Raw genomic sequence first — 72,089 nt, 5'->3', positions numbered from 1 at the left:
CTAACTCTGATTCTGAAGCTGTTTTTTTTGCCTTAGCGTAGCTATCAAGAAATATACTGTCTTATAAAAGACATATTTGAAACACGTATATCTCCTTGGCAGGAGCATAACGTGAAGTCTATTATAAAACAAAATATCCTAGTCTTGAGGAGCCTAGACGAAGTTTCATATTCCTTGACGGCTTAGAAAAGCAACAGAAGATTGTTACTAATGTTGTTTTCGAAGCAAAAAAAAGACTTCAATCAATATCACGATTACCTTTCTCGCCTAATCGATAACAAATAGAGCTTTTTGAAGAATTGAGGAAACCGTCGGACGGATACAGCTCATCAAACGAGTTTAATTGATTACTTCTAAAATAGATATTTGAAACGACGATTATGTTGCTGCGTTTGTTTTCTATTACTCAAACGTTAGATCGTAGACCGTAACTCTAACAAGTCAACAGGTTTTGATAGAATCTCTACTAAAAGACCTCCGATGATGGCTCTTGTAGTTCCTAATGTCTTGGACTCTGTACTTGATCGCTCGTTTTGTGTTTTTCTGATTGTTTCATTACTGCCAAAATCTGAAGTATTTGTAAAGGGGGAACATCAAATGATTTGAATAAGAATAGATTAACATAAATTCTGCCAGCTATCAGCAAGTAGTTTGAGTGAGCATTGTTCAATAAATTTTCGTCATTTGTGGATAGAGGCTACTGTACAAACGGCAGTTTCGGTTCCGAATGAACACAAAAACGATGTCAGATTTAGCTGTAATAACCTAAAAACTACCTGAGAGTCTCAAAAAACAGCAAATTTGTTTTTTTCCTGAATTGAGTAAGGCATTCGATTTAGTTTTTTTATAAAGCAACCCTTGCTCAAAATAGAGCAAACGAAGAACACACAGGATGGAACTCAAATGGTTTTTAAACCATCTGGCAAATTGGAAATGGTTGGCTCAAGTGAGTAGTTTCCAATCAGGATATCCATTAATTAAGGGCGGTTTGCCTGAGGGTTTCATTCCTGGAGCATTGCAGTTTATATTCTGTATAAATGCTCTGTCGATCAGTGCAGAGCTTCCTTTCCGCTATCGAAATAAATCACTAATAATTTTCAGATATTTTAAATCCTAATTGTTAGCGTGATTGTTGTGATAAACCTATTAAATAGAACCCCCGAACAAATTTACCTCCGCTGTACTTTTAAATACGTATGCGCGCTGGGTTGAATCAAACCCACACCTTTTTAAGCCTCGCCACCCCAGCCGTAGGCGAGTGAACCAATCTCCCACCCCAACTCATCACATCAGCTCATATGATTCCAACTGATTTCTTTTTTAGAACAATTTCTTGTGTTTTTGAATGTTAGCAGACTCTGTGAATGGGATGTCATCACATCAGGTTGTACCGTTCTAACTGATTTCATTTTTAGAGCAGTTCTTGTGTTTTGAATGTTAGCAGGCTCCTTGAATGGGACGTTTTGATGCCAACCCTCTTCCCTCCAGCTGCTCGGACTTGGTCTTGGGTAGGTCTCGTACCAAATATAAAGACGAGGGTCCAGTAAAGGGTTGTGTACACTCCTATCGAGGTGCTAAACTGCTAGATCTCTGTGATGTTATCAATCAATACCCAAATCAGAAACTGAACACTGTTGTAGTATTTGCTGGCTTCAATGATCACCGTAGTAGTATCGAAACTTTCATAGAGCATTGGAATTTCCTCATTCAGCTCATTATTGTTGAATTTAGTCCAAATAATTTGATTGTTCCCAAAGTTATACCCACCAGCTCTAATTGTCTCGTAAATATAAAGTCAGTGCTCTTAACTACGCTTTGTATAATTATATTGATTCTTGTACGCTGAAGCTGTTTTTTGCTTCACCTTTATTTAGGAATTTTCTTGAACCTAGCCTGTTCTTAAAGACACCATGCACTTCTCCTTTCATGGAAACCATATTTTCACTATTATTCTGTTTAACATCATTCAATACTTTAAATGTCGTTGCTCCTTTTAATGTCCTTTGATTAACTTAATCTAGTCCCCCTCAGCGCAGCCTTCCCCACTCCTAGCGCGTAGCCTGATAGCTGATCAAACCCATTGTCCGCTCTGCAATGGTACCCTACGAAGGGGAGGCGTCTGGTGTCATACGTGATATAATTTTTTTCACGTGAAATGCAGTGTTCTAGCCTTAGCGAAAGAGTGGACCGAAAAGTAAAGCTGCAAAAGCTGCTCTGAGGTCACCGCAGCCAACGAAACAGCAATCGCAAGACCGGCACCACACAATGATTAGACCGTTCCCGACACTGCAATCATAGATCCTGCAGCATCGCGCGCCCCCGAACTTTCCGTCGCAGCATCATCGGATAATTTTTGGGACAACTTCCAGCCTCATCACGCGGTAACAGTGCCCAAAATAAACCGCGAGGTCGTCACATGGAAGCCCTCGTTCTTCACGCTCAGTAAGAACAAGACATGCGGACAGTTCGCCGAATCCCTTCAGAGTGTCCTCTCCCCGATTGCCGTAAACACGGATAGCTCGGATATATCTCTGACCCTCTGTATGATACTTCCGCACTTAACCCTCAGCCGAACAAAGAACACGGACGATGGATCGAACAATAAGACCATCAAGTGTTGGCTGCGTGCGTGGCACAGCTGTAACTTCTCAGAACTTTTCTGTGAAGCGAAGGCAATCCAAATGAGAATGATTCAAGAGACAAAAAGCAGCACTCTGACCTCAAGCTGTTCAACGATTTCATGTCTTGTGGTAAGATCAGGAATGCTGTTCGCTTTCTTTCGGATGAGCATAAAGGCGGCGTGCTCGTGCCTACCGATCTCATAGACGGTAGACTGGTACTCAAGAAATTAGGCGACAAACATCCTGAAGGGCAACCCTTGGAGCACAACTGCATTCAGAGTGAACATCCACTTACGCTTCCCTATCAACCTGGTGTTTTCGACAAAATCAGTGCTAGGCTTGTCCGAAATATGCAACGAAGACTCATGGCAGTGCCGGGCCTTCAGTTCTCCATGCCGATGACTGGCGTAGACTACTTTATGCATTCAGGCATACCTCCACGAACCTGTGCAAGCTTGTTGCCAAGTTTTACTAGGAGGCTGGCCACGTCCATAATACCACCAGATGATTTGATTGCATATAATGGATGTCAACTAGAGGCTCTGGATAAATGTCCGGGTTTGAGACCTATTGGTATTGGTGAAGTAATGCGCCGCATCACCGAACGAATAATCGTCGACAGCATCAGAAAAAATCTAACATCCCTCGGTGGAAACATGCAGCTGCACCTGGGCCAGAAATGCGGCATAGAACATGCCATACATTCGCTTTGCCACAGTTATGATGATCCCGAAATCGAATCAATTCTACTAATTGATGCCAAAAACGCATTTAACGTGCTCAATAGACGAACGGCATTAGAGAACGGGAGAACCTTATGCCAATTATTGCATGATACTTTACGGAAATCCTATAGCCATCCGTCTCATCTCTACACCGGTAAGTTGATCATACTTTCTCGGGAAGGTACGACACAAGGCGATCCCCTTGCGATGGCAATGTATGGAATCGCAATCCTACACCTAAGATCAAGACTTTACGAAAACTCCTTGACACAAAAATGGTATGCTGATGATGGTAGCGTCGTCGGTAAGTTGAACGATATCAGGGCACTCTTCGACAATCTCACTCAGCTTGGTTCCAAGTACGGATATCATGTCAATCCTCCGATGTGTCAGTTGACAATTAAGCTAGGAGGCGAGCGCCAAGCGTCAACTGTGTTTGCAGGCACAAATGTGGAAATCACGCAGGGCGCTTGAGACCTGGAATCAATTATCAGTAGCTCTGAGGCCAGTAAAAATTTCCTGAAAGATGAAGATATTAAATACACAAAAGGTTGGGACAGACTTGGTCAATTTGCTCTCACCTCTCCCCAGAATGCCTATGCATGTTTGACGAAGGGGGTTCAACAAAAGTTGAGCTTCCTTTCGCGTACTACACCCTCCATAGACAGGGTTCTGGACAAGGTGGAGGAGCGGCTTGGCCGAGTCATACCGAACATAGTCGGCAAAGAAATAATCCAAGAGGAAAGAGAACTTTTTCTATCCCTCTCAGAATAGGTGGGCTTAACATCGACCTCCCACAAGATCTTCATGAAAATCTTGAGCAGTCAATTAAACTCTCAAGTCCATTGGCGTCATTCAAAAATGATTCATTCGAAGTTCAACAATGTGAATTAGAACAAACCAAGATCAATCTCAGACTGAAAGCGGACATGCAACGTGAACTCATCTGGAAAAAATCCAGAATCGAAAACAATCTAACAGAAATGAAGTATACCATCCAGCTGGCCTCGAAGGAAGGATCATCTCGCTGACTTAACGCACTTCCGTTATCAAAACATAGACTGAGTTCCGTGATGATATAGCACTTCGCTACACCTGGAAAGCGAAGAACACGCCACCTATAAGCCCATGCGGGAAAAACTTTAGCCTCACCCATGCCCTACATTGCGCCAAATGCGGGTATACACACCCACCTGCGACACAACGAAATCTGAAACGTGTTTACAAACCTGATGGATGACAATTGCCACGATGTAAAGATAGAGCCAAAACTTCAGTCGCTCGACGGAGAAATGTTCTCGAGTAGTTCCACCACTACTGATGATGACGCTCGACTGGACATCAAGGCAACCGGTCAGTGGGGCTCCCGCCTTGATCGCATTTTCTTCGATGTGAAGATTTTCAACCCTCACGCGAAGAGCTGCCCTAAGACCATAAAAGATGCATACAATTATCACGAGAGCATCAAGCGAAAGAAAAACGAAGAGCAAAACCAAACACAGCAGTTTCAATGCACTGGTTTTTGCTTGCTCGGGTGGTGCCGGACCATCATCATCGCGCGTTATGGAACAACTCGCAACCAAGTCAGCGAAAAACGCAGAGAGCCGTACGCCGACACTATAAGCTACATCTAAACGAGAATCAGCTTCTAAGAAGCTGTGTTCTCTGCTTGAGGGGATGTCGCGCCCTCAAGCCTCGTGTTCTCAGTGAGACTTCGATTGGCGCCGTCATAGAGGAGGGAAGGCTGCACTAAGTGCTTGGCTGCTTAACTTTATTCCTTTGCTTATTCCTCGGTATCCTATTTTTAATTAATCCTTCCTTACCAGTTCCCTATGTGTGCTATATATATATTTATATATATATATATATATATATATATATATATATATATATGTATGTATATATATATATATATATATATATATATATATATATATATATATTCATATATAATGATATATATATATATATATATATATATATATATATATATATATATATGTAGCACGGTCCTTTTTTATTCAACGAAAGATGATGATGAAAAAAAGAATCAGACATTTTAAACGGCATAGCTTTTAATTCTGATATCTCACGTCTGGTGAGTTGAACTTAAAACAATATTTTCAAGATGAATAACATAAAAAGGCATAACTTGTGAGGTTTAAGAACAAAAACTTCAAAAGTAGTCTTTTAGGAAATGAAGTATAAGCAGAGTGTCAAAACGTCAAATGTCTTGTTTTGACAATAAATGCTTCCCATTCAATAATCACGTAAGTAATGTTGTTAGTAAGATGCCCCTCCATGTCTTTGTGCCTATGAGTTTTTGCAGGGCTTCAGGAAAAAAATTGATAAACAATTAAAACTGATACTGCCAACCAATAATATACTGTTTGTTGATATATAGTGCAGAAAGTGTACCTGTCTATGAGACAATTTTTAAAATAATGAAGAAAAGGCTAAGATTGATAAACTTCGAAAGTCTCGAGGATAGATCTACTGAGTTTCGCAGCTGATTTTTTGAATGTTTAACTATCTGTTCCTTGACGTATCTTTCTCCATTAATGGAATGTTCAGTAAAGAGTATTTGAACCTGCTGTGCTTTCAAGTTTGCAGTGTTTCGAAAGATGTGCGAGGTACGCAAAGTTTCTACTAAGATTGACAAACATTTCGTCGGAACGTGGCTCTTTTTTGCCGAACCATTACTCGAAAAAAAAGTTTTGCTAACTGATCCGAGAATGAGTCGCCTAGACATCCAGGTTCATTAAATGCTCTCAAACGAATTCTGTAGCAATTATATTAGTCATATGGTCTTTTTTCGATTGGTTGGTTTCTTTGTCTCTCCCTTTTGACTTTTCGTCCTCAAAAACCAGATAAGGACCTTTTGCATGTCATTGCACAGTAAATCGTTATGTAAAAAAAATATGGCACATGCATGAGGGGGGTTGCAAATAATATGCTCCCACTAAGCTGGGGGGCAAAAACGGAAAAAATCATGTGATAAACAGGTAGCGCCCCAATGTAATTAAGAGCCCTTAGAGCCCTTCAACTCACTAATCTCAAAGTAAGCGGTTCACAGAAACCGTTTTAATACAGTTTTAATATGTGAAGGCCGATTCATACCCCCTCTGTCAAACCCCTGAATTTGGGACCCGTGCAGCCGAAGACCTTCTCCATCAATTCATAGCCAAAATTTCTAATTGGGCGAAAAATCCAATACTAGTTGTTGACAGTCCAAAAGGTGATTTTTTCGATTGTTTTGTCTTTTGGTTTATATCTTTCTACTTTTATTTATCCAAACCTCTCTAAAAACATAGTTGGTCTCAGCCTGCCTAATGATTGAAAAAATTTGCATGTATAGCCATCAATTTTTTAAAAAATGACTTGTTTTACCTTTCTAAATCCAGTGTCTGCAATCGTTTTTTCGAATGTTTCTATCAAAAACAAACTTCAGTGGTCATCTGCATTTAAAAGTAAATTAATTAAATTAACAAAAATAAACAAACTTTTCAGCTGGTATTAAAAACTTGGCCAGAAATTGTACGTTATTCATTTGTGCGATAAGCGTTGAAAAAACACCCTGATAGAAGCAATTCCGATTATTGACAATCTAGATTGTAATATTGGTGCAAATGACGATTTGTAAGAATTAGGCTCTGAAAATGAATTTTAATAGTTATAACGAGATTATTGGCAGAAAAACTAGAAAGTGTAGGAAATGTGTAAACAAGTGACTTTCACTCAGACAGTGGCAAAACTGTCGTTGGTAAACACATTACACCAATCAATTGTTTCAAACGTTGTGATTTTTAATATATTTTTTGCTGGACTTCATTTTTGTCTGACTACTTTGACTTTTGGTCCTCAAAAAACGGGATACACAAGTAAAACGTTGAAGCCATTAAGTGACTGAGCAGCACTTTTAGAGCCCTGTGCCTTACTTGCCGCTTCGAACGGGATTAACCGGAAATAATTTGAAAAGAATATTTCATTGTATGAAGGGCCTTTTTTTAATCTTAAAATTTGAACTGTCGTCACTTCAGCGCATGCAGATTATTATATGTAATACCAGATTAAATAGTGTTGTTAGTAAAATGCCTTTCCATGTTTTATGGCTATGAGTATGCGCAAGGCTGCTAGTCAAAATTTGATAACCTATTTATAGTGATACCTCCAACCAATAATATACTGTTTGTTGATATATAGTTAAGAAAGTTCATCTGTCTGTCAGACAATTTTTAAAATATTTAGGAAATTGCTAAGATTGATAAACTTCAAAAGTTCCCGTGATAGACCCAGGCAGTTTTATGGCTATTTTTGTTTAGTTTTTAATAATCTCTACCGTGGCCTACTCTTCTTGATTAAGGGAATGTTCAGTAGAGAATATTTCAACCAACTGTGCGTTCAAATTTGCAGTTTATCAAATGATGTGAGAAGTATGCAAAGTTTCTGCTAAGAGTGACAAACACTTCTTTGGAGCGTGGCTCTGTTTTGCCGAAACATTTCTCGGAAAAAGTTTTGTTCACTGATCCAGGAATGAGTCACAAAGACATCCAGGTTCTTTAATTGCTCTCAAACGAATTCTGAAGCAATTATATTAGTCATATGTTCTCTTTTCGCTTGGCGGATTTTTTGTCTCTCCCATTTGGCACAGCTGTAACTTCTAAGAACTTTTCTGTGAAGCGAAGGCAATCCAAATGAGAATGATTCAAGGGACAAAAAGCAGCACTCTGACCTCAAGATGTTCAAGGATTTCATGTCTCGTGGTAAGATCAGTAATGCTATTCGCGTTCTTTTGGATGAGCATAAAGGCGGCGTGCACGTACCTACCAATCTCATAGACGGTAGACTGGTCCTCGAGATATTAGGCGACAAACATCCTGAGGGGCAACCCTTGGAGTCCAACTGCATTCAGAGCGAACATCCACTTACGCTTCCCTATAAGCCCGCTGTTTTCGACGAAATCAGTGCTAGGCTTGTCCAAAAGCATGCAATGAAGACTCATGGCAGTGCCGGGCCTTCAGGTCTCGATGCCGATGACTCGCGTAGAATACTTTCTGCTTTCGGGCAAACCTCCACGAACCTGTCAAGCTTGTTGCCAAGTATGCTAGGGGGCTGGCCACGTCCATAATACCACCAAATGATTTGATTGCATATACTGGATGTCAACTAGCGGCTCTGGATAAATGTCCGGGTGTGAGACCTATTGGTATTGGTGAAGTAATGCGCAGCATCACCGGACGCATAATCATCGACAGCATCAGAAAAAATCTAACATCCTTCGGTGGAAACATGCAGCTGCACCTGGGCCAGAAATGCGGCATAGAACATGCCATACATTTGCTTTGCCACAGTTATGATGATCCCGAAATCGAATCAATTCTACTAATTGATGCCAAAAACTTATCTAAAATGCTCAATGGACGAACAGCATTAGAGAACGTGAGAGCCTTATGCCTATCATTGCATGTTGTTTTACGGAAATCCTATAGCCATCCGTCTCATCTCTACACCGGTAAGTCGATCATACTGTCTCCGGAAGGTACGACACAAAGCGATCCCGTGCGATGGCAATATATGGAATCGCAATCCTACACCTAAGATCAAGATTTTACGATAACTCCTTGACACAAAAATGGTGTGCTGATGATGGTAGCGTCGTCGGTAAGTTAAAAAGATATCAGGGCATTCTTCGACAATCTCACTCAGTTGGGTTCCAAGTACGGATATCTTGTCAATTCTCCGAAGTGTCAGTTGACAATTAAGCTGGGAGGCGAGCGCCAAGCGTCAACTGTGTTTGCAGGCAAAAATGTGGAAATCACGTAAGGCGCTTGAGTCCTGGGATCAATTATCAGTAGCTCTGAGGCCAGTAAAAATTTCCTGAAAGATGAAGATATTAAATACACAAAAGGTTTGGACAGACTTGGTCAAATTGCTCTCACCTCTCCCCAGAATGCCTATGCATGTTTGACGAAGGAGGTTCAACAGAAGTTCAGCTTCCTTTCGCGTACTAAACCCTCCATAGACGGGGTTCTGGACAAGTTGGAGGAGTGGTTTGGCCGAGTCATACCAAACATTGTCGGCAAAGAAATAAGCCAAGAGGAAAGAGAACTTTTTCTATCCCTCTCAGAATGGGTGGGCTTAACATCGACCTCCCACAAAATGTTCATGAAAATCTTGAGCAGTCATTTGAACTCTCAAATTCATTGGCGTCATTCAACAATCATTCATTCGAAATTCAACAATGTGAATTAGAACAAACCAAGATCAGTCTCAGACAGAAAGCAGACATGCAACGTGAACTCATCTGGAAAAAACCCAGAATCGAAAAAAATCTAACAGAAATGAAGTATACCATCCAGCTGGCCTCGGGGGAAGGATCATCTAGCTGGCTTAACGCGCTTCCGTTATCAAAACATGGATTTGACCTCAGGGAGACTGAGTTCAGTGATGGTATGGCACTTCGCTACACCTGGGAAGCGAAGAACACGCCACCTATAAGCCCATGCGGGAAAAACTTTAGCCTCACTCATGCCCTACATTGCGCCAAATGCGGGCATGCGCACCCACCTATGACACAACGAAATCTGAAACCTGTTTACAAACCTGATGGATGACGTTTGCCACGATGTCCAGATAGAGCCAAAACTTCGACGGAGAAATGTTCTCGAGTAATTCCACCACTACTGATGATGACGCTCGACTGGACATCAAGGCAACCGGTCTGTGGGGCTCCCGCCTTGATCGCATTTTCTTCGATGTGAAGATTTTCAACCCTCACGCGAAGAGCTGCCCTAAGACCATAAAAGATGCATACAATTATCACGAGAGCATCAAGCGAAAGAAAAACGAAGAGCAAAACCAAACACAGCAGTTTCAATGCACTGGTTTTTGCTTGCTCGGGTGGTGCTGGACCATCATCATTGCGCGTTATGGAACAACTCGCAACCAAGATCAGCGAAAAACGCAGAGAGCCGTACGCCGACACTATAACTTATATCCAAACGAGAATCAACTTCTAAGGAGCTGTGTTCTCTGCTTGAGGGGATGTCGCGCTCTAAAGCCTCGTGTTCTCAGTGAGACTTCGAATAGCGCCGTCATAGAGGAGGGAAGGCTGCACTGAGTGTTTGGCTGCTTAACTTTATTCCTTTGCTTACTCCTCGGTATCTTTTTTTTTAATTTAATCCTTCCTTACCAGTTCACTATGTGTGCTATATATATGTATATATATATATATATATATATATATATATATATATATATATACATATATATATATATATATATATACATATATATATTTATATATATATATATATATATATATGTAGCACGGTCCTTTTTTATTCAACGACAGATGATGATGAGAAAAGAAAATGAAATACTTTAAACGGCATAGCTATTAATTCTGATATCTCGTGTCTGGTGAGTTGAACTTAAAACAAAATTTTCAAGATGAAAAATATAAAAAGGCATAACTTGTGAGGTTTAAGAACAAAAACTTCACAAGTAGTGTTTTAGGAAAAGAAGTATAAGCAGATTGTCAAAATGTCAAACGCCTTGTTTTGACAATAAATGCTTCCCATTCAATAATCACGTAAGTAATGTTGTTAGCAAGATGCCCTTCCATGTCTTTGTGCCTATGAGTATTCGCAGGGCTTCAGGAAAAAAATTGATAAACAATTAAAATTGATACTGCCAACCAATAATATACTGTTTGTTGATATATAGTGCAGAAAGTGTGCCTGTCTATGAGACCATTTTTAAAATAATGAAGAAAAGGCTAAGATTGATAAACTTCGAAAGTCCCGAGGATAGATCTACTGAGTTTCGCAGTTGATTTTTTGAATGTTTAACTATCTGTTCCTTGAAGTATCTTTCTCCATTAATGGAATGTTCAGTAAAGAGTATTTGAACTTGCTGTGCTTGCAAGATTGCAGTGTTTCGAAAGATGAGCGAGGTACGCAAAGTTTCTTCTAAGATCGACAAACATTTCGTCGGAGCGTGGCTCCAACGATTTCTGTAGCAATTATAATATTCATATGGTCTTTATTCGATTAACTGATTTTTTGTCTCTCCCATTTGACTTTTTGTCCTCAAAAAACAGATAAGGACGTTTTCCATGTAAATTATTATTTAAAAAAATATGGCACGTGCATGAGGGGGGTTGCAAATAATATGCTCCCACTAAGCTGGGGGGCAAAAACGGAAAAAATCATGCGATAAACAGGTAGCGCCCCAAGGTAGTTAAGAGCTCATAGAGCCCTTCAGCTCAGCAATCTCAAAGTAAGCTGTTCTCAGAAACAGTTTTGAAGACCTGCTCCATCAATTCATAGCCAAAATATCTAATTGGGCGAAAAATCCGATACTAGTTGTTGACAGTCCAAAAGGTGATTCTTTCGATTGTTTTCTCTTGGTTTATATCTAACGACTTTTATTTATCCAAACCTCTCTAAAAACATAGTTGGTCTCAGCCTGCCTAATGATTGAAAAAATTTTCATAGCCATCAATTTTTTAAAAAAATGACTTGTTTTGCCCTTCTAAATCCAGTGTCTGCAATCGTTTTTTCGAATGTTTCTATCAAAAACAAACTTCAGTGGTCAGCTGCATTTAAAATTAAATTAATTAAATTTAACAAAAATAAACAAATTTTTCAGCTGGTATTAAAAACTTGGCCAGAAATTGTACGTTATTCATTTGTGCGATAAGCGTTGACAAAACACCTTGATAGAAGCAATTCCGATTATTGACAATCTAGATTGTAATATTGGTGCAAATGACGATTTGTAAGAGTTAGGCTCTGAAAATGAGTTTCAATAGTTATAACGAGATTATTGGCAAGAAAACAAGAAAGTGTAGGAAATGTGTAAAAAAGTGACTTTTACTCAGACAGTGGCAAAACTGTCGTAGTTAAAAACATTACACCAATCAATTGTTTCAACCGTTGTGATTTTTAATATATTTTTCGCTGGACTACAGTTTTGTCTGACTACTTTGACATTTGGTCCTCAAAAAACGAGATACACAGGTAAAACGTTGAAAGCATTAAGTGAATGAGCAGCACTTTTAGAGGCCTGTGCCTTACTTGCCGCTCAGAACGGATTTAACAGGAAATAATTTGAGAAGAAAATTTCTTTGTATGAAGGGCATTTTTTTAATCTTAAAATTTGACCTGCTCCAGTCTTCACTTCAGCCCATGCGGATTATTATATGTAATACCAGATTAAATAGTGTTGTTAGTAAACTGCCTTTCCATGTTTTATGGCTATGAGTATGCGCAAGGCTGCTAGTCAAAATTTGATAACCTATTTATAGTGATACCTCAACCAATAATATACTGTTTGTTGATATATAGTTCAGAAAGTTTATCTGTCTGTGAGACAATTATTAAAATATTTAGGAAATTGCTAAGATTGATAAACTTCAAAAGTGCCCGTGATAGACCCACACAGTTTTATGGCTATTTTTGTTTAAATTTTAATAATCTCTACCTTGGCCTACTATTCTTGATTAATGGAATGTTCAGTAAAAAATATTTCAACCAAGTGTGCGTTCAAATTTGTAGTTTATCAAATGATGTGAGAAGTATGCAAAGTTTCTGCTAAGAGTGACAAACACTTCTTTAGAGCGTGGCTCTGTTTTGCCGAACCATTTCTCGGAAAAAGTTTTGTTCACTGATCCAAGAATGAGTCACAAAGACATCCAGGTTCTTTAATTGCTCTAAAACGAAATCTGAAGCATTTATATTAGTCATATGGTCTTTTTTCGCGTGTCGGATTTTTTGTTTCTCCCATTTGGCCAAGCTGTAACTTCTCAGAACTTTTCTGTGAAGCGAAGGCAATCCAAATGAGAATGATTCAAGGGACAAAAAGCAGCACTCTCAACTCAAGATGTTCAAGGATTTCATGTCTCGTGGTAGGATCAGTAATGCTATTCGCGTTCTTTTGGATAAGCATAAAGTTGGCGTGCTTGTACCTACCAATCTCATAGACGGTAGACCGGTCCTCGAGATATTAGGCGACAAATATCCTGAAGGGCAACCCTTGGAGTCCAACTGCATTCAGAGCGAACATCCACTTACGCTTCCCTATCACCCCGCTGTTTTCGACAAAATCAGTGCTAGGCTTCTCCAAAAGCATGCAATGAAGACTCATGGCAGTGCCGGGCCTTCAGTTCTCCATGCCGATTACTGGCGTAGACTACTTTCTGCTTTCGGGCATACCTCCACGAACCTGTGCAAGCTTGTTGCCAGGTTTGCTAGGAGGCTGGCCACGTCCATAATATCAACAGATGATTTGATTGCACATAATGGATGTCGACTAAAGGCTCTGGATAAATATCCGGGTGTGAGATCTATTGGTATTGGTGAAGTAATGCGCAGCATCACCGGACGCAAAATCGTTGACTGCATCAGACAAAATCTAGCATCCCGCGGTGGAAACATGCAGCTGCACCTGGGCCAGAAATGCGGCATAGAACATGCCATACATTCGCTTTGCCACAGTTATAATGATCCCGAAATCGAATCAATTCTACTAATTGATGCCAAAAACGCATTTAACGTGCTCAATAGACGAACGGCATTAGAGAACGGGAGAACCTTATGCCAATTATTGCATGATACTTTACGGAAATCCTATAGCCATCCGTCTCATCTCTACACCGGTAAGTTGATCATACTTTCTCGGGAAGGTACGACACAAGGCGATCCCCTTGCGATGGCAATGTATGGAATCGCAATCCTACACCTAAGATCAAGACTTTACGAAAACTCCTTGACACAAAAATGGTATGCTGATGATGGTAGCGTCGTCGGTAAGTTGAACGATATCAGGGCACTCTTCGACAATCTCACTCAGCTTGGTTCCAAGTACGGATATCTTGTCAATCCTCCGAAGTGTCAGTTGATAATTAAGCTAGGAGGCGAGCGCCAAGCGTCAACTGTGTTTGCAGGCACAAATGTGGAAATCACGCAGGGCGCTTGAGTCCTGGGATCAATTATCAGTAGCTCTGAGGCCAGTAAAAATTTCCTGAAAGATGAAGATATTAAATACACAAAAGGTTTGGACAGACTTGGTCAATTTGCTCTCACCTCTCCCCAGAATGCCTATGCATGTTTGACGAAGAGGGTTCAACAGAAGTTGAGCTTCCTTTCGCGTACTACACCCTCCATAGACGGGGTTCTGGACAAGGTGGAGGAGCGGCTTGGCCGAGTCATACCGAACGTCGTCGGCAATGAAATAATCCAAGAGGAAAGAGATTTTTTTCTCTCCCTCTCAGAATGGGTGGGCTTAACATCGACCTCCCACAAGATCTTCATGAAAATCTTGAGAAGTCATTTGAACTCTCAAATTCATTGGCGTCATTCAACAATCGTTCATTCGAAATTCAACAATGTGATTTGGAACAAACCAAGATCAGTCTCAGACAGAAAGCAGACATGCAACGTGAACTCATCTGGAAAAAACCCAGAATCGAAAACAATCTAACAGAAATGAAGTATACCATCCAGGTGGCCTCGGATGAAGGATCATCTAGCTGGCTTAACGCGCTTCCGTTATCAAAACATGGTTTTGACCTCAGGAAGACTGAGTTCCGTGATGGTATAGCACTTCGCTACACCTGGTAAGCGAAGAACACGCCAGCTATAAGCCCATGCGGGAAAGACTTTAGCCTCACCCATGCCCTACCTTGCGCCAAATGCGGGTATACGCACATACGACACAACGAAATCCGAGACGTGTTTGCAAACTTGATGGATGACGTTTGCCACGATGCCCAGATGGAGCCAAAACTTCAGTCGCTCGACGGAGAAATGTTCTCGAGTAATTCCACCACTACTGATGATGACGCTCGACTGGACATCAAGGCAACCGGTCTGCGGGGCTCCCGCCCTGATCGCATTTTCTTCGATGTGAAAATTTTCAACCCTCACGCGAAGAGCTGCCCTAAGACCATAAAAGATGCATACAAATATCACGAGAGCATCAAGCGAAATAAAAATGAAGAGCAAAACCAAACACAGCAGTTCCAATGCAATGGTTTTCGCTTGCTCGGGTGGTGCCGGACCATCAGCATCGCGCGTTAAGAAACAACTCGCAACCAAGATCAGCGAAAAACGCAGAGAGCCGTACGCTGACACTATAACTTATATCCAAACGAGAATCAACTTCTAAGGAGCTGTGTTCTCTGCTTGAGGGGATGTCGCGCTCTAAAGCCTCATGTTCTCAGTGAGACTTCGAATAGCGCCGTCATAGAGGAGGGAAGGCTGCACTGAGTGTTTGGCTGCTTAACTTTATTCCTTTGCTTACTCCTCGGTATCTTTTTTTTAATTTAATCCTTCCTTAACAGTTCCCTATGTGTGCTATATATATATATATATATATATATATATATATATATATATATATAAATATAAATATAAACATATAAACAAAATTCTCAAGATGAATAACATAAAAAGTCATTACTTGTGAGGTTTAAGAACAAAAACTTCACAAGTAGTTTTTTTAGGAAATGAAGTATAAGCAGACTGTCAAACTGTCAAGTGTCTTGTTTTGACAATAAATGCTTCCCATTCAATAATGACGTAAGCAATGTTGTTAGCAAGATGTTCTTCCATGTCTTTGTGCCTATGAGTATTCGCAGGGCTTCAGGAAAAAAATTGATAAACAATTAAAATTGATACTGCCAACCAATAATATACTGTTTATTGATATATAGTGCAGAAAGTGTGCCCGTCTATGAGACCATTTTTAAAATATTGAAGAAAAGGCTAAGATTGATAAACTTCGAAATTCCCGAGGATAGATCTACTGAGTTTCGCAGCTGATTTTTTGAATGTTTGACTATCTGTTCCTTGACGTACTTTTCTCCATTAATGGAATGTTCAATAAAGAGTATTTGAACCTGCTGTGCTTTCAAGTTTGCAGTGTTTCGAAAGATGTGCGATGTACGCAAAGTTTCTACTAAGATTGACAAACACTTCTTTGGAGCGTGGCTCTGTTTTGCCGAACCATTTCTCGGAAAGCGTTTTGTTCACTAATCCGAGAATGAGTCACAAAGACATCCAGGTTCTCTAAATGCTCTCAAACTAATTCTGTACCAATTATATTTGTCATATGGTCTTTTTTCTCTATGTTGTTTCTTGTCACTTCCATTTGACTGTTCGTCCTCAAAAACCGGATAAGGACCTTTTCCATGTCATTGCACAGTAAATCATTATGTAAAAAAATGGCACGTGCATGAGGGGGGTTGCAAATAATATGCTCCTACTAAGCTGGGGGACACACACGGAAAAAATCTTGTGATAAACAGGTAGCGCCCCGAAGTAATTAAGAACTCATAGAGCCCCTAAGCTCACTAATCCGGCGAACAATCCCATTCTAGTTGTTTACAGTCCAAAAAGTGATAGTTTCGATTGTTTATATCTTGCTTTATATCTTACCAATTTTATTTATCGAAACCTCTCTAAAAACATAGTTGGTCTCCGCTTGCCTAATGATTGAAAAAATTTGCATGCATAGCCATCATTTTTTTTTAAAAAATGACTTGTTTTGCCCTTCTAAATCCAGTGTCTGCAATCGTTTTTTCGAATGTTTCTGTCAAAAAAAAACTTCAGTGGTCAGCTGCATTTAAAATTAAATTAATTAAATTTAACAAAAATAAACAAACTTTTCAGCTGGTATTAAAAACTTGGCCAGAAATTGTACGTTATTCATTTGTGCGATAAGCGTTGACAAAACACCCTGATAGAAGCAATTCCGATTATTGACAATCTAGATTGTAATTTTGGTGCAAATTACGATCTGTAAGAGTTAGGCTCTGAAAATGAATTTCAATATATATAATGAGATTATCGGGAAAGTAACTAGAAAGTGTAGAAAATTTGTAAACAAGTGACTTTTACTCAGACAGTAGCAAAACTGTCGTAGGTAAACACATTACACCAATCAATTGTTTCTACCGTTGTGATTTTTAATATTTTTTTTTCGCTGGACTTCATTTTTGTCTGACTACTTTGACTTTTGGTCCTCATAAAACGGGATACACAGGTAAAACGTTGAAGACATTAGGTGTCTGAGCAGCTCTCTTAGAGCTCTGTGCCTTAATTTCCGCTAAGAACGCATTAACCGGAAATATTTTGAGAAAATTTTATGGTATGAAGGGCAATTTTTTTATCTTAAAATTTGACTTACTCGAGTCATCACCCCAACACATGCAGAAAAAGATGAGGAATACCAATAGCAGTTTACGGAAGTCTAGCTACGTCCTTAAGAGAACCAATTTGAGAACATATGAAGAAGTCCAAAGAAAATCAACCAGGCAGTTCCATGCAAAAAAATGCAGTTCCATTTTGATCTATAAGATTAGATTGCATTAATTTAGTTTTCTGCCACTGTCCATGTATATCGAAAAGCACGATCTACTATTGTTTATCTCAATCCTAAATAAAAAATACGATGTAACAATTCCCAGCTTGATCAAACAGGTCAACACGAAAACTAGACAAGGTACGAGATAAGAGTGCCTAATACTAAAAAATAGATTGAATCAAACTGAATTCTCGCGATGTCAGTCAGTTATGAATTATTGCGCCTAATGTTTCATGGTGATCAAATTTCTGATTTTGAAGCTCTCATTTATTGCCTTAGCGTTGCTATCGAGAAGTATAAAAGTCCGAAAAAAGACATATTTGAATCACGTATATCTCCTTGGCTTGATGATAACAGGAAGTCTTTTATAAAAAAAATATCCTTATAATGCCAAGAGAGTTTCATATTCCATGAAGGCTTCAGAAAGCAACAGAAGATGTGAGCTCCTGATATTAGAGAACAGATTGAAGCAAACTGACTCAGAATTCTACCAGAAAGACAACGTAATTTAATCAAGTCAGTCGTGTAATCAATAAAGTCTACAATGAAATAACTGAAACTCACCTGACTAAATTGTTCTGGATTTTTTTTCGAAAACTACTCAAAAACTGAAACCTGTTCATGGAGACTCAACTGCCACTGTGGTAAGTGAAATAATAGTGACAAACTAACCATGTAAATTTTTTTGCTAAGTTTTTGGGTGCAAACCCATGGTTAAATTTTTAATCTCCTAAGTCTTTACTACTACTATACCTTCCCCCGGTCCACCCTTCTGGAGATTTCACTATATGATCCCCTCTTGTCTAGCCCTCCAAACCTACATCTATGTTTCGACGCCGCACTAACGTTTGACACCCCACTGCGCTCATCCTTCATTTAAACCAAGCTCACTTGCCGTTTGATAGCAACTCTTCAGACGTCATTCAGTTATGAACTAATGCGCCTCATGTTTCATTGTGATCAAATTTCCGGTTTTCAAGCTGTCAATACTGTCTTAGCGTTGCCATCGAGAAGTATGCTCTCCGGAAAAAAGACATATTTGAAACACGTATACCTCCTTGGCTTGATGATCTATTTTAACGTGAAATCTATTTTAAAACAAAATATCCTAATCATATAATCAATAGGAAGTTTCATATTCATGGGCGGCTGCAGAAAGTAAAAAAAGATTGTTCGTACAGTTATTGCAAAGCAGGAAAGACTTCATTATCACAATTATTATTTGTACCTGATCGATAAAAAAGAATTTTTTTTATGAAGGGAGATAATTGTCAGGACGGATGATGCCTCGTAAACGAATTTAATTGATTACTCGTAAAAGACAGGTCAATAACGACAGTGAAATTGCTGAGTTTTTTTCCTATTACTCAAATATTAGGTCTTGTAGACAGTAATTCTAATAAGCTAACAGAATTTGAAAGAACTTATACTAAAGGAATTGAGATGATGGCTCCAGTAGTTCTTAATATCTTCGCATCCGTAATAGACCTCTCGTTCTTGTAAGAGTTTTTCTGATTGTTTAAATAGTGCCAAAATCCTAACTGAACACCTAACTGAAGTAATTTGCTATGGCTTTGCTGACGATATGAAACTGAGAAGTGAGAAGCAATGCAATACTGAAACCGCAGTTTCTAGTTTGTCAACTTGGTGCAAAGAAAATCAAATGAGACTAAATTATAACAAAACGCACCTCCTGAACATCAAGGGAAATATAACGGCGTCTATTGACAAAACATCAGCAAGCGGTTTGAGTGAGCATTGTTCAATATATTGACCTCATTTATGGAGAGGCTCTACTTTACGAACAGCAGTTACAGTTCCAACCGAACACAGAGACGATGTCAGTCTTGGCTGAGAGTCTCAAACAACAGCAAATTTGCTTTTTTCCTGACTTGAGTAACGCATTCGATACAGTATTTTCCCTCAACTCATGATCAAAATAGAGCAAAAAGGAGTACACAAGATTGAACTCAAATAATTTTTAAACTATCTGGCAAACTGAAAATGGTTAGCTCAATTGAGTAGAAGCAATCGGGATATCAATTAATTAGGTGCGGTGTGCCTGAGAGTTTCATTTCGACCATTGCCGTTTGTACTCTATATAAATTTCGGTCGACCAATGCAGAGCTTTCATAGTTTCATGTGCGCTACTGAAACAAATAGCAAATCGTTCATAACAGAGCTTTTTGACGGCAGCGCTATTAATTCTGATATCTCATGTCTGGTGAGTCGGCCTAACAACAATAATCTCAAGATTTCTGTGAAAAAGGCATGACTTATATGGTTTAGGAACAAAAACTTAAAAAGTACTGATTTAGGAAATGAGGTGTAAGCAAATTGTTAAAATGACAAATATCTTAGTTTGACAATATATGCTTCACATTCAAAAATCACCTAAGTATGGTTGTTAGTAAGCAGCCTTCGCAGTCTTTTTGCCTATGATTAAACGCAATGCAGCAAGTAAAAATTTTATAACCTATTACAAGTAATAATTTTAACCATTATTATATACTGTTTGTAACAGAGTTCAAAACGTGCATCTCTTTCAGAGCCGATGTTTAAAATACTGAAGAAAATGCTAAGATTAATAAACAAAAGTCCCCGTGATAGACACATTGAGTTTCGATGATTTTGTAAATCTTTTACGATCTCTACATTGGCATACTCTTCTCCGTTATTGGAATGTACAGTAAATATTTAATTAATTACGGTTAAAATCATATTTACAATAGTTTATTTACACTTATTACACCAAAATTACTTCAATCTTTGTTCCGTAATTTTATAGATTCCCGGTTATGTTGTTTTCTATTCCTGATAAGGAGTTTTTACTTTCATTCTTATCTGTTATCCGTTACTTGTAGTGGTTGACAAAATTTTGAATTATAATGTACAAGAATGCGCATGGAATGAAGTTCATCAGAAAAATTAGGAGATTTGGACTGAAAATTAGTATCTAAGTGAGTGCTCTTCCAGTATTGTTAACGAGACATTGGATAAAATGGCCACGAAGGAAAAAGTTACACCAAAACCCCCCAAAATGAACAATATCTCAAAACAATGAAAAGTCTCAGCAAAAAGAATCTGAAACCGATACTTTTTGTTCAATACAGAGGAGACATCATTCAAACTTTTGCAAGTAAATTGAAACTGGAAATATTTTGTGATGTGCAAATGGTTTTCGCAAGGAGAAAATTAAGAACTTGCTTGCCCATCCTGAAATCATTATTTGATAAAATTTTGAAATCGCATGTGATATGTAAGTTCCATGTAATGGATGTAGTTCCATCTATGTTGGCAAACAAGACAACTTGTTACCTCTAGAATTTCGGAGTATCAAAAAATTCCCCTGTGGGACATCTCGTTCAATGTTGTGGTACAGCGAATAATATTGAATGGTAGATTCTAGTTGCATGTCGCGTGGTTTAAAAACTGATGACAATAGAAGCGACCTCCATCAAAAATCTGAAACTCAACTAAATACGTGCGACGAGTACCGGGGCGGGAGTTGAAATTGAAATTTTTTCAAATCCAAAAAAGTTTGACATTTGAAATTCAAATATTCTGGTTCACGTTAATCTGAAATTTTGTCAACCCAAACAAGTAAAGGATAACAACAGATAAGAATGTGAGCAAAAACAATATACCCGGGATTTTCAAAAACTCTGGGATAAAGATAAAAATAGTTTTTGGTGTATTAAATGTAAACTCTTTTTCTGTAAAGAGTGTTTGAACCTTCTGTGAGAGAAATTTGGCAGTGTTTCGAAAGATGTGCGTGGTATGCAATGTTTCTACTAAGATTTACAAAAATTTCGTCGTAGTGTGGCTCTGTTTTGCCGAACCATTTCTTGGAAAACGTTTGTTACCTGATCCAAGAATGAGTCACAATAACACTCAGGGTTTCTTAATTGCTCTAAAACGAACTTTGATGCAATTATATTAGTCCTATGGTCTTTTTTAATAGGGTTTTTTGCTTGAGCAATTTTTCGTCTATCCCATTTGACTTTTCGTCCTTAAAAACGATATAAGGATCTTTTCCATGTTATTGCACAGTAAATCATTATGTAAAAATATGGCACATGCGTGGTGGGATGCAAGTAATATGCACCCACTAAGCTGGGGGGCACAAACGGAAAAAAAATCCGGGGATAAATCACAGGGCATAAATAAGAGGGCATTGAGTACTCTTAGAGCCCTTCAGCTCACTAGTCTCCAACTAAGCGATTCACAGAAACTGTTTTGATACAATTTCAAGGAGTGAAGGGAGGTTCTCAACCCCCACCCCCTGTCACTCCTCCCCCTGAGTCTGAGAGCCGTGCAGCCAAAAACCCTCGCCATCAATCCCCCCCGCTCAGCTCACGCCTATTCATTTAAGCTGAAGCTAGCCTCACTAAACTAGCTAGCTACTGACGAAGCCAACACTAACTTATTTAATAAAATTAATATTTTTGCATGCTTCTTATGTGTTTTGCACCCATAGAAACGTTTATTAAGGTTTCAGGATCTTCGAGCGGATCTCCAGAGCTGGGCGACAATCTTTTTCAGTCTACTGTTAAATTTATTATAAGTAAGTTTTCCAATGCTTTAATTCAAGTGATTATAAAAGAAACAATTTCTCGAGTGATGGTGAGGCTTATTAAACAAATATTAGAACTTTAAGTCAATATTAAATTATTTCATACGTTTGGTAAGTTCCAGTCGATATTCAAAAGTTGTTCAAGGTCTAACGAAATGACTCCAACCAATCGCCGGTCGTTTGAGAACAATTCGCCCGACGTTAGTCGGTTATAATTGACTACTTGAAGCTAATTGTTCTCTGTAAGGAAAATATTTTCTAGTATTTCAACCGACGGCGTTAAGCTTGAATTATTGCTATTCCTAGAATATCATCTCTAGAAACTATTTAGTGCTTTGGGCCTTCCTTTTAAAAGATTTCCTCGGCGGAGGTCCATTTCACGGTTTTTGTATTAATTTGCATCTCTTTGGTACTCTTGATCAAGAACGTGAATTGACTTAATTCTTCTTTATTTATATTGAAGCATCTTGAAAAATCTCATAAAATGTTATATTTTTTGCAGAAATGCTAGCCGAATAATTGCTATCGTGATTGTTACACTTGAAGAAATTATCAATTTCAGTTATGTGTTTCAACGAACGTGAAAATATTTGCGACGGTGTTTCAGATATGGATGGTTCCTTCAGCATCTTCGACATTCAATAGTTAGTTCAAAACTTGAAAATGTTGATCTCAGCTGTATATATGCAAAATTTGATCTAGTCTGCTTAACCCCTTTCAGTGTGTATATATTTTTGCTCAACCCCCCTCCACCAGTGTTTTCTATGCCCCAAGTTACAATTTATTTGTTGTTATATAGCAACTTATATGTTAAAAACAAAAATAGCACGTGCGCTTTGGAGATGGGGCATTAAAGATATATGCCCATTAAGCTTTGGCGGGGGGGGGGGGGTGTGAAACAGAATAGATCCTACATTTTTTACGATGGTATGTGACGGAGTGTGACGCTGGAACGGATGGAATGTGACATTTGAGTGACGGAGTCTGCTCAAAAATTTTAAAGAAGCCCTTTGTTGATTCTTTTTAGTTTGATAATTTTTGGAATCTGTCCTGCTTCTTTGTGCCTCAATGTTTGTTTTTAGGAGCCTTAGTTATGTGTAATATTTCATCTTGCAATGTATTAATGTGCGCGTGTGACGTTGGTTGGAAAAGTTATATGTTCACTACGCCTTAGAAACAGAATATATCCAATTTTTGAAACAATATACCCAATAGTATACTTGTTTCCTCCCAAAAAGTTTTTTTTTCGAAATGGAGAGTAAAAGCATTTCACGAATACGAGGCAGAGATGGCAACTTTAATTGATGAAAAATTGAAAACAAACTGACAGTAAAGCAATCAGATTTCTCAAAAATGTTAGCTACGAATACCACTGCCATCGCATGCTTGAGCATGCTGTTTTGTCACTATGACTTCCAATGCAAAACAAGTTATTGGGTGGCATAAGCAGAACAATACATCAAATTTATAAATTGTAATATTTTGTATCTAGTCTGATGTTCTGTTTTAGTTGGCAACGGGAAAAGATGGAGCCGCCAAATCAGGTACGCATTGCATAATTACAGCACATTGTTCAACATTAAACTTAAGTCGCTTTTTGAGTGCCATTATCCATTTTTCTAAGTCTTATTGTTATTACATCTCTCGTGCTCTCTTGTGGCATCTTAGAAAGGCTTCATTAAGTAGTCAAAAAACATCAAATAATAACGACTACTGACAATGATGCGTGGACACTCAAGCCAATGGACTTTGACAAATAAAAATTTTGTACATGTAATCGGCAGCCAAGTCTACAAAAAAACAATAAAAAACAATGATGAATGTTTTTTCTCAGTTATTATAGCCCGTGGGACGTTTTTGAGTTCAGTTAGTTCTTTCACCCTTTTCGACGATTTTTGATTTGGAACTATTCTGTTTTGGACCCCAGCTTAGGGTGCATATAAATTTTACGCCCCCAGGCGCACGTGCTATTCTGTACATAATAATGTGTTATATAACGAACGGTCTCAGCACATACGGTCTCGGGGGAAGTCAACATGCTAATTGATTTCTTCCATTCCTTTTTCTCAGACAGCTTCCTTGTTATTAATTGCTCTTGAACGAAGTTCATAGCAATTATTGTAAACCTGTTGGTCTTTTTTATCCATATTTTTTGCTGGACCATTTTGCGCTTTTCTTCCAGAACATTCTTTGACTTCTCAAGTGACTCTTTCACGCTTTCGTTTTTGAGTGAACTGTATTGCTCTCACTCCGAAGTAAAGCTTGTTGCTAATATAAGATTGGTTGCAGCATAAAAAGTAGGACCTGATAGTTGAGTGGGCAGTGCATCTGGGTAAGGATCGGGAGGTCAGTGGTTGGAACCCCGGCGGGGTCAATTGTTTTTCCACCCGCCTGTTGTTCGAGAGCAATTCTTCCGACATTAGTCGGTTTATGTTTGTTAAATATTGAAAGCAAGGTACTTGAGAAATGTATCTGGAGTACACTTTATCAGCACTTCAAAAAACTTTTGACGAGGAAACTTCAGGGTTTGGTGAAAGGTAGATATTCCAACGAATATTTTTTCAAACGATTTATATTGCCCTAAACAGAAATTGTAAGGATGAGGTACTAGCTTTTTACATACTTCTCTGATGAACGAATCCATCATTGGGAAATTCTCTACAAGCTGAACAGTATTGGAATTGGAGGCTGCCTTCTGGAGGTACTCTTTGACTACCTCGATAGCCGTCGCCAATATGTCAGAGCTGACAACACGATCTCGAAATCTCTCGAAGTGACAAGTTGAGTCCTACACGTTTCGATACTCGGACCTCTGGTGATCTGCATCTCATCAATGACATGCCTGAAGTACTGGTTTTTTCTGATCCATATATTTGCCAGATGATCTCAAAACACTTGGTAAACAATTGGTAAACAACATTGCGAAATTCAGAGCGATCAGAAGCAGTTAGAGAGCTGGGTGAGACAAAATAAAAATGGAACTTGCAGTAGAAAATTGCACACTGGTCATCTACAGAGGTACGGGAGAGACATACACTCTCCCATTGTAATCGGACACAAATACATAACAATCTCAAGAATCAGCCACCAACATCTAAAGAAGGTCCAGATCAAGGTGATTGCATGGATAACAGGAACAAAGTCAGATTATTCAAGCCACATGAGAATGCTGAGCATACTTCCTCTCTAATGGAAATTGAATTGAGCAAACTGCTACTTTTTACGCTACTACTCTTTAATGAACAAACTGAGATTAGGCAACCAGAAGTACGATATGCATATAGAAACTTAGAGTTATACTTTGAAACAACCAAAATAGAAACTGGAAAAATGCGGAAAGAGTTCTAAAAAACGACCCTTTGATTTTAATTTTCAAATTTTTGCTCATGATAATGGATAAATTCAAATCAAGTTTTGGAATTTTGCCTTCTGAAATTGTCTGCATAATATCTGCCCATATGCATTTAGTTTTGTATGTGCATATTTTTGTCTTTTCAAAGAGTTTCTTAAAGGGTTTCGCGCCTTTTTCCGAGTTTTTCATGACAATTTTTACTTTCTTTTTGCCGGATATATTCTGTTTCGGACCACCAATTTAGTGGGCATATAAATTTAATGGACGTATAATTTTTTGTTCACCAATTTAGTGGGTATATAATTTTTCTTATTCTAAACTAGTGTAACAATGTAATCCCTGCACCGTTTATACTGCTGGTCCGTACATTAGATACTTAAACGACGGGGTTAATCGCGGGACCACATGTATAACTTGAGAGTTCAACCCCTAGTTCTACTCTTAGTATATAGTTAAGTATTAAAGAAAGTTAAATGCAAATATTAATTAATAAGTCATGTTAAACAGCATCAAATATGAACCGAGCATAAAGGGATAGAATAGTTAAAGTTGTTAAGACTGAGGTAGCACTAGATAGTACAGGTTGAATTATTCTAAGTTAATTCGTAACTTGGATAGAGTTTAAGAGATGTTAAATAATAACTTAGAGAAGTTAAGTTAAACTTACCTGATTTCCAAATTTGTGCTAAGTTAATATTTTATGACTTAGAGAGTTCTTAGTTAAGAACAAGTCACAAAATATTCTAAGTTAGAAAAATATCTCAAGTAAGCTGAGATTGATCAAGGGGGCAATACGGGAGTATGATTTTAAATCAGAAGTTATCAGGGACCAAATTGTGCTGGTAGTTGAGCGTGCAAGCTCCTTTTATACTTGCGGACACGTGGTTCTCTAGTATCCTATTGGATAGAGATAACAGTGTCGACAGAGTTACCAAGGTTAACTTGGTGTTATCTGTGTGGCGTGATAATATCACGTCATGGTATTCTCAGTTTAAGTTAGTGGTCTTAAAATAGTAGCTTATTCAAAACTACTTAGTAATTTGTTCACACGTTAAAATGGACTTTGTCCAAATCAAGTTTGTGCTTCACGCACTATAACGTAAGTTCTCAAAATAGCACTAAGATTATCAAATAGTGTTACTGAGTGTAGCACACTTCAGTACATCCCATCCCGGTCAATAGGTATTAAATCAAAACATCAAATTTTACATAATCGAATAAATTATTTAGCTTAATTCTATAATAATTAAGCATTTAAAGTTTGTGAGGTAGATTACTTGGTTAAAGTTCTAAAGTTCATCGTAGCTTCTTGTTTCTGAGTTCTCTCTTGAAGAAGGGTTGACGATGTCCTAAGATACAGGGCTGTACAAAATAATAGATCCAATTTTTTTGGCTGGTCGTTATAATAGACCTTTTGAAGTTTTTCCATAAAATTGTGCTGTCAATACATCTGACGTTGAATAATAAAATAATATAAGTTGAAGAATATACTGGTTAAGTTAATGGTCTATAATGACAAGCGAGGTAAATGAATAGGGAAATTAAAATGACTGCGCACAACACCATAAGGGCTAGTGTTGTTGAAATAACTCCCCAAATAAAGAATTCCGTTTCGTAATTCATCTTTATTTGAGTATTGTTGAAGAATAAATCAATTGAAGTAAGCTTTGTATCTATAGTTTAAGGAATTAATATTTAGACTTGGTTGATCATTATGAATTAGTTTTAAGAAATAATTAATCTTGCTTTTTGTCATTAGTTCAAAATAAATAACAATTTCTTTTTGTTCAAAGTCTTCAAGAAATAAAATAACTTCGCATTGAAATCCAGAATAATATAATTCGGAGATTCTGAAAACTTAATCGTTAAAAATAATCTGTTTAAAAAGTTAACCCATGCGGATTCAACATGATCAGAGAGTTGACAATAATCTTTAAACCATTCGATATCAACACCTCCTTCAAAATATGTGTTCATTGTGAATAATATAGTAATTCAATTTTTGTGTCAATGGGGAGAATGGAAGACCAACTAATCTTTGAAAGGAATTGACAGGAAGATCCAAATAGTACTTAAACTATAAATGGCGGATGGAAATCAGAATAATCTCTTAGCGAGATGTTGTAACATTATATGTAAAGTGTTATAGATTCGTGATTACCAAAATATTGAAAACTAACATATTAACTGAAATGAGTGAGCGGTCGAAAGTTTAGATTATTGATGTTAAGAATTTCTTCGGTATGAATAAGCTTTAGAATTTCAAATAATTCGTACTCAGGAACTTGATGAAAATAAACTACAATTTCATTAGAATTGTTATCTTGTAAGAATAAGATAATCTCTTGTAACTCAAATGTCCAATGAACTGACAATGGTTTATAGAATTTATTTCCAACTAAGAATGTCTTTGAAGTTTTAATAACTTGCGATTGAATAATTTCAGCGAGATCACAATATGTTTGGAAATATTTAATGTCTACTGAAAGGTTGTAAGACATTAAATAAATTATGGAATTCGAAGGAACAATTGAATGATGATAATAAGCTATCGGTAAGGATAAAAAGAATAGATTTTATTAGAGAAGCGAGAACAAATCAAATCTGCAATCTAAAGATAAGAATGGACTCCTTGTTCACCATAAATTGCGCTAAGTGTAATCATTGAAGATAGTTTCAATGCGGAGTACTTTACTTGATGTAAGCAATGGAATCAAAGAGAGTAAGGTAATCAAAATGACTAATAATTAGGCGTTTAAACTAACGAATAATTTTCCTCACCGCGGGAGAAAGAAGAAGAAGTAATGAAGGAAGTACTGAACATCAACAACCACAAAATTATCTATTCCATTCCGTGAGTGCTCAACGTGATGAGCGGAGGATGTGGAGTTGATGCTTCAGATTTGCGATCTCCAGTTGGAGCTCAGTAATCCGTTGTTCGAGCTGTTGAGAGCGTTGTCTTTCTGTCAGAAAGTTTTGCTGTACCTGATAGGTGAAGGTATCAAGCTGAGGATTGAGGTTTGCTGTAATATTATCAAACGGGACTTGTATTGTTTGTCCTTGAAGGTTGTGATTAGTTAGTAGATAAGAATTTTTGTTCGACAAATAACCAATGAGATTGAATCTATTGATGTTGGGTTGCAACTGGTAGATTAAATTTGTATCGTAGTTCGGGTGTCCATTAAAACCGGGGGTTTTAGCTTGTACTAAGATTATCAAATAGTGTTACTGAGTGTAGCACACTTCAGTACATCCCATCCCGGTCCATAGGTATTAAATCAAAACATCAAGTTTTACATAATCGAATAAATTATTTAGCTTAATTCTATAATAATTAAGCATTTAAAGTTTGTGAGGTAGATTACTTGGTTAAAGTTCTAAAGTTCATCGTAGCTTCTTGTTTCTGAGTTCTCTCTTGAAGAAGGGTTGACGATGTCCTAAGATACAGGGCTGTACAAAATAATAGATCCAATTTTTTTGGCTGGTCGTTATAATAGACCTTTTGAAGTTTTTCCATAAAATTGTGCTGTCAATACATCTGACGTTGAATAATAAAATAATATAAGTTGAAGAATATACTGGTTAAGTTAATGGTCTATAATGACAAGCGAGGTAAATGAATAGGGAAATTTAAATGACTGCGCACAACACCATAAGGGCTAGTGTTGTTGAAATAACTCCCCAAATAAAGAATTCCGTTTCGTAATTCATCTTTATTTGAGTATTGTTGAAGAATAAATCAATTGAAGTAAGCTTTGTATCTATAGTTTAAGGAATTAATATTTAGACTTGGTTGATCATTATGAATTAGTTTTAAGAAATAATTAATCTTGCTTTTTGTCATTAGTTCAAAATAAATAACAATTTCTTTTTGTTCAAAGTCTTCAAGAAATAAAATAACTTCGCATTGAAATCCAGAATAATATAATTCGGAGATTCTGAAAACTTAATCGTTAAAAATAATCTGTTTAGAAAAGTTAACCCATGCGGATTCAACATGATCAGAGAGTTGACAATAATCTTTAAACCATTCGATATCAACACCTCCTTCAAAATATGTGTTCATTGTGAATAATATAGTAATTCAATTTTTGTGTCAATGGGGAGAATGGAAGACCAATTAATCTTTGAAAGGAATTGACAGGAAGATCCAAATAGTACTTAAACTATAAATGGCGGATGGAAATCAGAATAATCTCTTAGCGAGATGTTGTAACATTATATGTAAAGTGTTATAGATTCGTGATTACCAAAATATTGAAAACTAACATATTAACTGAAATGAGTGAGCGGTCGAAAGTTTAGATTATTGATGTTAAGAATTTCTTCGGTATGAATAAGCTTTAGAATTTCAAATAATTCGTACTCAGGAACTTGATGAAAATAAACTACAATTTCATTAGAATTGTTATCTTGTAAGAATAAGATAATCTCTTGTAACTCAAATGTCCAATGAACTGACAATGGTTTATAGAATTTATTTCCAACTAAGAATGTCTTTGAAGTTTTAATAACTTGCGATTGAATAATTTCAGCGAGATCACAATATGTTTGGAAATATTTAATGTCTACTGAAAGGTTGTAAGACATTAAATAAATTATGGAATTCGAAGGAACAATTGAATGATGATAATAAGCTATCGGTAAGGATAAAAAGAATAGATTTTATTAGAGAAGCGAGAACAAATCAAATCTGCAATCTAAAGATAAGAATGGACTCCTTGTTCACCATAAATTGCGCTAAGTGTAATCATTGAAGATAGTTTCAATGCGGAGTACTTTACTTGATGTAAGCAATGGAATCAAAGAGAGTAAGGTAATCAAAATGACTAATAATTAGGCGTTTAAACTAACGAATAATTTTCCTCACCGCGGGAGAAAGAAGAAGAAGTAATGAAGGAAGTACTGAACATCAACAACCACAAAATTATCTATTCCATTCCGTGAGTGCTCAACGTGATGAGCGGAGGATGTGGAGTTGATGCTTCAGATTTGCGATCTCCAGTTGGAGCTCAGTAATCCGTTGTTCGAGCTGTTGAGAGCGTTGTCTTTCTGTCAGAAAGTTTTGCTGTACCTGATAGGTGAAGGTATCAAGCTGAGGATTGAGGTTTGCTGTAATATTATCAAACGGGACTTGTATTGTTTGTCCTTGAAGGTTGTGATTAGTTAGTAGATAAGAATTTTTGTTCGACAAATAACCAATGAGATTGAATCTATTGATGTTGGGTTGCAACTGGTAGATTAAATTTGTATCGTAGTTCGGGTGTCCATTAAAACCGGGGGTTTTAGCTTGTATCTCAGCTTGATGTTGTTTTTGTAGGCGGTCTTGCAGGGGGGTAGTTGTGTAATTATGAAGATTAAGAAAGTTTGGTCGTGACGATTGAGTAGTTGTAGTGTTTGCTAAGACGTTGGGTACCGTACTGTTTGTCTTGGGTATATTTACTTCTAGCGGTGTCGCTGGGTTGAATGTCTCTCTAATGAATTGTTTACGTGGTTGTTTCTTTGCAATTGTATCTGCAGTTTTAGTTCTCTTCTTGGATGATGTAACCGTCGTTGATGAATTTGCACTAGTTGCTTGAGTTTGTACTGCTGAAATCTTGATAGCTGAGAGAAAAGTTGTAGATGGGGTAACGTGAGTTGTGGGTTGTACTAGTCTGTCGAGTTGTTTAACTCCAGATTCAGGTTTAGAAGTTGATTGTGTATTGTATTCGGGCCAACCACTTGAAGGTTCCTTCTGAAAGACTGGTATCAGGTCGTTAGGGATTGAAGAAAGTTCCTGAAATATCAAGTATTCTCTACTCTTATTCTATTCTAAGAGTATATTTTTTGAAGTTATTTTGCTAGTATTATCTTTTTCTTATTTTTTTTGTTTTCTCTTTCAAAGTAAATCAGTAGTAATTTTGAAGTCAGTCTGTATTATCATCATATAGTTTGATGATATTAAAGTAATAGAGGAATTAATCCTATACTGGAGACGTAGGAACGTTGTGATCGTTTCTATTTTCGTCTTTACTATTCTCATCATGTAGGTTTGGGTAACCACTTTTATTCTCAAATCTTAAAGCTTGTAAGCCTATATTCTCTGCATAAGGCCGAGTTTGAATAACTCGTTCTCTAATATTAATATTTTCGTTTTTTGGAACTTGCATTGTCCGTTCTCTATTTTCATCAGTGTTATTATTATCAGAATTAGTTGCTTGGTAGATAGAAGTCAAAATTGGAACTGACATTAAGTCAAATGTGGCAGCAAAGAGTGCCTTACCAAAGTGAATAGATGCATCTGTAATTTTGTTAATTTGCATTGCTCGAATTAAGCATAAGACTATGTCGATGAGTAGCTTAATGAATAGGAAAGCGGCAAAGAATATTCCGCATCGCTCAATTATATATTGTATTTTACCAAAAGTTTCAAAAAATTGATTATTAAAGAAGTCCGGTGAAATGAATGAATCTAGATAAATAGTTCTAAAGTTATAATAATTCGTGCCTGAAATATTTTAAAAAGATTCTCTGTTATCTAATAATGACTTAGTAAAGTGCTTAAGAACTCCTTTCATATTGGAGTTGAAAGTTATTGAATTCCAGAATGACATCATTTCTTTATATGTGTAGATAGAAGCATAAATACTTGCAGTAATAACATTCGCAATTTGTTGAATAACTATGTGTGGTTTGAAGAGTGCAGGTCCTCTTACTTTTGTGATTTGTGGGGTTAGCTCAACCCATGAATTGTCATCGTCAACATCTAGTTGAAATAAGTTTGAATGTTTATCAGAACACAATTGTTCTTCGGCTTCAATGAAGGTTTGTCTAGAAATGGGATCAACAAAATGAATTTCATCTTCATAAAGAATTGGTATTCGATTATAGCACTTATTAGGAATCTGTAAGGGTGAGTGAAATTCAGGACAATTATATAGCCAAGCAACATTGCCATTTGTTTTGAGAAACATAGATCTGTTTCTTGTTAAGGTATATCCAGCTAAACGCGGATTTTCGTGAGAAATCGTTAAAGTGTTAAGAATAGTTGAGCGCTCTAATTCACAGCCATTTCTTAATAGCTCTAGAGTAGAAAGTTGAAGTTGCCGAAGATTATTAAAGTGTAAATAATCAATTTTTGTTCCAAGATGTGCTTCGAAATCAATATTCTCATAAACTTGAGAATATGTTGTATCAACTGTTTTGTTGTCACTGGAATAGAATTTATTTTTCAGAGTTATAGCACCAGTATCGGGTTTAAATTTGTGAATGGGTTCTCCAGTGTTCATATCAAATCCGTCACGAAGACTAATGTATAGAGAATCATATGGCGTAGGATATACTATTCGTGGATGACTACATAAAGACTGTGGTTTATTATAAACTTGGAACATAAAGCTTTGTAAGTCGAAATCTGACTGAGCTGAAGTAAATTTAGGATCCTTTACTATATAGTATTTGTCATTAGCTTTAATCATTTGAGCGTCAAAAGTGCGAATTATAGTGAAAAGACAATTATTGGGTTCATCCCAAGTGTATGCAAATGGATCAGTAGATGTAGAATCGCAGCCTCCAGCTGATAAAGGACAAGGTAGAGGTATATTTTGCCAGTTATTAACTGTGCCATCTCTAAGGTTTACATTCAGGCTAACATTTTGCATATATGTTTCATAAGTGTAGTGTGTAATCCAACCTCGGGAGTTACATTCATTGTTTCCAGTTCCAACATCGCCTGAGTTAAAGTTTGAGAATAAAGATTTGTCAAAATCGAATTCTACTGAATTAGAAGAAGGGGAAAGCTTTATCTTTTTTCTTTCCTTTGCAAGTTTGCATTTCTGAGCATCAAGCTTAACTGAAGTAGTAATAGTATTATGTCTGGCATCTATGCCGCTAGAGTCAAAAGAATCGCAAAACCAACGTAATTGCTGTTGGGTTGCTTTACACATAGTTGCTTCTAGTTTAACTTTATAATTTCTTTGGTAGAGAGTGACTCGTGCTTGATTAGTGCTAATTTTATCAGGACGAACCTTGCAGGGTGCTACTTTGTTGAGAGAATACATCTGATTTGAAATCATTTTTGAGCAATCAAAGTGATTAACATGAAGGTTAGGAGCTGTGTTTTCATAGATACTCATCTTTTCAATTGGTCTGGCGTCAGTGAAAGACGTTAAGATTAATAATGCAAGAAATATAATAAAGATCAAATATTTTGTATAGCAAGCAGTTATAACACAGAGAAGTGCGAGAGGTATTATAGCAATAATCTTAAGAAACTGAACAGAACGAATTTGGTTTCCTATGTAGGTTAAAAAATATTCTACTTTTGAAAGAAACGCTTTCTTATCAGTAAGATTTTCTTTAAAGAACTGGTCTTTTTTCAGTGAAAGTGGCATATGGACGTTGCGTTTTGACCAAATTAATAGCTTTTCAGGAGGGTCTAGAAATTTAAGGTACGGAATTTCTTCGGGTAAACAATTGTTTCTATCTTTGACACATTCTAAGAAGTGTGGGTGAGAATCTGCATATTCAAAGAATATCTCTATTCTAATTTCGGATTCACTATCAGTTGCAACAGGTGGGAACAGAGTTAAACAGAGTGACATAAAAATAAACATTTTGTAACTTACGTTTATTACTTCGTCTATTGCTGGTGATTTCTTGATTTCTCCGTCTTCCATTTAATAAACGAAGACAGTATAAGGTGAGTCTAACAGATTCAAGTTAATATTATCCGTGAAAGTATTCTGATATTTTAGCTCGTGAACGTGAGCGGGATTATAGGGTACCCAAATTATGACAAATTTGCGTTATTTTCTGATGTTACGAAGAATGCAACTGTTCTCTGTTGATTAGAAACAAAACACTTGTCAAGTGTTACAGTTTTATTTCGGAATTTCAATATTTTCTGTAAGAGGAATATTCTAATGTACGATAGCGGGTCGAATGCAAGGGCAGTAAGAACTTGTGTTTCAAGGGAAGGTGGTAACATAGATTAAGGGTCCACAGTAAAGGGAGCTTCGATGATATCAAGGTCTATTTCGTCTCTATTGTTCAATTGGAAATGAAAGCGTTCAATATGTTCTGGTTTGTTAGGGGTCCAACAAACAATTATTTCTAAGTTTACAAACTGGTCTTTAACGAAGAAAATAACAATGTTTTCTTTATATGAAATATATGATCGATCATTTTTTGCTGACTTGTTATTATATTTCAAGATTTTATGTGGGATGTTATAAGGACTGTAAGAAGTTGAGAGAGAAAGTTGTTCTTGAAGCTATAACCCAATAGTCGTTTAGCGGAATATTCATTGATCAGTTGGTGGTTCTAAAACCAAACAAGGGACATTTAAAATGTCTAAGTCAACTAGGCTTGAAGAATGAATTTGAAGTAATAAACTATTAAGTTGTTGAGGGTTATATTTTCCCCAGAAGACAGCAATAGGGTCTTCGTTAGAGTTAGTAGCAAAAAATACTACGGTTCTAACTTCGTTAGAAATTTGACAACTGGTTTAGGTGTTAAACTCACTGTTGATTTTCAACTTTTGATTTGCCTTAATGGAAACTTTCACAAGTGTGTCAGGGTTGATAGAAAGAGAAATAAGAAAACCGTTTTGGTCGAATGAAACTTCGGTCATAAATTAGAATTGATTGTCTTTACGGTGTTGGTGTATTGTGGTGTGTTTAACTGGTGATGAAAGTGTATGGTAGTGTTTGTCGGGATTTAGAAACTTTCTGAATTGTCAGTCTCTAAAGAGTTATAAACTCCTGCTATAGTTAGTGACTGAGAATTGAATTGAGAATCAATATTGAATTGAGATACCTGGTATATGTGTTGTGGAGATGTGTTGTGACAAATATTTGGTGTTCACAAATTGAAATGCTTGAAAACTTTTCTAAGTTTTCTAAGTTATTATTTGAAAGGGGCAAAATGTGAAGATAAGTTAGAACTGAATCTAAGAGCGAAAGAAGTAATTGATTTCAGAAGGTAACTGAGAAAAGTGATTTTGAGTTTGGGTAAGGTTCTTAAATAGTGGCTGTCACGGCTAAGTTACCAAAATCTGTGTTCTCAAACCTAATTGGCTGATCGATAGCCTTATCTAGTATCATGTATTATATTGATATACTGCTCATACGACAAGAACATTACGATAATGCATCAAAATTCAGTGATCAGGGTTTTAGTGTTTCATACGTTCTCTATGATCGAACTTCATGTCTTCAAAAGTGTACTTCTAAAGCAAAATGAGAATTGCCACTATCACGGCCATAGTGTGAACATTCATGTTTAATTTCAATATGAAATAAATATGTTACGTGTTGAGAAGTTCTCTCTGCAGATTGTTAATTTGACTTACATTTTTTTCGTCTGTCTGTGCCTTTTAGCTTTCGCATTTTCTCTAGTATCATGTATTATATTGATATACTGGTCATACGACAAGAACATTACGATAATGCATCAAAATTCAATGATCAGGGTTTTAGTGTTTCATACGTTCTCTATGATCGAACTTATGTCTTCAAAAGTGTACTTCTAAAGCAAAATGAGATTTGCCACTATCACGGCCATAGTGTGAACATTCATGTTTAAGTTCAATATGAAATAAATATGTTACGTGTTGAGAAGTTCTCTCTGCAGATTGTTAATTTGACTTACATTTTTTTCGTCTGTCTGTGCCTTTTAGCTTTCGCATTTTCTCAACTTTTATAGTGAATACAGAAATTCTGTTACCGCCACGTCAAATTTGTATATTTCAGCAGTCAATTTGCAAAATCGCAGTGCATTTGAACAGTTATTCCAGAAACAGTCAGAGAAATACTTTGAAAAGTCAAAATTCGTAATTTGATATTTTATAAATTAATTTTAGTTCGTGTTTTGTGAACTTGTCTTAAGAATTTGAAAATATCGTTACCGCCATTTTGGAGCTATATGAATTAGCAATCATTTGTCAAATTTTTAGGGCATTCGGACATTTTTTCCGGAAACAGTCAGAAAAATAGTTTGAAAAATCAAAGGTTTTAATACGAATTTTTGTTAAATTAGCCATAACCTTACTATGAACCTGAGAGAGCTATTATTTAGTCAGTGCATGTGCTAGAGCAAAGTAGATTTCGTGATTTTGCAAATCTATTATGCTAGCTTTCTCTGTGATTGGGGAGTATGAGCTGACATAATTCTCATTTGTTCAACTTATAAGTGCGGTTCCTTATTTACTCGTAAGTACTATAACGTTTACTTTAACATTGCTTGGGTCCTTAAGCTAGTAAGTTAAGCTCTCTTTGTTGACTATGTAAAATGCTTAATTGTGCATTCCTGACTAAATGCGATTTTACGGGGGTTAAATAGTTTGCAAGGGACAAATTCCTGTACTTAAGGTTTTTAACTTAGCTTAGGTATTTGCTCATGGGGGACTAACTTGTACTTAATTTTGCTCTGGGTAACATGTGTTTTCAGCATTATTTTGCAATAAAAGGTATGCGCAAATGTTAAAAGTGTATGAGTGTTGAACATGTAGGGGAGTTATGTGTGTGTAACAGCTTGTAATGGTGATTAATTGCGTACTTTGTGTAAGATTTGTGTTGAGTGGGCTATTTGCTTTTTGCCTTAAACGTTCATACTGTACAGTTGGTCTCTCTTGACTATTAAATTTCAATCCTTTAACTTCTTCTTAATTTTCTTTCTGTATTTCAATCTATAACATCTATTTTGTTCATTTTCTTTATTTTCTTCTATATCTTAATTTAGCTGATTCTGTTAGTCTATTACCATGGCTATTTATACTCTGAATTATTTATACCCAAACCAGCAGATGGAGGATGACCTTGGCCATGCTGAGTTTGATTTATCGCAGAATGGTGTAGAGCTAGAGCCTACATCTGGCTTTCGAAATACTATGCGCCGATATTTCTACCGTAAATACCTCTCCGGGGATGTAGTGGGTCTCTGTGCCAAAGAATTCCTCTTCTACATGACCACTTCTTATCACTACTCTAGACTGGTGTTGGGTGAGGAAGAGATCTGGGGGATAACAACGGCAAAGAGGTATTTCAGTCCCTGGGAAAGGCGAGAAACAGAGTGTGTTTCAAGAGAGACAGTTGATATCATCAACTTCTTCTTGGGAAAGGATGTAAGTTATTTTCAATTACTCAGTTAATCTGAGGCTTGCGACGGGCTTTGTAGAAAAAAATAAAGGATTATAAAATCGAGAGATAAAAATTGAGGGTGTTAGGAATTGCAGTTTTGAAATATAAAGAACTAAGGGGTAAATAAGAAAATTTTTGTTATAGTTCTTCAATCGCTTATTTCGCAAAAAGAAGATAACTGTTGAAGAGTGTGATATGCAAGAAATGTTAGAAAAACAGTTGTGGGCTCTTCGTGAAGCTTGGTGGGACGTAACAACGGGGCCGAATTTGCAAAAATTGTTTTTACAATTGAGGGAGTGGAATTATGAAGAGTGTCTGCCCTTCGAACCAAACAACTTACGAGCGGTGTTGGTGCGAAACCTTGTGCTTCCATTTATGGAGGATTAACTTTCATGTGTATTTTGGTTAGCTTTTTGTAATTGCTGTTTTCTGTTTTTATTTGGTTTTGTGCGTAAAAACGCTTTTAATATAAAATTTATTATTTGAAAAGAGATTTTGTGTCTCTATTTCTTTTTGAGTTTATGTAGCAAGTCAGAAGGAATAAATTCACCAAAGAATGTAGGTGCTTTTCTATTACGTTGAGGTCTGCTTAATACTTCATTTGCGTCAGGTAAATTAGATATATTAGGTGATGCTGTAGGTGTAGAATTATAAGGTGATGATGTGGGGCTATTATGCGATGCTTGGGGGAATAATTTGCGTGTAGCTTTAAATTTACTAGTACTATCAGGTGGGGTAGAAAAATTTTCTTGCTGTGGGCTATTAGGTGAATACATATTCTGCTTAGGGTAGGGGGTTGAAATGCGTGGGGGTAGAAAATTAGAAGAGCTTGTGCCTTGTATATGCGTAGTATTATCTGCTCGTGTATGTAGCGATTCTAAGCCTGAGTCCTTTGTTGGGGTAGCCTCAACATTATAAGGTGGCTGTAGTGTAGTATTAGGATTTATAGTAGGTTGTGTTTCTATTAAAGGCCACTGTGAAATAGCAAAATGTTGTGCACCTATAAGCATTAGATTTGGACATATTATGCTTATTATATTGAGTATAATAATCATCCGTATCGTCTGGGACTATATAGTTCTCAACTAACTCTTGTATTTTTTCTTCTTTCGGGTAATAAGGTACTATATGATTTCTATGCACGGTTTTCTTCTCATTTGTTTTATCATGTTCTATTTCATATGTAGTATTTGTTAGCATTCGTTGCACAGTGTAAGGGCCTGAGCGTAGCTCTTGTAGCTTTTTAGACTTTAGTAGTCCTTTAGAGTGATTTTCTGGTAGTACTTTTCTACCTTCAGGTTTTCCGAGTTTAAATCTATTTCTATACTTCTGCGCTTTATTCGTAGTTTGTCTACATTTAGTGTAGGTATTCGAGTATATAGTTTTAAATGTATTCTCTCGTTTTAACATTTCGTTAGATAATCTGTTTTGTAACAATTTCTCTATCTTTTTGTTATTACAAGTTTCTTCACTATGCGAGTGTGGCGGTAGATTATTACAATACTCTGATGTGCATTTCTTTTGGTTATCTCGTAGTAGTCCTAACTTTAGTGATAAGGGTATTTGCGGTTTCGTTCCGAATAGTATTTCATAAGGGGTATATCCCGTACTGTAGTTTACTGCAGTATTGTGTGAAAATGCAAATTTACTAGTGTACTCGGACCAATTAGATCCACTTTTACTAATAAAATGTCTTAGGTAATTAGTCAAATGTTTATTTTGTACTTCTACTTTGCCGTTAGTCCACGGTGAATATGCAGTTCGGGGGCATAGTGTAATTCCCATTTCGTTTGTGTAGTGAACGAAATCATTACTAATAAAAGCATTGCCGTTATCATGTACTTTTTGTTGCGGTATACCAAATGTAGTTATAAATTTTTCTAGTTGATTTACTGTTTCGAGAGCTTCAGCATTCTTGCTAGGGTATACTTGTATAAATCTAGAGAAAGCGTCTACTATTACAAGACAAAATCTATTTCCTTTACTAAGTGGTCGTAGTGGACCTTTATGATCAATATGAAGTGTATGTAGGGGTATAGCTTCTAATTGTCCCCATGGTTCTAAGGGTGCTTCGTTCAAGTCTTTGCGTGCTGACTCATTAGTTTGGCAACTTAAGCAATCTAACATTAACATTTCAATCCATTTAAACATACCGGGCCAATAGAAGTATCGCTTAACTCTATTGTAAGTTGTGCTTTCTGCTCTATGACCACTAAGTTCATGCGTATGTGCGACTTCGAATATCTTTATAAATAGCGAAAGTGGTGCACATATCCTAACGTCAAAAGAGCCGTCCTCACAAGGTTCGGAATAACAGAGTAAATCATATTGACTTTCTAAAAACAACAAGTTGAAATTATTTCTATAGGTTTGTAGTGCTTTAGATTGTTTAATAATGTAGTCCTTTTCTGGAGCTTTGCCTACTTTTAACCAATCTCTAACTTTATCTATCACGGAGTCGTTTACTTGTTCTCCAAGAATATTATCAGTGTCAAGATTAGCGTCTTTTACAAAATCTGTAACTTTAGCTATTAAATCTAATGTATCTGTGTGGACATCCTTTTCTGAGATGTTTTGAAAAGCTTCTGGTTCAATAAGCTTCTTAAATTTTGTCCGTCTGATATAGTCGGCTTTAGCAGATTCTAATTGTTCAATAAGTGAATTTTCAATATTTCCTTCTACTAGATCTAACCAATCTTGGTCATCATAACCTTCTCGGTCATCACTTATTTCAGCTATTTCTTCTATCTCGGAATAGTAGTGATTATCATAATCGCTAGTTAGTTCTGAAGGTAATTTCTTTATTTGATTTATTTGTGTGCCGTAGCGAAAACAATCAGAGAAACTGTGCATAGCATTACAGTGTTCATTTATGTAGTCTGGTGCATCATCTACGCTAAAGTCACCATCATTTATATTAATAAGTTTCTTTCTTTCGCCTTTGACTTGAGCAATAATTGGATAACAGTCGTTAGCGGTTGCGTCCTTATCGTCTTGATGCAATACAGAATAGTTAACTTCTTTTCCGTTAATATGAAACTTTATATCTTTAGGTATCACTTTGTGTTCTAGTTGATAAAGTTTAGCATCTGCTAAAGAAACGTTTCGGCTAAGAATGTCAGGGAACGCTAAGTTTTTGCCTTCAGTGTATATAATTTGCAAGTTTTGGAACTTAGTTATTACAACTTGATACTTAAAGAAACGATGTGACATTTGTCCTCGTCGTGACCAGAGAAATAGAATTGGTCTGTGATCACAATATAGGTAAATTGGAAAAGGGGATCCAATAACATAAAATTCATAAGTTTGTAATGCAGATATTATTCCGCATAGCTCTCTATGTTGAGGGGACATCTTTTGTTCGGCTTTATCAAATACTCTCGAGTTTGCTGAAATCATACGTTTTCTATCAGGAAAATCTTGTATAAGAACACAGCCTGTTCCTAAATTAGATGAATCAGCATGTATATGAAAGGGATAGTCATTAGAAGGAAATGCGTTAGAAATATCGTGACAGAATCTTTGTTTAAGGTCTGTGAATACCTTTTCGTGTTCTGGTAACCACTTGAATAATGTTGTATCTTTAGTTAAGTCATATAGAGGTTTTGCATCTATGCATCTATGTGCATCTATAGGTATGATAGAAACCCATCATTCCTAAAACTCTTAAAACTTCTGTTTTCGATTCTGGTGTTTTTAGGTTTCTAATATCATCTATGCGCGAAGCAATAGGCGATAGTCCGTTCTTAGATATAACATGTCCTAGAAATCTCACTTTTGGTAAGAAGAACATTGTTTTATCGGGGGCTGCCTTAAGGTTTGCCTTTCGAAGCAAAGAGTGATACTCTTTTACTATTGTGAACATTTCTTGTTTATCTTTAGCTTGTAATAAAGTATCGTCTATGTATGTTATGGCTTGTTTACGTTTTATAAGGGGTCCAAATGCATAACGCATTAGTTTGCTAAAGAAACTGGGTAATGGTTTAAGACCATAAAATCCTACTTGATAAGTGTACTGTCTGCCTCCTACAATAAAACTTGTAACCTTCTGTGTATCTTCAGTTAGTGGTACTTGATTATAAGCCGATGATAAATCACTACTTGTATATATAGTTCCAGTTATTCTTGTCATTAGAACATTTAGTGGTTCGAGTGGCCAACTAGAATTACTTGTATCAGTTATAGAGTTTAGGTATCTAGCATCAATGAGTAGTTTTACATAATCCTTCTTAGGTAATATGATGACGGGATTGACAAACCAACTATTCATATCATCGTTCTCATTGAGCTCTCTGATTATCCCTGCTTGAATTAATTCATCCATTAGTCTTTCTAATTTATCTCTGAGATGAATGGGTATTTTGCTTGGTCGTTGCTTTTTAAAGGTTGCGTCTTTCTTTAAGGGTAAATGGAACTTATGTTTAGTTCTGCCAATATCATACTTATGATGTGAATAGACATCATTATCCTGAAGTATTATTTCTATCAATTCAAACAATTCATCATCAGTCAAATCACTTTGCGTGAAATCAAAATTATCTAAGAACCTTTCTAGATACTCTGTCTTGAACTGTATTTCTATTTTGCTTAATTACAAAATCACTAACTGCCTTATTTATGATTCGGTTGCCTTGTAGTTTATCTCTAAACTTAGGAAACTGTTCGTTGACTTTAGGTCTACATAACTCTTTTGCTTCGGTAGAAAAGTCTGTGGCTAGTTCTCTCTCGTCTTCTTTGCATTTTTCTATTAACGCACTCTCAATAATTTCGAGCACCTCTTCCTGTTCTAGTGTATTGGTTTCTACTTTTTGTAGTTTATCAATATCATCTTTGCTTGTATACACATAGATAGTTATTCCTGAATTCTTAAATGTTTGTTCAATTAGAGAAGATATCTCTCTCCAATCCATTCCGTCTAAACCGCAAGCTATTTTTGGCATCGCTATACAGCGTAAATTTAGTCCTAGTGCATGATCTCTCATAGCAAGTAGTGTTGTTTTGAGTGTATTAATTGTTGGCTTCTCATAATGATTAGCCTTAGTGATGAGACTGTATACTAAGTTATTATCTGCTCAGTTATTATGTCACCTATATCACAGTTTCTACTCTTACAGTAGTCCTTTAATAAGGGTATTCTTTTGGAGATTGTGTTAGCAAAACCTTTTCTCATTTCTGCATCTGAAGATATCGTGTGCGCTATAGGCATATTAGAGTCAAATATAGATTGGGTACGAAAATCTATATATCTAATGCAAGAATTAGTTTGGATTTGCTGTCCTTCTTGCAAATTGTGTACTACTGTGTTCAGTATGAAGCAACTGTTATAGTTCTCACTTTCGTTCAGTATTGTACTTGTAAATTCGGCACAGTTTTTGATATTGTATCTTTGTATAGGTTTGTCAGTTATATCACACATAGCATAACCTATTATTCCTCTAATTATCTGTATTGGGTGATTCTTTTGATTCTCCATAAATATGGGTAGAAATTCTTCCGGTTGTGGACAAAGTGTGTTCACAAAGACTAGCTCAGTTTTTGCAACGTTAATATGGGGCATGAAATATGTTCCTGGTGGAAATAAGGCTTGACTGGGGTGCTTTTGCTTGTGCAATTGTGTACTTTTCTGTTGTAGAAAGATTGGTTGAGCTATGTTTAAAGCAGTCATCTCAGCTATGTATGGGTAATCTTTCTCATTGTTGAGTGAGCCGTAACAAATTAGGTTTCTCTCAGTTTTTAATTCTACTGCGGGGATATCGAAGTGAAGTGCTTTTAAAAACAAATGACAAAAATCAATACCTATTATGTTCTGTCTCTGTTCTTTAGTAACGAATACTTTATGGGGGACTGTATATTTACCGTCAGTTTCGAAGCTAGATTGAATAGTTGTGTAGCCAAGCATTCTGATTGATGAACCAGTATATGTCTTTGAATCACAATTTGTATTTTGTAAATGCAAATTTTGTCCAAGGTTTACTAGTGCAAGATATGTAGGATGATTGATAATGGTGCAGGTTGATCCTGGGTCAATCATGAATTCTACTTCTAAACCACTATTATTTTTTATGTCTCCGGTGGCAAAGTGATATAAATTGAGATAAATTCTTGACTTAGTACTACTTTCTTTAGTAGCGTTCGGAGACTTCAAAAGTTTAAAGGAAAGAAGTCCGTTATTGCATTTACGTAGTCATCGTCGCCTTCAACGAAACTTATTTGATTTGGTTGTTGCTGAATATTGTTGGGTTTTGGTTGTCTTTGTTGTAGATTGTTATTTCTATTTGGTGTATAGAAGCTAGCACTTTGTTGTGGCTGTTGCTGTTGTTGTGGTGATGGTGATTGTTGTTCAAGATTTGGTTCATTATTTCTATATGTGTTTTGCTGAGGGAAGGTTTGTTCGTATGGTTGAGTGAATCTATTGCCATAACTGCTGAAAGATGTATTTTGTGGTTGATAGTTAGGCTTGTTGAACCTAGAATTATAGTTTGAGTAGCCACCTCTTGGTTGATAGCCTTGGTTTCTAGGACCATTGAATCTTGTATTGCCTCGGTTATTCTTTCTATAATCATTAGAGAATGTTATATTTGGCCTCCTTGGTTCAACTAGTTCCTTTCTCAATTTGTTAACACTATCATCTATCGGTTTCTTTGCATCTAGAGATGGAATGACCATTGATTCTGCAATAATCACAGAATCTAGTACTGTTAGGTCTGCCTTTTATGTTTGGGTCTCTAGGTCTAGAAGTATCTATAGCATTCACTTCATTGCTTTTGAAAAGACTGGTTAAATTGTTAATTTTGCTCTCGAGTGTTTTAAGTTTATCTATTCCTGTAGCTCCACTAGATTCTGTTGTTACAGAAAATGTTAAGTCTTTTACGACTAAGTGATCAACAAACTGTGTCCAAGTTATTGAGGGATTCTCAATAAGTTTCTCGTGCGCTTTGCGTTTTAAACCTTGTGGTCTTAGTCCTCTTATAGCAAAATCTATGTATTTCTGACTTCGTTGTCTTTGTTGGATTTCTTTCTCCTTTCTTATATTGTCATCACCTTCAATACTTGTTGGTATCTTTTCTGACCAACCTTTATCAACTCCACTCTTTATTCTATGTAGATAGTTCTTTATTAATTCTCCTTCTTGCCTAAATGTGTTCTCAACCTCAAGTCTAAATCTAAATTGGTCTCTACCGTCTGTGAATCTTTTTATAAATTCATCCTTTAAAGTATTCCAATCTGTAGCATCTGTGACTTCACTTTCAAACCATTCTAGTGCTGTATCAGTTAAAAGTGAGCCGAATAAGGATTGTTGCCTTTTATCATAGCTAGTTTGTGCAGCGGGTGCTGTAGGCCTAGTTCCTAGTGAAAAGAGTATTTTGTTTTCTACAGAGTTCCAAAAAGAAGTGGCATCCTGATTAGGATCATTGCCTGAAAAAGATACAAGTGAAAGATTCGGATGTGTTATGGGAGTTTCAGGTGGGGGAGTAACAGCAGGTGTAGGAGTACTACCACCAGGACTGGTCATTGTTTAAAGGACTGAAGTTATTGTATTTAAACAGAGAAATAGTTTAAATCAAATTCAATTCAAAAGGGATTTTAGTGAGAAGCCCTGTGACTAGTTAACTGACACAAGTTAATTTAATGGCTTCTCTACAATAAGTGAACAAGTTAAATTTAGACAGGCTTCTCTGATAGTTTAAATGAACAAGTTAAATTGAGAATGCCTTTTCTATATTAAATGAACAAGTTAAATTAAGTTGGCCTCTCTGTATTAAATGAACAAGTTAAATTGAAGTAGCCTCTCTATATTAAATGAACAAGTTAAATTGAAGTAGCCTCTCTGGGACCACCATTTATACTGCTGGTCCGTACATTAGATACTTAAACGACGGGGTTAATCGCGGGACCACATGTATAACTTGAGAGTTCAACCCCTAGTTCTACTCTTAGTATATAGTTAAGTATTAAAAAAAGTTAAATGCAAATATGAATTAATAAGTCATGTTAAACAGCATCAAATAGGAACCGAGCATAAATGGATAGAATAGTTAAAGTTGTTAAGACTGAGGTAGCACTAGATAGTACAGGTTGAATTATTCTAAGTTAACTCGTAACTTGGATAGAGTTTAAGAGATGTTAAATTATAACTTAGAGAAGTTAAGTTAAACTTACCTGATTTCCAAATTTGTGCTAAGTTAATATTTTATGACTTAGAGAGTTCTTAGTTAAGAGAAGTCACAAAATATTCTAAGTTAGAAAAATATCTCAAGTAAGCTGAGATTAAGCAAGGGGGCAATACGGGAGTATGATTTTAAATCAGAAGTTATCAGGGACCAAATTGTGCTGGTAGTTGAGCGTGCAAGCTCCTTTTATACTTGCGGACACGTGGTTCTCTAGTATCCTATTGGATAGAGATAACAGTGTCGACAAAGTTACCAAGGTTAACTTGGTGTTATCTGTGTGGCGTGATAATATCACGTCATGGTATTCTCAGTTTGAGTTAGTGGTCTTAAAATAGTAGCTTATTCAAAACTACTTAGTAATTTGTTCACACGTTAAAATGGACTTTGTCCAAATCAAGTTTGTGCTTCACGCACTATAACGTAAGTTCTCAAAATAGCACTAAGATTATCAAATAGTGTTACTGAGTGTAGCACACTTCAGTACACGCTAACCTGCCACCACTTAACACCCCTCACAATACCGAAGAGGAGTACTGGTTTCTGTGAGCGAAAGTACCATATGTTCAGGAGTTTTGACTTGAACGCGACGAAATTGAGTGAAATTGCTATGTGAACTAATTTATGCTGAGAGGTAGAGAGAGAGAGAGAGATTTTACTTTTTAAGCTTTTTGAATGAATGACTTTTTGACTTTCAAAAGTTATTTTCGACAGGATGGTGCATCTATATAACCCTATTTAGCTGTTCTTTGTCATTTTGGCCCATTTGCTCCGCTGCAAAGTTAAATAACTGCAAAGTTGTCAATTTTAGCGGTATTATTATGTTAACGTCGGGATATATTAGTGTTTTTAATGAACCAATACGTTCAATTAGTTTTTTTGGGGGTCTTTAAAGGGGCCTTGTAATCAGTGTTGATTGTTAAATCAGTTTTAAAGTATTTCGATTCGTTCATCACTTTTTAACGTGAGGTATTTTCTATTAAAATTTCTATTATGGTCCGATTTTGGCGTTTTTTTTTCAATGTTTCTACATCTTTTGTTTGAATTTTGGTTAGATATGCTGTAGTAGGCTTTTTTGCAACTTCAAGGATTTCAAATCAAACTTAGTAGTACTTCGTTTTTTTTAATGTTTCGTAACGGTGTTTATTGTCATGTTTTGTCGATCTTAAAAAATATAATGTGCCCAAGAATACAATTATAGCCGCCTTCAAAGAAGATTTTTTCCGGCTGTATATTTCATTTCGTCGTCAATATTTTTTTACGAGCGTATCGTCGTCAAGATTTTTTACGAGAACTTTGTTTACAGGGCCCAGAAAGTTCCGGTCCCTGTGAGAGATGCAAAACGTTGAATGATGTCAAACGAACAAGAACGGTCAAAACGCAATTTCCTTCGAAAAGTTTGCGCGATATTGATCACAATTCAGTGTGGAACAGCGAAGAGATTAATATTTTAAGAGAGCAATATCGGAAAGCAGAGAAAGAGCGGACCTATGACAAAAGCAAAACTGCGGTTTTGGAAACTCAACTTCTCGAAGCCGATAACTGCATTGCCGATATGAAAGCGCAAATTGGAGAACTGAGTATGTTATTATTTTGATTTTTAGGAAAACAGTACAGGTGTCTACGGTAAATATTACAAAACTTCTATAACTTGTATTTCAAAGTTAATTTTAACCATTTTAGTGTGTAGATTCGGGCCTCAAATAATTGGCCTTTTTCTAAACCGATGATTTATAGGTTTCTAGAGCTTTTCGACTGTGTGCTCATCGATGACTGCAACGGCATGTTAATAAAGACCCATGACGCAAAAATATTTTTTGGAGTTTTATGTCTAAAAATTTTGGACAATTCAGCAATAATCAATTTTGGAGTTAAATTTAGTTCCCAAGATTATTCAGATTATCTCAGATAATCAGTTATTTTTATCTCCAAGATTAGTTATCTCTATTTATTAGACTTAAAAAACGAGCGTGATTTTCGTTTCAGCAAAGGAACTCGCTTTGCATGGTATACAGAGCAAAGTTGTAGCAGTAGAGAATCAGCAGAATTCTCAAAATATCCATGCTCTGTCACAGGAACTAGAAGAACTGAAATGTGAAAATCAGTCGTTAAAAGAGGCGTTGCTGCACTCGGAAATTTCATGTCAGAAGAATGAATCAGAAATACGATTGAAAATGGAAGACAACCAACGTCTAAGTGAAAAACTGTCCAAGCACAATATCGCACTGGAAAAGGCCGTAAGTCTGAAAGCTGAAGCTTTGCAGACCGAATTCTCAATTGAGCGGTCAAAACTAAAACAAGAAATTGACCATTTAGAAAAGGCATTAATATCTGAAAGGAACAATCATTTGATTACACACAGAGCCCTAGAACAGCTGCAGTTGCATTTTGGAAACCAAGACGCACAAATTAGGTCATCCGTTGAGCTTGGCAAAAGCCCTAGAATTAAAAGTAAAGCAGCGGAAACGGTGGATGTGAATAAAATTGTCTATTAAAGAATTTTGTGAATTGAAATTTATTTACTCATTATGTAAATTGTGAATATGTAAAAACAGTTTATAGTTTTGATGTAATAAACTTTTTATCCGTTTATTTTTTGTTTAGCTGCTTAGTTTTTTATTTAGCCAATTTTTGGAATATGGATCTAAAGAAGGTCTTTATAAATTGCTATCAAACAAACTTTATCAACTATATCAATCCTGCTGGTCTTTTTTACGCAATTTTTTGTCTGTTCGTTTTTTTTCTCACCATTTGAATTATCGTGCTCAAAACGGGATAATCAGGTAAAGCACGGGGGGCATTAAGCTCTCTTAGAGCCTTACAGCTTACTGCTCTCTAAGTATGCGATTCACCACAACTGTTTAAAAGACAATTTCATGGTGTAAAGGGCGGTTCCTAAGGTTTGACCGCGCACTAAAGCCCCCTTACCATCACCACCAACAACCTCGCCACTCGATCGCCTCATTCACCCGTTACACCTCACGTAAGCCCCCACCCGCGCTCGCCACTACCCCCTCCCATGCTCATCCACCCCGTTCCCCAATTAAGCCAAAGCTATCATCCCTAAACCGCAGCTAGCTACTGACAAAGCTCGCCATTCCTTTGAGAGCAATAAATCCGACGTTAATGGGTCATATTTGAATTTAGAGAAGTAAATTTTAACATTAAGAGAAAGAATTTGCTGAACAAGTTTTGGTTTTTAAATATGGAACGATAGACCGTTTGAGGCCGTTTATGATTTTCTCGTTTCTACGATTTATGAGTATTTATCCTCATCTGGTTCTTTGAACCAAAATAGTGGGATTTTGGAGCAAATTTTCCATATAATATACATGATTTCGTCTTTTTGTCTTATTCATATAATTTGGAGTTATATTTGTGATGAACTTTTTTATAACATCAGATATCTCTTAAGAAGAAGAGATTGGTGAAAATTTTTGCTATTTTCAGAGTTGAGAGAAGGCAACCAGTATACAAAGAAAACATCTTAATGGAAAGTCCATAGTTTGGTCTATCTGATTAAGTCATTATTGGCCTACTGATATTATCTGAGGAGATAAATACAAGCTGCGGCGCAGAATCTCTGGATCTTTTCTGTTTCTGCGAAGTTTTCACGTCAGAAGTCGCCTGTTCTTTGGCTCAATCGCTTTTTTGCCTGTGTTTTTATTCTGAAAAATGTAAACTATCATTTTTTTGGGACGAAATAAAAATCTTGCACTTTAGAATCCGGCACTGCTGAGATTTGGAATTTGAAACTTGCACGTGCATTTCAAAGTCACTTCGAAATTCTGATTTATCCCGAAAAGCTACGCGGCTTTCGAAGTGTCTTCTACCCCCCCCCCCCCCCCCGTTACAATTTATTTGTTATATATCACGTTACTATGTAAAAAAGCACGTGGGGCACAAAAGATATAAGCCCAATAAGCGTGGGCAAAACAGGATAGATCCTCAAAAGTCATCCATTTGAAGTTTTCAATCGCTTTTTCAGGAATTGCTTTCATGGAATTGAACCAAGAAACAGTTGAAAGATATTCTCGGCAACTCATACTGAACGAAGTTGGACTTGAAGGGCAAACAAAGCTAAAAAATGCCAAAATAATTGTCATTGGGGCCGGCGGATTGGGATGTCCGTTATCACTATACTGTTGCGCAGCCGGTGTGGGAACCATCGGAATAATTGACAACGATACGGTTGATGCCTCGAATCTCCATCGACAAATTTGCCACGATGTTAACCATCTAGGAACCCCGAAAGTTGACAGCATCGAGAAGAAATTGAACGCTTTGAACCCTCTTGTCAAAATTATTAAATATCAAACTAAATTAAATCGATCCAACGCGGTAGAGATTTTCTCAAATTTTGATGTCATAGTTGATTGTTCGGACAATGCACCCACAAGGTATTTAGCTTCTGACGCGTCTGTCCTTTTAAGAAAACCCTTAGTTTCAGCCAGTGCGCTTAGATTTGAAGGCCAACTCTCAGTTTATCGGCCCTTCGAATTGGGAAATCCCTGCTACAGGTGCATTTTTCCGGATGCGCCTGACCCCTCCTTAACTGGAAGTTGTTCAACTGCTGGCGTGATGGGTTTTGTTTGCGGAGTTATGGGTTCTGTCCAAGCACAGGAAGTTGTGAAGCAAATTGTTGGACTGGACCGAAGTTTAGTTGGAAAAATGCTTGTATACAGCGCGCTTGACTGCTCCTTTAGAACTATAAAACTGCGATCGAAAGTGGAAGATTGTGTTTGTAATTCGAATCCGAAGTCTTTACAGTGCTTCAAAGACGTTCTTTTTGAATGCTCGCCGCCGCTTATGATCTTAAAAGATAAAGAGCGAATATTGCCTGATGATTATTCCAAAATGATTGCAGAAAAAACGCCACATTTGTTAATTGACGTTCGAAATTTTCAAGAAACGCAATTTTCAAATTTGGGATATGAGAAACCCGGAGATTTCTTACACTTGCCAATCAAGAAAATTACCGATTCCGACGACATATCAGCAATTGTTTCAAATATTAACACGAAAATGTCAGAACTGAAAGATGACTGTAATTTGATTGTCGTTATGTGCAAAAGAGGAAATAATTCTCAGAAAGCTGTTCAGAAATTGAAACAGACTGATCTTGTGAAACAATTTGAATTGAAAGATGTTAAAGGAGGTCTTTTAGGTTTAAAAGATTTGATTCCTGATTCAAATATATTTGATTATTGATGAAAAGTTTACAAATTATAATTTAATGTTTATTTACTCTTAAAGCTTGTATCAATTTCTCAGATCTTATTGTTCCGACCCCTCTTGAGGGGGGGAGGATTTATATACTCAAATGGGGTTTTTTTTGTTCAATCAATTTTGGCCGATCGATATATTCATCGTAGAGAGTTGAGACTGGTATCATTAGAAAGCTTGTCCAGCGTGGAATATGGAATTAAAAAGATTTTTTTGATTTTCGTTTGTGACAGGGAGATATCGAGGTTTAAACTTTCGAGAAAATACTGAATTCCGTTGATTTCATTCACCTTTTTTCGGAATTTTTGACTAAAATTTCGCCAATTTTGATAAAATTTGATAAATTTTTTCGAGAAAATGTTGTTGATTTTACGTTTAAAGACAAAATATATTGTCGGCTATTTTCATTGAATTTTTTTAGTCACAAATCCGGCTAAATTTTTCACAAAATTCAGACTTTTTCATCAAAAACAACACGAAATAAGTTTCTTTAGTCCACTCTGATTAAATTTGCAGGAATTGCACACTCAAACACCACTAACACAATCTTTGTAGACTGAAAAAAGGGCTAATTCCACTTCAACTTCCGTTGAGAGTGCTCTGTAAATAAAACTTTGCCGTTTTTTGCTAACTTAATTCGTTGATTATCAAAAACGCAGCATTTATCTTTGATTTTTTAACTAACAATATATATATATATATATATATATATATATATATATATATATATATATATCAATGACATTCCAAAAATTAAATATTCCTAATGGAAAATCAGCATTAGCAGGACTAGTTCTGTATCAGTCTTGGACGGTTACAATCCAAAATTAATTCGGATTTTTGTCAGTCGGTTTTTTTATAAAAAAAAATTAATCTTTTTTATATTAATTAAATAACAGAACATTTCAAATCAAAGCTCACTAGTGATAGGTTCTATTAGCTTCCTAATTAGCTCAAAATTAATTTATGCAGTTGATTGCTTGAAAGCTTATGGTCGTTTTGACTTTTAAAATATTTGATTTTTAAATAAAAAATGGCTTATTGAACTTTGCCTCCATTTTTCTTTTAAATTGGTCAACTTGGAGCTTAGTGTCAGCATTCAAAGAGTGCTTTTCTTTCTGCTGAGTTCAAATTTAGTTTTTATTGCGGTTTTACGTCTTAAGTTATGGTGTTCTGGTTTTGATACTACTAGATTTCACGATTTTTTAATTTTTAGGTATTTGCACATTTTTCATGTTTTCTAGTTTTGTCAAATTATCACGTTATTGTCAGTTCATATATCACATTTTTCGCCTTCAAATCAACGCACAATTGATAACACTTAAATCCTTAAAGATATAGATTGCGGTTCTTTACCGCTTTACAGTACTCTCGAAGAATTTATTTGAATTTTTTAATGTTGTCTTTAACTGTCGTTTTTACCTTGTCTTTTTACTCGTATTTTATTTTTTGTACAATGACCGGTTTGATTTGCTTTCTTGGAAGAGTAGATGGGCCAATATTCTGATATTAGAAGATGGATAATGGCTTTCATGACTTTGAAAACAATTGTTTTCCAAAATGAAAAAAAAAACATTTCAACTTCGCAATTTTGTTCTTTTTATTTTCTTTTTGTTACCTGGTCTCGTTAATTAAAGTTTAAAGATGACATTATTTTTGTCAAAGGAAGGTGTCAAAAGGGATTGGTGTCACAAAATCTAATGTTTTTAATGAATTCGTTATGACTTTACTGGCTTCGACACGGGTTTTTCACAAAAAAAAAGTAAAATAATTTTTGATTTTTGTCATATTTGACGTTCGTTTTGTGGACGTAAGACTTGTTCTTTGATAATGGCAGGTCTCGAGGGCCTCCTTGGGAAGAATAAACGAACCTATTCAATTTTTTCATTTTGTAATTAATGGCTTTCATCTCTTTGGAAATAAATTTTTTCGATAAAAACAAGTATTACAAAATCTGCTTTTTCTTCTTTTTGGTCTAATTGTTACCTAGTTCCATTAATGAGAGGTCAAATAATATTTTTCAAGGGAAGGTGTCAAAAGGGATTGTTGTCTCAAAATCTAATGTTTTAAGAGAATTCGTTATGACTTTACTGGCTTCCACACCGGTTTTTCACAAAAAAAGGAAATGAATTTTTGATTTATGTCATATTTGACGTTCTTTTTGTAGACGTAAGACATAATCTGGATAATTGCAGGTCTCAAGGGCTTTCTTTGGAAGAATTTTTGAACCTATTCAAAATTTTCATTTTGTATTTAATGGCTTTTATGTCTTTTGAAATAAATTTTTTTCGAAAAAAAAACAAGTATTACATAATTTTGCATTTTTTTCTGTTTTGTCTAATTGTTGCTTATTTTCAATAATGAGCGGCCACATAATACATTATCGGTGTTCGACAACGGTGCAATCGAACATATTATGGGGGCCAAAGTATGGCTTTACGGCTTCCAAAGCATTTTCTGGCAAGTTTTAATTTATTTTTTGTTTGTTGTCTATTTGTTGTTCTTCTTGTAACTGCATAAAAAATTGAATACCAAGAGTTTTTAATTCCCTTCCATAGAAGCTTTGGTAATTGTAAACCTATGGGATATTTTAGTTGATTCCTAATGGTTTTCATTACTTTGAAATTAATTGTTTTTTTTAAAAAAATTCAGCGAATTTTCTAACTTTAAAGTTTCTGTTCATTTTTGCCTAATTGTTACCAAGCTTTATTATGAACTGGTGAATAACCATTTTTTTGGTGAATTACACGTTATTTTGTTTATTTTCAGTTTTATCTGACGCTATTTTGACTTTTTTATTAAGTTTTGTTTTTTAAAACGGACATAAATTTTTTGATGTAATTAATGTTTGTTGTTGTTTGATTTTGCCGTTCGTCTTCGCTCGCTTTCTTAATATCGGCATATCTCATCAATCTAATGCATCATTTTTTATTTCACTAAGTTATTTGCTTTGGAGGCTATTTTTTCGTTCATACACCAGATATTTTTGAAAAATACTTGAATTTTTTGTGTTTTTGCATCTGTTCCTCATTTGATAGACAATTGTGCCAAAATTGTGGATGAGCGGGGTCGGAACTTTATGTGCGATCGCACATTACCGAGCCGCCTTGTTAGTTTTTAGGTACCATTGAGAAATATTAGTTTTTTGCTCAACTTGCTATCGGTTTAGGTTATATTTAAAAGCTGCGTAAGCTTCTTCAAAATTTTATAGGATGCTTTTAAAACAATTTTGACCTTTTTTTGGTTGCTCTTAAACAGTCTTGCTGGGCTCCTTAATGCAATTATTTGTGCTACTATATCGTCTGATAATTTTTTCGTCTGTCAAATTGATCTTTTGTCCTCAAAAATGGGATAAACAGGTAAAGACTGGAGGGCATTAAGTCGCCGAGCAGTTTTCTGAGAGCCTTATGCCTTACAAGTCGCTAAGTAATAGGTAGAGAACTACTTTTGAATGTAGTTGTAGACGAGGCGAGGCGGAGTTGAAATCAAGCCGGGAACTATCCAATGAGCATCAAAAAAGAGTTATCTATTTGTTTTAGGACACCTGTCTAAATAGGCAAAAGGGAGTCACTTCTCAAAGAACCATTTTTGGCAACTTCTAAGGAAAACAATTGAAGAAATCTGCTCTGCTAAATCAAAAATTTTTCAAACGAAGAAGATCCACAGAAGATCTCTACTTTTGTTAAAGGAGTAGAATCAAAGGGCGGTCAAATTGCAATCAATTATAAGGACCGTGACAAGAGGAACATTGTATAGATTCTGCTTTTTACGATATCGTAGGTATCTCATGTTTTTCTGAAAGACTTCTAGCTCTTTGGTTGAATTTGGATGCTTGATTCGAAAAACTTCAGGTCTGCACTAATTTCTATGCTAAAGGCCTCCTCAGACTGAAAAATACAATTGGTTTGTTGGTTTTGTATTGATCATACAGATCAAATCGCATTTTGATTTTACCCGAAACCCCCACGAAAAGTCAAACTAAACAGCGTAAGTTAACGACATTATTGAAAGAATTGTCAAGTTGACATTTTCAAGACTATATTTTAACTAAAATAGGCAAGTTTTGATGCAAATGTTTTTTTAATCTTTTTTGTACTCTTCGAAGAGTACTTCTCTTAGAGGACTGCAAAGTCAATAGAGTACCATTAGAGCTATGTACCGTTTTTTTAATAGTACCGATAAACTTTGTATATAGGTGGCCTAAGTAATGTGATTCACCGAAACGTTGACCTAAATTCATGGTGAGAGGGGTGGTGCTTAGTGTTTGAACATTGTACCCCGCACCACCTGCGCCCTATTCCCCCTCGTCCACCCGATCCACCTGTTTCAACCCGCAACCCCGCACGCACGACACCTATGAAACTCCCCACCCACCACCCCTCCTATCCCCTCTCAATTAGGCCCCTGCAAGCAAGTTGTACCTAAGTTTGGTTTTTTTGAAATGTTTTGAGAGCTATTTATATATGCTCAATTTTATTCTGTTGTTGAGAAAATTGTTAGTCTCGTTAAAATTTTTTGGGTTTCTTTCAGTTAATTTCATATGAATGCTCAGCTGGTATTAAAGCTAATCTTGTCTATATGAAGATATTTTTGCTTTACTAATTTAATGTTGGATATTTGGTATTAGGATTTTAATATCTGTAATTTTTTGAGGTCAAAAACATGTTTTTTTTCTTTCGTTCAAAATTTTAAGCTGCTGAACTATATTTGTGTAAGTTAAAACTCAAGTTTGTTCCAATTAAAAGTCAAACCATAAACCTATTTTTGGGCCCTAAATCTGTTATGTTCCTGACACTAGCTAGGTCTTCTTTATTTTTTTTGAGAAATTGAGGAAAATAAGCAAATCACCTCGGAAATAATATGCATGAGTACGTAGACTTGAAGCGAATGAAGTGTTCTTTGAATGGATGCCACTTGTATAAAACCCGAAGACCACATGAAGGGTTATCGAAATCTAATTAAATTTTCAAGCACTGGGGTGGAACTTGATGTATTTTTCCACTTGTTTCTCTAAACAGAACATAAATCTTAGCCCCCATGGGAGTTTGTACCCAGTTTATACTCAGCACCAAAACCCCGGGGTTGTGTCAGGGGACCAAAACCCTGGGGTTGCTAAAGTTCATGTTCTGAATTATACTGAGAAACGGGATAAAGTGATAAAGCCCGATGTTATTAAATTGCATAGCAATTCTGTAAGAGCGTTACCAATCTCTTGTATACGATTTAATAAAACTGATAACGTGAGACCCAATTTCATGGTGCGAGGATTAATTCTTGGGTTACACTACTAGTTTTTGATAGGCTACCAGTAAAGATAGGCTCTCCAAGCTTAATGTAGCCAATACGAAAGCCAACCCCTCGCCAGTCTTTTTTGAGCAATCTGCCCGATGATAGTTGATTGTTTAATTGCTCTCAAACGAAGTTTGTAGCAATTATATTTGTCCTGTCGGTCTTTTTTATGCGATTTTTTGCTTGACCGATTTTTCGTCTGGACCATTTGACTTTTCGTCCTTAAAAACGGCATAAACAGGTAGCGCCCGGCGGGCATTAAGTGCTCTTAGAGCCTTTCAGCTCTGTTTCAGCTTATACTGTTTTGGAGACTTATACCTATGGTGTGAAGGGCGGTTCTTAGGTTGAAGACACCCTCACTGCCGACCCCCCGCGCTATTTTCCCCCACCTCACTGTTGTCCACCCCTACCCTTCCCTCCCTCCCCCTGGCTACGTTCGAACAACCGATCGCTAAAAACACGCAATTTTATACTAATTTTCACAATTTTTTAAAGCTTTTTGGGGTTTGCTAATTTTCAGATTTTTATATCTTGAAGATTTTAATATCTTGAATTTTAGCAAGATTTTGTTCAAATTTGCGATTGTTTTCAAATTTTTAGAATATTTTTAATAGCCGCCCTCATCTTCTCAGCCTGCTATTATTGCGCTCGTATTTTTTTTACTTCGTCAAACTTTTTTTCGCTTTACCATTTTGCCGCTTTTTCGACATTTAGCGTGAAATCTTTTTGACTTCTCTAGGCTAGTTTCTCTCTTCTCTCATTCTGCTAAAAGTGAATTTGAACATCAGTTACTAAGCAAAGCAATTCAAAATGAACAGAGTCGGTATAAAAAATTGAAGTCAGAAATAGAAACGAGATAAACCCATAAAGCCCAATTTTAGATACCCGCTATTTGAACGTCGTTCCTATAAGTCTTAGTTACCACCTCTAATGCTTATTGGTGTTGATAGTAGCCCCTGTAGCCTCTCTCTAAGAAACAGAAGTATGTTCAACTACGAAATGCCATCAAAATAAATCGGACTTAAAAATATTTTTGTACAAAAATCTTTTTTTCAATATATTCTATTCGTTCAATCCCAATCATGCTTATTGGAATCAACGGCGGCTATTTTCCGGCAATCTGCCGGGTATGTTTGTCCTTTTCTGAGTTTAACGATCGTTACTGGCCAACGAAGCTTTTCAAGTCTTTCAGATGGGTTACTTGACATAACTCCAGAGACAAAAAATAGTTTTGAACAGTTTCACTGCCGAATCTGGAGGCTTTTTTAAACTTCTGCAATATTTTCCAAATTTTTAAAATATCAGTTTTTGATTTATTTATTAGCATGGCTAGAAAACTAAAAATTGCGGAGTTGAATCAAGCTAAAGCTGGACTCACTAAACCGTGGCTAGCTACTGACGAAGCCAACCACTCGCCGGTCGTTTGAGAGCAATTCGCCCGACGTTAGTGGGTTATGTTTCATATTTTTATTTGATATCTTAGTAGTGGTCCTCAATAGGCTATGATAACATCAGCTCAAGCCAATATATAAAAGGTGTAAAATTGACCCCCACTCCTTCCGGCCTGTCTGCGAGTAATTCGTCTCATGCTAATGGGTTAATTTGCAAAAATTTTAATTAAGATATGAGTTGTAGACCACATTTTTTCAAAAAAATCGAAGTATTGAAGTCCGACTGAAGTATAAAATTTTTCTTTGCAAATTAATTCTTTGCACTGAAGTATCTAGACCTCAAGCGATAAAATTTCCGACATGAAGTTTTATTGAAAATAAAATATTACAATATTTGACTAATATGACAATAATTGACCACTCAATTGCAGAAATTTTATATCTGAATGAAGCTGTGTGCAAAATATTTAGTTAGATCTTTGTTCTTTACATGAATTCTGAGATGCATTCAAATTCTCGCAAATTTCTTTTGCATTATAAGATTGTGTGATATATTTGAAGGATATATACTTTCTAAGGCTGGCTGACTGTATTGGTTCGTTTCCTATGCATGTGAAGTAGTTAATTTTTCAAGCCGCTTTCGATTTGGCAAGTCGTTTTATTTTTTGAAAGATTTTGAGAAATTTGCTTACTTTACACAGTATGTATACTACGAAAGCATAGAAAGAGCAAGCAATTGTTTTCCATATCAAAATATATCGAGGACTATTAGACTGATATTTCATTGAATACTGAATTGTAACTTGCTTTCTTGAACTTATCTTTTCGATGTAATCGTTAAGTGTTTTCGGATCCTCGTAACTTGATAGTTCTTTGTTGTATATCTTGAGATTTTTGGTGAAATTTTTGTAATTTTCTCGAATGAAACTAATCGATCTATCAACATCTGCAAAAATAAATTTGCCAAGTTGAATTCCGATTGAAAGTTGTTCAATCTTCATTGCATTAGTAAATTGATCGCCATAAAGAGGAATAGCAATTGCCGGAACCCTTTGCTTCACAAGGTCAATCAAAGACCCTAAACCCCCATGGGTCACAAATATTTTGACTTTTGGGTGACCCAGTAATTTATACTGTGGCAAATAGTTGCTCAGAAAAAGTTCAGCTCGCTTTTGATACCATAAATTGTGTTTGTCGGCAATTCTGGTTAAACCCAGACTCAATGACCAAATAACTCGATACTTTTTCTGGTGTCTGAGCTCTTTGATGAAATCGAGCATTAGACTTTCGTCAATCGAAGCTTGGGTGCCTAAGGAAATGTAAGCGATGTCTAAATCCGAGCTATTCATCCACAATTCAAGTTGGGTTTGAAAGCGGCCAAAATTTTTCTCATCGCGGTAACCACCCACATATAAGTACTCAGCACTTGGGTGAGGTTCCGGGTAAATTGCAGGCGATGTTGGAATCAACAGCGGGAACCTGTTCACGTACTCAGTTTTGATAAAACGACCCTGGAAATCCAAATCGGGTAAATTGAGTTCTGCTCTCTTTTTGTCAATCCAATCAAAGCAAGGTGTGAACAATACTTTGTAAATTAGGGATTCGAATAAGTTGAAGGGAATTTTGTCCTGAATGTGCTCAACTCCCGGTGGCAAACCAGAGCTCTGGACAATCGCTTCAAACAAAATGGTTTCCTTTTCAGCCAAGCTGTGGAAAATGGCTATTGTTGAAATATTATTGATTTCGTAAATTGTTATGTTTGCTTAAGGATAGTAAATTTAAAATCCTGCTAAAATTCACAATTTTAAAATTGGTGTAAGTACTGCTAGCGTGAGAGCTAGAGTTCACTATAATTTTTTGCCTCACTTTTGGTAATATAGATTGTTTTCACATATTTCTCAAAATTTACAATCCTGAAGCTAATTGAACCTTTCAAACTATGTAGTTCGGCGGCTATCTATTGTTCTCACATTGCTTTATTAAATGGGAGAATTATCTTCCGGACCCACGGTTTTTATGAGAAATTTTGATTTTTTTTCACGGCCTTGATCAATAATGTGTGTTATTATTTTAAAGTTCTGCGTGTCTGAAGTTGGTTTCAGTTTTTTTTTCAGAAAAATTTTGAATATAGTTTTTATAGACTACGGTCGAGTATTTAATAATTTTGGTCAGAAATTATTGTTTTTTAGTCAAATTGCTTGTATCAAACTATGGATCTGACCATTGTTGAAACTATATAGCATTTTCTGAAAGAAATCTAGACAAGCATGTAAAGTAGCTATTTAAATATCACTCTTGAAACGAATTCGGAGAAGAAACAAATTTTCGAAATGCATAGCCAGTATTAGGCACAAGTAGTCATTTCTGTAGCCTTCTTAAAAGTCTAAGTTTTTAGCCCTATTGGCAATAGTGCCAATCTTGTCGTTTTTACTATAAGAAGTAAGAGCATAGCTATCATAGTAAGAGTATGGCGTGATTGCTATCAAGTTAATGAAAACCGTTAATTAAGAAAGCTCTTTTAAAAGGGTAGTCGGTTAACTCGGGATATAAAGTCGGTTAGCTCGGGAATGAGAATAGATTACAAGTAATGATTTTATATCAAGATTTGATTAGAAAGTGGAAGATGATTTAAGGCAACCGCCCCTTTTTTACTATGGCTCCAATGGAAGCTTCAACAACTGGACATTTAATATCGTACCAAGAAGGCAGAGTATAAAGCTACGCAAAAACGCGAAGCTAATTGTTGTCCTGGTGTGTGATCACGTCACAAGGATTCCTCTTTTTTTCTCGCCGATTCTTTTCAGATGATTCTTGCTATTAAATTAATTAAAATTTAGGGCAGTTTGCGCGCTTTTTGTTAAAACTCTTGTCATTGTTCCGACCCCCACTTTAGTGGGGAGGGAGGAACTATATACTCAACTGGGTTTTTTTGTTCAGTCAATTTTGGCCGATCGATATATTCATCGTAGATAATTGTGAATGGTATTATTAGAAAGCCCGTCCAGCGTAGAATACGGAATTAAAAAGATTTTTTCGATTTTCGTTTTTTACAGGGAGTTATCGAGGTTTAAAGTTTTGTGAACATTCGACTGTTTTTGTTCACATTTTGTTTCAGTAATTTTGCTAAAATTTTGCTAATATAATTCAAAATAAGTTAAAATTTTTAGCGGCAGATTGTTGTTACCGTTAGAGATAGAAGAGCGTTGCTGAATTGTTTGAAGTTTTTTTTGGCTACTTTGTTAAAGTTTGCCAGACTAAGTGACCTAGAAACCTTAACACATACACCCTAATCTCAAAAAGAGCGTTAGTGTCAATTAGGCTACGTATGACAGTCTTCTGGAATTAAAACTTTTCCGTTTTTTGCAGATTTAACTCGATAATTATACAAAATGCATCGTTGTTTTTTTTTTAATATTTGAAGAACTCCACTCAACCATTGGTCTAATTCGCAAACACTTGGAACACTTGGTCGGTTTGCTGGGCGCGCGACAAAATCAGGCAGAGGTTCGATAATATCATGGATTCTTAGAATCAGAGACTTTGGTTTTTATTTTGATGCTGCCTTTTTTCAAAATATTTTGCTTTTGTTTTTTTAATGTTAATTACTGACAATATTTTTTATTCACGGCTCCGTTAGTGACAGCTACAATTTATGTAAATTTGAGGCTGATTGTTGACACAGTTTGTTTTCAGAGAACCAAAGGGTTTTTATAGCTTTGAGGAAGAGTTTTACTAAAATTTAACTGAATTCTTGTCTGTTGCCGTCAATTGTTATTCTTTTGACAGTGGGATTTTTTAGTTTAACCAAAAATCTAAATTTCTTTTTCAGGAGGTGCAAGTGAATTTTTTCTATTCATTCGGTTGTTATCTAATATCTCTTATGTTATTGAATTTATTTGTTTTAAGGAAATTTCTGTGATTTTTTGAACTCGTCAGTTTTTTATATTATTTTAGTGAAAATTTTGTTTATTCACAGTAAATACAGGTCAATCTTTCCTCCGTATAGAATACAAACTAATTTTGTGGCCGATTGTTTTATCAGAAAGTTTTCTTGCTTTTGGTACTACGAGTTTTCATTCAAAATTTTCTGATTTTTGTGCATAATTGCCCATTTTTGCTGCTGTTTTTGTTTCTTTTGTAATTTGTCACATTATTTAACAATCTAACTGAAAAAAGCTTTACAACATTTGAAACTGAGCATATTTTTCGTTTTCATAGCATATGGTTTGAAGGGCTGCGACACCGTTCTCTTGCAGAAATTGGTATAGTTTTTTATTTTTGCCCTTTATTTGTTGTTAATTTTTGTTGTCATATGCCAAATATTGTGTAATTAAAGGTCTGAGTGGCCAACTATAGATAAACAAATGAGTTTAAAGTTTGATATCGGTAGATAGCTAATGGTTATTTTGACTTTCGAATTAAATTTCTAAAAAAAAGTGTAATAGTATTCTTCAACTTATCACTTTTTGTTCTGGTTTGCGTTTTTTTCTTCGTATTTTACTATATTGTATCTTTTTCGTAAATTAGCCTAATTGTTTAGAGCTCTTTTTAATGTTTACTTGAATCAAACAATAATTTTTCTGTTGTTTAAACGTTTTAAATGATGTCTTCAGGGCTTAGAGAATTTGTTTCAGCAGAATTTTGTGAAGTTTAGTTAATTTTCAATTTTTGTGGTTCTTTTCGTTTTACAAAAAGACGTCATGATAATCAAAGAGGACGCAAATGAAAATGTTTTATTCTCGCGGTTAATATCTTATTAATTTAACGGCTTCAAAACTGTGGTTTCGTAAAGTTGTTTGTGAAACTTATGAGTTCAGCTTGTATTTAATGTTATTTTATAGTCTCATTAATAACAGTCGCGATTAGTTTTCCATGTAGTTGCAAGATAAACTGTCTACTGTTTTAGTCGAAAGCTTTTAATGGCTATGATTTTTGAAAATATTTGTTTTAATAAAAAAAAGTGATAGATTTTTGAGATCTGCCAATTTTATTTCTGTTAAATTGTAGCTAAGCATCTCTACGTACAATTCACATCATTTATCTATTGAAATACAGTATGCTCTTCATAAAGCTTTTATTTTCCTCAAATAGTCTTTCTTCTTGGAACAACCAGTTTTCATAAAAACAGTTTTCGTGATTTTTGTATATTTGCCCATTTTTTGTAGGTTTTTGTTTTCTATTCACAGTATCACAATAATGGGAGTCATTTGATTTACAATTGTTGTCATCTGCAAAAAATGCAAACGAAGCTTTTTATTGTTTTTAGTGATCAGCTTAATATTTAATTGATTGGGGGGACATCGTTTTCGTGCAAGATTTTTCGTGCAAATTTTTCGTTTTTGCCTGTATTTGTCGTTCTTTTTGTAGTCGTATGACATATCCTGGATGATGAAAGGCCTCAGTCGCTCTCTATTGAGGTTTAAAAGACTCTTTCAATGATTTCATTTGATGTGTACCGTTTCTGATCAGTTCGAATTTAACTCTTTTTTTTTTAAAAAAAACAATTTTTTAATAAACTTTGCCCCTTTTTCTCATTTCTAGTCGACTTGTTGCCAAGTCGCATTGAGGAAAAGTCCCATATTTTGTTCCAAAAATGTACCGGCTAATCCTCTTAGTATAAATTTTATCTGATGCCTGGTTTGGTTATTTGGTTATTAGTGGTTTTCAAAAAATGGACAAGGAGTTTTGGTCGTAATTAATATTTGTAACTATTTGATTTTTATTGCCGTCTTTTCTGGTAGTCATATTATTGTAGCCACAGGTCTCATAGGCCCTCTGGAGTAGATTGTTTTATTCTTTTAGTAGTTTCTTGAACGATATGTTGATATGTTAATTTTATCTCTTCCTCATTTGGTAGACAATTAAGTGAAAAATGTAGATGAGCGGGGTCGGAACTTAATGTGCGAACGCACATTACCGAGCCGTCTTGTTTTATATCTATGCTTTGATTTTAAAATCAAGCCATGCTTTCTGGCTGCGAGTTAGCTAACTTTTTATTATGATGCTCACGGACTTGGTCGATCCTTATCCTTGCGACTAGTGCGAGCCTTGTTCTTGCCAACGGACTTTTATTTGAATCAGTTCTTTGATTTAACCGTTCCATGTGTGACATCAATGAGAAATGATGTAATAATTTCATAACACGGAAAAGGAAACAAATGCCTGGAATGTTGAATTGTTCAGCCACAATCAGAGTTGTGACATATTTCAACTCTGTGATCAAAACGTCGTAATGACCCGGGTCACTTTCAAAAATGTCAGTAATGGCGTCGAAACCAAACTCGTAATACTTCAACGTTTCCGAGCAGTACTTGAAGATGTAATTGAATTGACCTTTGCGAATTGTTTCCTTTCACCCCTCCCCCGTAGGATATGGCCATCTGTAATTGATTTTTTCACATTAATGAATATGTCATTTAATCTTATTGCACTGGGCTATCCCACCTCTTAATAGGCATCAGCATAAACCATTATCAATGCAGAAACAACAGATCAGGTCGTCTCATAGGCTAATGAAATCAAAAATGAAGCAAAAAGGGGTTGGAGTGCGCTCACGGGCGATAATTAGGGCGACAAAAAGTATGCATTTAGCGTCTGTGAGGAACTCCGAGACGTTGAAATTGGATTCAGATTTCAACCATTCTCAGCCCTAGGACGGCATGGAATTTAATCACCGGGGGGGGGGGGGTTGAGGAGGGAGAAACAATGCAACAGCTCCGACCTTTGCTTCCCCAATCGTCGGGAAGTCCGTGTTTCTTGATGACGTGGAAATTGACTTTGTTTCTTATGGGTGCCAATTTTGCCTCACATATCTTGGAAACTTCTACAATTGAGCAATTCTGTTTGGTACAAATTGGTTCGATTAAAGAAGACATAGTTCCGAATTGGCCGCCATGACATGGTAAGAAAATCAAAATGTTAAGCGCTGATGCGTGTGTAAAAAAAATAATAAGCAATATTATAAGATTTGTATTCGCCACTGGTTCCATATAAGCTGTCGAGAATTATATGTTTAGAATGCCTCCTGAAGACAAAGGGAGGTTCTTTTCCGTTTGTACCACCCCCTGCCCCAATCTTGATGCGCTTTATTTGCACCCCAAGCACACGTGCTATGTTTTAACAATGAATCAGTGGATTTATTAATTTAGTATGTAACTGCGCTTTGAATAACTTCTGGGGGGGGGGGGGGGTATAAACGGAAAAGATGCAAACGTGTACTTTTAAAAACACGCAGATAGCTAAAAAATTTTACAGAAGTTTAATAAACTTTTTATTCTTTTTTTTGTGAAAGGACGACAATTGTAATGCTGCTTGTAATTGAAAAATGTACAGCACTGAAAGAATTAATCGTGCTTCGTAAAAAAAGTTAATCTAGCTTAATTCATATTTAAAGATAGATATAGCGATTAGCAGCTTATCAAACACAATTATACTCAGCAGCTAACAAATCTTTGTAAATTATTGAAAAGCTGCACGTAAAGTGTGCAAAACTAGAGGTTGGTCTGTTCATAATGTAGCCAGAGGAAGAGCTTTTTTTAAATTATGAGGAGCCTTATCTCACTATGAAGAGCCAGCCTTTTTGTAATTTTTCACGTTTTAGCAAATCGAACTATATGGACTTTATAGTAATTTGATTAAGATAATTGTTCGAAAAAATTATTTATATAATCCAAATGATAAAGAATCTCGACCAAAAATTGAAAAGTTTTGAAGAATGCATATGCTGATTGAGTATAATTGGGTGCCATTTTGAGCATTTATTAGGCATATCGAATAAATTTGTACTGAAACAGTGTAATTCTCAGATTTATTACGTTATTTTGCTGCTGTCTTAGTCGAGATCTAGAAAATGAAAAAAGCCGACCTCGTCAACTAAAATTTTCTCTAAAAACCGTGCTCGGCTATACATTATGATCACGTCAACATTTAGTATTTTTTTTACTGATCAGTAGTTAAGTATTTGAACTCCGAATGTTCAATTTTCAGGATTAATAGTTTGCTTTTACGACAACCAGATCAGAAAACGTATGAGTTTATCGTGACTTTTTAATTGCTCTCAACCGAAGTTTGTAGCAATTATATCATTCCTGTGGTCTTTTTTCGTGCGATTTTTTGCTTGACCGATTTTTTAGGTGCTCTCAAACTAAGTTTGTAGCAGTAATAATAGTCCTGTGATCTTTTTCATGCAATTTTTTGCTTGACCGATTTTTTATTGCTCTCAAACAAAATTGGTAGTAATTATATTAGTCCTGTGGTCTTTTTACAACTCGGGGAGGAGTATTGAGATTCTACAGATTTTTAGCTGACGCAAGTTTGTTCATAACTTAAACTTTTGACTTTTGTTTTTGAACATTGACTTCAGTTTTAGAACGTTGACTCCTGATTCCGAATATTGGACTAACAATTGATTAGGCACTAATACGTAGAAATTAGGAACTGCTGTTAAAACTATGCGAAAAGGTCTTTATGAGAAGTTTTCTTCCATAACAGTCTCTTCTTCCTACTCAAAATACAGGTACCACCCCCTCTCCCACCTCTACCTGCCCCCTAACTCAACCTGCACCCAATTTTTTGACTTCCACATTTGACTTTTCCTAAATAAACGGGATAAACAAATAGCGCTCGGAGGGCATTAAGTGGCTGAGCAGCTCTCTTAGAACCTTATTGGTCTCTGAGTATGCGATGCACCGAAACTGTTGTGAGACATTTTCAAGGTGTTAAAGGTGGTTCTTAGTCTTAAAGTTTTACCCACCTCTGTCACTCCACCCCCAAACCCCCGTCCAACCCGTCGGTTTGAACCCTTCTGTAGTACCGCTCTCCCACACCTTCCATGCCCTCATCGCTTTACCCCCCTTCCTCTTCACTCCACTCAACCCACCAGATGCATCCCTAGGCCACAGCTGACTGCTACAGAAGCCCTCCGCTCGCCAGTAGTTTGAGAGAAATTCTCCCGACGTTAATCAGTTGTGTTTAAAACACTAAGTAATTAAAATGAGCAATGCTCTATTAAGTAAGCGAGAAATTTGAATGCGTCATTTCTCAGCCAATCAGAGTCGAGTATTGAAAATGCGCATAAAATCCATTCAATTTTACGTAGAAAGCTAGAAAAAAGTGCAAATAACATGAATTTCATTGAGCCTACTAATAAACTAAATAGATGGCACTCTTTGTAGTCTAAAAACTTTTGGTTTAAGAACGTATCGGAGACCGATTTGAGCCGAAATTTGGCACAGACGAAAGACCTGTTTTGCCGGCTAAGTTGGGCTTAAGTTCATGTGAGGTGCCTTTTGCCTCGATACGTACTATGCTAAGCCTGCTCGTTCTCGAAAAAGTTGTGATTGACGTTTATTCTTATTGCGCTAAATAAAGCACCGATATACTGATTATTTCACAATATCAGCTATGTTTTGATGCCACGACTCCTTATCTTCCCAATGGAGAGATTTCCGTTTATGAATTCACCGTAATAGAACTGTGTTACATTATCGAAATCCAAATTTCGAATTACCCGTTCGTTTGTCTTTATTATCACTTTTGGGAATTCAAAGCGTAAATTAAATTCTGTTCGTGTACTCGCAACACTTCGCTGATTGGCTCGGGCATCTTTGTAATGCAATTGATGGTGGCATTTTTTCATGTAATTAATGGATGCTTTGTTGCCTCGTTTGAATTGAATTATTTATTAGATTGAGAAGAAACACACTATTCCAAAAGACTCGAGATTTCCTTTTGGGGAAGAAGTGAAATATCGTGGTCGCTATCGCTACTTGACACGAGTTAATATTGCGGTTTACAAACTTTATCAACCTTATTGACCGTGATGAAGAGTCGAGTCGAGGGGCCAAAGAGGAAAATTCAGGAAAAAGAGATACTTGACGTGATACTCCGCCGGTAACAAGAGGGAGACAGATTATATGGAGTCATAATAAAAAGGACTTTGACCAAATTCTGCAGTGCCAGAATTTGAAATTCCAGTCAATTCGAAATTGTAGCTTAATATCTCGAACTGCTTCGCGGTTATCGACTCAGTCACTTCAAGCAGAGTCGCGTAACGTAGCGAACTTCAGCGACAAACGTGCAAATGAGTTGGCTGTGTTGAAAAACTCACAAAAATGTGATAATGAGAAAAAGTTAATGCAAGAATTCTAAACTATTAATAGCTCATAACGTGGTCTTGACTTAATATTAATGAGCAACCAAATAAGCAGTTTCCTGAGTTTAACAAAAACGAATTGTATTTATGGGCAATTGTTTCAATTTGTTTTGAATTATAGAAAAAAGAATTTACTGTGCATTCGTAACCTTTTGAAATTAAAACGAAAATTACTGTCAGTTAAAAAAAACGTTGTCTGCGGACAAATGAGCAATTTAGAGGGCAGTAGGTTTTTCGAAAACTCCAAAATCGCGGCATCGTGATCACCAATCAGTTAGTGAATAGGCAAAAAAAAATTCGTTTTAAAGGTTGAAAGTCAATAATAAGATGTAAAAATTTTTAACTCTGTTCATTGGGATGTTTCCATGTGAAACTTGCAAAAAATAGAATTGGATCCCATAATAGTCCCCCCCCCACTGAATTACAGCCCCCCATTAGGGTGTAGTGACGTTAATGGGAAGTTACTTGCCTGCAAAGATGGGGAGACTTAAATGTCAATGTTTATGGAAGAATTTTCACGTGCATTATTTTACAACTTGCACGTTTTGTGTTTTTGGTTTTGCCATTGAAATTTAGCCCCAGTGAAAGTAGCCCTTTATGGTATAAACACGCTAATTTGAGGGGTTGGTGGGGTTGTACGTATGTTGCATGTCCACTAATCTAGGTGGTAGGGCTAAAGTGGGAAAGAGATCTGTGTTATGAATAAACCTTCGGATCTATTCTGTTTCGGCCCCCAGTGTGTTTTACGCCCCCAGTGACAGATTATATGTTGTTATATAGCACGTTAATATGTAAGAAAATAGCACGTGCGCCTGGGGGGGCGTAAAAAATATAAGCTCACTAAGCTGGGGGGCCAAAACAGAATAGATCCAAACCTTCATATCTGACGATGATAACGACAGGAAGTTTGTGTCTCTGTTGGTCTTCGAAGCGAGAGATCCTAAATCCAATTTGGTGTTTACAGTTTCAACCAACTACTCTCCTCAGTCGCACTTGCATTCTTGCGATGCTTCTACATTGTAAACGACGTCATATTTCCAATGAGAAGTTTTTCCCATTAAGAAGTTTTACCGCGGGTTTTTCCCATTACACACCCCCCATGGGAAAGACCAAAAACTGCTATTATCAGAATCAAAAATGGATTGAGAGGTCATTTCATTTGTCTCGTTTTCAACAACGGATAGAAATGAAAGAAGAAGAAAGGATTTCTTTAGCTAACAGTAGAGCGACATACAAATCAATCAAACTATTAGCAAGGATAGCAAAAGAGCGTACTTGCTCATCTAGTTACTACCCTTAGAGAACCAACCAAACATGTAATACTCTTACAGAAGCATTGTATAATTTTAAGAGAAAAACAGATAACACAGATTTGTTATCAGTAGTAATGTATAAGAGAACTGTAATGTTACAGTAGTAATGTTATGTTACAGTAGTAATGTTATCAGTTTACAGAGAATTGAGTTTAGTATTATTGAGTTTAGCAGCAGAAAGAAGATTGGCAGAAAAATGGTCTAATCAACTTAGTTGAGACTGGTATCATTAGAAAGCCCATTCATCGTAGAGTATGGGGTTAAAAGATTTTTTTGATTTTTGTTTTTTACAGAGAATTATCGAGGTTTAAAGTTTTGTGAATAGTAGTTGGAATACGGTTGTTTTTATTCACGTTTTCCGTATTTTTTGACCAAGTTTTCGTCAATTTTGCTAAAATTTGTCAAAACTGTTAACAACAATGTTATTGGTTTTACTTACGATAGAGGCCTGTCGATTGGTTTTATCAGAGTCTGCTGGTTAAAGATTTCGCAAAATTTTTTGAATTTCAGACTTTTCTTTGCCAATTATTTGAAAAAGTAGCTCAATAATTATACAAAACGCATCATTTTCTTTTTGGTTTATTGAATTATTTCATTTGCTAAATGATCTTTTTCCGCAAATGTATTGAATAATTAATTGTTTTTGTTGGACGCGCAGCAAAATCGGGGCTCGGCTTCGACACATCTTGCATTCTTACCATCAATAATTATTCGAATTATATAGGGGCGCGGTTTCTTTCCCAAAATTTTTTATCTTTTTGTTTTTATGTTGATTACCGACGAGAATTTTTTTGCCAATTTATTATTCTTGTTTCTGTACACATGTAACTTAGTCTCACTATGAACAGGGAAAAACTTGTACCAAGTGATGATATAAATACCCATTGTGCTTTTATTTATAACTAATGGTTTCTTGGCTTTCTTACTACGAAATTTCGGAACAGTTTTGTGATTTTTGAGTATATGCCTATATTGGAGATTCTAATTTGTTTCCTTTTCAAACTTTCACGTTGAAGATAATTCAAGATGGCATTAAACGAATGCGCAATAGAACTTATTCGAAGAATTCAGCGAATAGCTTAGTTTTAACGGCTGCGAAACCGTTCTCTCGAAAAATTTATTTGGGCTTTTGTTTTTTTGCCTAATTGTCCTTCTTTTGTTGTCGTACGGCAAATTCTTGACAACTAAAAGCCTTAATTCCTCCTGTCGATGTTTAAATAATCAGTTTACCATTTTCAGTTTATAGCTATCGGTTTTAGTGGCTTACAATTATATTTCTTTTTTAAAGAAAATATTTTTTGTACTTCAGAATTTTGTTGTCATTGTCGTCCACAATTAACTGAGGCTCAGTGCTTAAGACAGAGCTCATCAACTTACTGTTCGTACGAACAATGTTTGTGCTGTTGGTTATGTTTTGACTGACTATTTGAGAGCACAGAAATGCGTTTTCATAAATTCTCTACTGGTAAATTTTTCGATACTGCTCATTTTTTGTGGTTCTTCCTTGTCTTTTTCATGAAGACCCTTTTCAAGGTGGAGATTTGAAATCAAAAGAAACGCAAGCGGAAAATTCAAGTGATTTAAGTCAATTTAAAGTTTTTAATGGTTTTCAAAGCATTTTGGTTTTAATGGTTCAACACTGTCTTCAATAAAGTTTGTGAAGTTTTGAGTTCTTTCCGTATTCCGTATTTGATGTTTTTGTCATCTTATGATTCGACCTCGATGATATCAAGCAAAACTAGCTCCTTGAGTGATTGCAAATTAATCTGTTTTTGTTGTAAGCTTAAGTTGAAAGCTTATGGCTTGTTTGAATTTTTAAAAGTATTTGTTTTTTGTGGATTTTTGATTTTTGTCATTTTTCTTTTATCTGACAATTTGGTTGCATGGTCTGTGTAACGGCAGGTCGCATCCACTTTCGAGATCCAGTCTTTTATTTTCAACTAATGGTTTTCGTTGGCGCCCATTCTTTTGACATTTGATTTGTTTTTGTTTTCTTACCACATTATCACACTAATGGGGTTGACCAATTGACGTTAAACAAATATGCAGATGAAGACATTTAAAGTTTTTCATGAACAGCTTATGTTTTTAACGGTTGCGACACCGCTCTCTTGTTAAAGTTTATTAATTTTTCTTCTCAATTTTGCCGTTCTCTTTGTTTTGCGGATAATGAGTTTTTAATTGCAGGTGTAAATTAACCGCTTTAATAAGACGGGTTGATATGTATTGGCTTTAATCATTTTGAAATGGGTTGTTTTCAAAAAGCGCAAAATTTTGAATTAACTTTGCGCTCTTTGCTCTTCTTTGTCGACCTGTTGCCGAGTCTCATTATCGACGGGTCTCAAATCTTACCTAATGAAGTTCAGGTTATTTTGTTTAAATTCTGGTTTGATTCCATTTTTAAGTTTTTTAATATAGACATCGAGTTTTGATCGTAATTAATGTTTGCTATTATTTGTTTTTCTTGTCCAGTACTCTTTTAAATGACCTCCTCATCAACCTTCAAATCCAGCATTATTTCTTCATCAATTTTTTTGTTCAACCATATGCAAATTGTAGGGGCAATTTTTTATCGCTTCCCATATTTGGTAGATAAATTAATCAAAACGTGGTTGAGTGGTGTCGGAACATTGTGCGAACGCACATTACCGAGTCTCCTTGTTGAATACATTGCCAAACTTTTTTAATCGCCTTCTCAAATTTTTTGACTTGGTGTTGCCTCAGAGTATTTAAGTTCTCGATAGTTGTGGCAACCGCTTGGTATACTTTGAACGCATGAAAGT

General features: G+C 36.0%; 3 protein-coding genes across 6 annotated transcripts; 2 read left to right on the top strand and 1 right to left on the bottom strand.

The window, feature by feature from the left end:
• The first annotated feature begins 18,226 nt into the window (after positions 1 to 18,226).
• Positions 18,227 to 48,526, top strand: LOC142349253 (uncharacterized). 3 transcript variants are annotated; one of them, XM_075400694.1, is made up of 5 exons: positions 18,227 to 18,363; positions 22,903 to 22,939; positions 23,806 to 23,839; positions 47,241 to 47,514; positions 47,921 to 48,526. In XM_075400694.1, the coding sequence occupies exons 2-5, from the start codon at positions 22,905 to 22,907 to the stop codon at positions 48,427 to 48,429; spliced, it is 852 nt and encodes a 283-aa protein (XP_075256809.1). In that variant the 5' UTR covers positions 18,227 to 18,363; positions 22,903 to 22,904; the 3' UTR covers positions 48,430 to 48,526. The 3 variants fall into 3 exon arrangements, with proteins under 3 accessions (XP_075256809.1, XP_075256807.1, XP_075256806.1); XM_075400692.1 differs by lacking the exon at positions 18,227 to 18,363 and adding an exon at positions 22,209 to 22,286; XM_075400691.1 differs by lacking the exon at positions 18,227 to 18,363 and having other exon boundaries at positions 22,685 to 22,939.
• A 1,331-nt stretch (positions 48,527 to 49,857) lies between these two features.
• Positions 49,858 to 51,189, top strand: LOC142349252 (adenylyltransferase and sulfurtransferase MOCS3-like). The gene has a single exon (XM_075400690.1). It carries the CDS (start codon positions 49,934 to 49,936, stop codon positions 51,143 to 51,145), a length of 1,212 nt encoding a protein of 403 aa, XP_075256805.1. The 5' UTR covers positions 49,858 to 49,933; the 3' UTR covers positions 51,146 to 51,189.
• A 7,003-nt stretch (positions 51,190 to 58,192) lies between these two features.
• On the bottom strand, positions 58,193 to 65,186 carry LOC142350029 (UDP-glucuronosyltransferase 1A6-like). 2 transcript variants are annotated; one of them, XM_075401934.1, is made up of 4 exons: positions 65,059 to 65,186; positions 64,562 to 64,864; positions 64,003 to 64,173; positions 58,193 to 59,515 (listed from the first exon to the last, which is right to left on the bottom strand). In XM_075401934.1, the coding sequence occupies exons 2-4, from the start codon at positions 64,827 to 64,829 to the stop codon at positions 58,470 to 58,472; spliced, it is 1,485 nt and encodes a 494-aa protein (XP_075258049.1). In that variant the 5' UTR covers positions 64,830 to 64,864; positions 65,059 to 65,186; the 3' UTR covers positions 58,193 to 58,469. The 2 variants fall into 2 exon arrangements, with proteins under 2 accessions (XP_075258049.1, XP_075258050.1); XM_075401935.1 differs by having other exon boundaries at positions 64,562 to 64,834.
• Between the last annotated feature and the right edge of the window lie 6,903 nt (positions 65,187 to 72,089).

This window comes from Convolutriloba macropyga, chromosome 11 (assembly GCF_964194025.1).
Source record: "Convolutriloba macropyga chromosome 11, txConMacr16.3, whole genome shotgun sequence".
Lineage (NCBI taxonomy): Eukaryota > Metazoa > Xenacoelomorpha > Acoela > Convolutidae > Convolutriloba > Convolutriloba macropyga.
The sequence above is the reverse complement of the archived record's forward strand: the minus strand, read 5'-3'. Positions and strand labels throughout refer to the sequence as shown.

Excerpts from the sequence above, each read along its gene's own strand:
- LOC142349253 (XM_075400691.1), top strand. The coding sequence starts at position 22,860 with ATGTGTTTCAACGAACGTGAAAATATTTGCGACGGTGTTTCAGATATG. Across the intron at positions 22,940-23,805 it reads AGCATCTTCGACATTCAATA|TTGGCAACGGGAAAAGATGG; the intron begins GTTAGTTCAAAA and ends GTTCTGTTTTAG. Across the intron at positions 47,515-47,920 it reads AGCGCAAATTGGAGAACTGA|CAAAGGAACTCGCTTTGCAT; the intron begins GTATGTTATTAT and ends TTTTCGTTTCAG.
- LOC142349252 (XM_075400690.1), top strand. The coding sequence starts at position 49,934 with ATGGAATTGAACCAAGAAACAGTTGAAAGATATTCTCGGCAACTCATA.
- LOC142350029 (XM_075401934.1), bottom strand. The coding sequence starts at position 64,829 with ATGGAACCAGTGGCGAATACAAATCTTATAATATTGCTTATTATTTTT. Across the intron at positions 64,174-64,561 it reads CGACGATTGGGGAAGCAAAG|GTCAATTCAATTACATCTTC; the intron begins GTCGGAGCTGTT and ends CAATTCGCAAAG. Across the intron at positions 59,516-64,002 it reads TGAACAATTCAACATTCCAG|CGATTGTCCAGAGCTCTGGT; the intron begins GCATTTGTTTCC and ends TTTTGTTTGAAG.